The following is a 72089-nucleotide window of genomic DNA, read 5'->3' as shown; positions in this document are numbered from 1 at the left end:
GGGTAGGGATGTGCAGGCTCGGATAGGTTCGAGTTTGCACATTGAGTTCGGATTTTTCCCTCAAAAAAAATGGAACTCAGAAAGAGGCAAAACGTCATCTTGCATGGACGAACATCATCATTCCTGGACTTTTGAACAGCAGCAACTAGATTATTGACAGGAACACAATAAACTGGCATTGGTGGAATTAAAGTGGCCTAGCTGATATGGAATCTCAGAGAGAGGAGTTAGCTGTTCAAAAGCTACAGATTTGTCCACATACATTTATCCTCAGTGTGTGAGCGCCATGTGACACTAGAGTGACTAGCGTCTATTCATACGACTTTTGATTTTTCATGTGACAATTGATTTTTACAAACTTTAAGCATAGATTTGTTTTAGTTAAATAAAAAGTAAAAATCCATTGACGTATGAATCTGTCATTTTCTATAGCTGTCATGAAAAGGCTCAGTATATTGTGCAGTGGTCACTCTGATTTACTGTTTAGCTATATATGGATATTTTGGGTTGATGCTAAAGTTTTGCACTATAAAATATACAAACAGCTTGTGAGCATGCATAAAAACAGGCTGCATTCTGAAATCTGACACTTGCACACTCTTTAAACTGAAGAAGTGGGAATGTGGTGGGCAAGTGCTTTCAGCTGGAGATAGGATGGAGCAGGAAAGGGATTGTTTGTATACTTGCAATTATATGCAGAACCATATGGATGCATAATGTGCAATTGTCAAAGCCATATCAAATGCTGGTGCCCGAGGAATGGTACAAATGTACGTTGATGATGGTGGTAACCAACACTAAGTAATTGCTTCTATTCAATTATATAATTTTATGAACCATCTTTAACAAGATTTTTTTCTCTTTTGCATGCAGATGTGTCCTCATACACTTAGCATCAATACGTCATACAGCGTCAGACGCCCATCACGATTAAGCCACTCTAAGATGTGTAGCGTTCCATATTTTTCTTTACATTTTGCATCCTATTCGAATCGCAGATGCATTGAAACACAACTCAAAGTGCACTAGAAACCCTGGGATGTGACTTTAAACAGCAATTCATTTTAAACATGTACAATGTCGTAGGTGAAGCTCAACGGAACTTGCAGTGAGAAAAATGAGAAAAATCAGCTCATTCATACACAGATGTACAAATGTCGTGCATCGAATTGATCATTTTAATATAGCTAAGTCATTTTGTCACTTCCAGTTGTTTTATTTATGCAAATAAGATGCACATTTGGAGCATGAAAGACACTTGGTGCAGCTTAGTAGCCCGGGACCTGGCACACCCTGAGAGGTTTTTTAGTGCAACTGAAGCCACAGTATATGAGGACACATATGTATGGCAGTGAGAGTTATACATGCTATATATGGGTCTTTATATTTTAATTCTGATGAACCATAGCAGTGAATGCATGTTTTCCTGTTAAAACAAATATTTAATACATTAGATGCAATGTTATCTCATGCATGACTGATGTAAACCTGATGCTTATGCTACTGATGCTGTCCAACATGCATCTTACAATTTTTGCAACTTAGCATACAGTATGCACACAAAGGCATTGTCTTAGTGATTGGATTTTGCGTCTGTGAATTTGGATGCAAATGCATTAGCCTCTTTATTTTTAAAACTGACTGCTGTATCAAAGATTGTGGATGTGTGCAACATATGTTGAGCATCTATTGTGTACATTTCTGATTGCATCAAATATTAAATACTACCTATTCTTTGGGACTTGTTAGTGTCTTACTGAGAAGTTGCCTACGGCACTTACAAGATGGATTGTAAAAAGTGCTTTTGATTATCGTTTTGGATTGTCACCTTGACAGTTTGGTAAGGTTTTGCAAGTCAAGGCATAAGAAAACACACATTTTCTTCTCTTTCGGTTAAATCGCTTTCCCAGCAGACATCACTTTAAAAATGCAGCAAAAGTAAAGAGTTCATGAAAAGACTACCAAATAGCATGATTGAAGCAAAGTTTTGATTCATTACAGCTTTACTAAAGTTTCTGCAACCAGTTAGACATAATTTTCTTCTTCTCATTGGCTCTTTAAATATAATGTTTTTACAGTATACTACTGTATTAATAGGAGGGCCACATACTGTGGGTGGTGGAATTCAGACTACCTGGCACATCATTATTTGTATGTTTCTGTTTTCTTTGTTTTACTTTGTACATTAATACTTTGGTACATATTAAATTGATTAAAGCTGAATAGATTCCACAGTAAAGGGTCCTGTAACAATGGATAAGTGCAATGTTTTAAATGCTCTGCAAGCAGCAGCTTAACTATTTATAGAAATGATGGACAGGCAATATTAAATGTGGTCTAAAAATTATGATATTTCAAAATTGTATTAATATTGTAAATTAATGCTTTAATACTGTTAAGGAGAGCACTTTTCAAAGCTCACAAAGTGAATTAAATATGTTTACACTGTACAATTACAACTCTGTTTAAGAAAAGCAGAAACATAATATAATATACCATGAATGGGAAAAAGAAACAAGCAAATGCTATGTAAGATGTCCAGTGGCTCCAAACAATAGATCAGCAATAGTATCTGCCATTTCTAACTATAGAATTGTTACTTGCTATATTAACCTTTAAAATAATATATATATATATATATATATATATATATATATAACTAAAAGAGGAAAGATCAGCACACCATATAAATGCAAAATACTTAGTTTATGTAAAGTGCATGTAGGCAAAAAAACGGCATCCACCCCGTGATAATGGTGCTTTTGAGCACCGAAACAGCTGTCAGGTTGTCCATGCACTAAGGTGGTTTGCTGTTATAACTGGAGCCAGTTATAACAGCAAATATATAACATGCCCATATATACCATCAGATATCCTCCATACAGTATGCCATCAGGCTCTCTCCACATGTCATATTATTGCCCATAACCCTTTATATGCCATCAGATGCCCCCTATCTTCCCTCTGAATTTGTATATGAAGTGTTATGATGCAGCAACTGCAGCTTTATTATGCCAAGTTCCATTGTGCTTCATATACAGACTCAGTCACACACAGATACAATATACAAGTTTCACATATCAAATTAATCAGTACAGTCTCCTGGTGTGTCCTAGTCATATCACATTGCGACTAAGATGCATTTAAAAAAAAAAAAAGACAGTTAATGCAAGCAGAGTTGCATAGGGCCAGATATTTTGCATGTTCAGGTTACATGTGTGAGGATTCATCTGTATACGACCATCAGAAGCCCATACATGACACACATGCCCTTATACACTATGCCATCAGACCTCCCCAAAAGATCACCTCTCCTCCACTTATCTTGTTCCTGTAACCCATGAGCTTGCAAAGAGAACAGAAACAAAAAGGAGGGAGAACACCATGACCACTTTCCTCGATATTCTGCCCCAAATGGATGAGCTCTTTGTGACAACTCTGCCTTGACTTCCTCTGCTCTTCCCCACATGTGAAGTATGGTGCCTGGAATGCATTTGTGTCTTCTCAATGCTGCCAAAAAGGCAAAAAGGATATGCTGGGACTTGTAATTTTATGTGATGCGTAAGTTGACTACAGTAAGGGTGTGTCACAATTCTCGGATGGATTGTGGATGCAACCCGTATGCAGGGAATTGGCTGCACCTATTCCTAGACGAGACGCTACCAGGGAGCAGGCATAAGCAGATCACAGGGAATAGCTGAGGTCAGAACCAGATTTCAATGCAGAACCAGGGATCAGACAGAATCAGGGTCACAAATGAAGCCAAGGTCAAATCGGTATTCAGGATATGCACAGAACACTGGAGTATGGTAATGAAACTATACTCTGGCACTGGAGTGTTCATAGAGTCCCCCTTATATAGGCAGCTATCCTAGTCACTTCCTGTGACATCACTAAAAGGGGAGTGTATGGCCCTTTAAATCCTTAGCAGGACAGTGCGCGCGCCCATAGGGAGCCACGTCCACCTGCAACGGTGAGAGGAACGAGCGACGGGGACCGGCGGCAGATGCCAGAAACCGCCCACACGCTGTCACCTCGCAGACCTATGCCGCCAGACCCGGTAAGTGTGTGCCGCTATCCAGCGCACTGTGACAGTGTATTCACACAATGGAGAACTATTAAACATGGATGCAGCTACAGATGTAGCTTCTACATGTATCTGAATGCAAATAAATAAAACAGCTGTATATTCAATTTTAAGTGAAGTCCTGGATTGCTGGAGCTTTGCAAATCAATTTCACAAAATGTCCAAAGGCAACACGCCTCTCATCCCTTCCCCATAAAAAGTTTTCCCATTTTTCTGAGTGTTCGGTGTTATAGTATTTTTGACACATACTTTTGCCAACAGTGAAACTTTTCCTAGGTCATTCATTTATTATATTATCTTACAACTTTCATTATACAATTTTCACAAATGGCGACTACTAACTTTTTTTATAACTTCTTTATAACACAAAATACTTACAGTTTGCTATGATAAAGTCCTAATTCTGACAACAATTTGGTCAACAACCTACTGCATGTGTATATTTTACTGTTGAAGCATACTTGCCGACATTCAGCTCCCTCCTTCCGGGAGGGAGCTGAATGTCTGCGTGCAGCAGGGGGCGTGGCTGGGTATTTACAAGGCATTGGGGGTGGAGCCGGGGGTAGGGATGCACAATCGCGTAATTGTCTCTCCGCCCTCTATTCACAATGCCAAAAATATTAGCATTGTGAAGCAGGTGGCAGGGCCACGATGACGCGATTCAGTGCGAATCACATCACTGTGGGTGTTTCTATGAGGTATAGGGGGGCAGGTGGCAGCCGGGAGGCTTGCCTGCCTTTCCGGGGGTCGGGAGCGGCATCCAATATTCAGGAGGCTCCCGATCAATTCGGTAGGGTACGCAAGCCTGTGTTGAAGCCAACCGACACTAGTCAGTGTCTCAAGTACACACAACACACAACACAACAGTCTCATGTGCTCACTGAACATTACAGATAATGCACCACAATCACACAAAGAAGTAATTTACAGGTCACCAAATAGACAAATATAATTTAAATTAATTTACCACTCTTTTCTATATGTTGCAAAGAGCAATTGTTTTTACATAATGAATTAATTAAACATGTTAAAACATGAAGGTGCTCCCTCTGAGCACCTACAAGCTCACCAGAAATCACAATGTATTATTTATTGCAATTGTGCAATACTGTGCCGAATAGTGGCAATACTGTGCCGAACAGTGAAGTCCATCTATTTGTTTGAGAGAACACGTGCCCCTGTAGTCTCTGCACCCCATGTTATCCAACCTTAATAATGCATAGAACACATACAAGTTAAATATGCCAAGTGAAATATACTAATAAACTGTGTTTGGAATATAATGATGGATGATGTTCCTTGGAGCTTTATTTCTAGAGCAGAATACACTTTTGCTTTTTGCTTTTCTTGGAAAAAGTTAACTCCCTCGCTACTACAGGCTTTTGAAGACTACATAGTAAAGAGCTGCACATTTGTTTTGATCATGATAAAAAAAAGTAGATCTCTGGAGAAAAATGCCATTCCTGGCTTTGATTGTCTCCCCCTCTCAGTACAGGAGGGGCTGTAAGTATTGGTGAGGGTCAGCAGCAAGGGCTTGAGAGAGAAAACTGGAAGATTGATAAAAGTTTTGAACAATGCATGCCACTGGATGAAGGTTCTACACTAAAAGAAATTAGCTGAAATGAAGTCACTGGAGCATTCAGACTAAGAGGTCACTGTAGGCTGTATGTATTCAAGTGCTTGGTGTGTGTGTTTAAATAGAGAGGGAAGATGTGAAAAACTATTGGGTAAGAAGGCCTGCTTTTTAAAAATAAGTGTCATCACTAAACCATTTTACATTCATAGAGAAGAATCATTTATGTAAAAATAAATTTATATGCCTGTGGTATTTGATACATTATGTTATAATAAATGTGTAGGCTTTTTTTATGTTAGCTTCAAATACTGCATCCCCTTTTAAAAAGAGTATGCAATGTTGAAAGGTAGCCTAAAAAGAGGATTGTTGTAAAAATTGTCATATACTAAACTGAACAGAACAAGGGGTCATAATAGACATAACAACACATGTGGCTGCAGAGGAACTTAATAGTAAAGGGGATCCTGAACTCAAGAAATTCTGAACTCTGGCATCCTGACAGATGGCATTTCAACTACATTCCATCTAAAAAGCATGGTCAGTAAAGTGGTTGGTACAATTTGGACCCTGGTGTGGTGATTAAACCCTAGTGAAGGGATAGAGCAGATCTTGCGCAACTTCGTGAGGAGAGACAGTGTTGGACAGCATTACATAAATATATTTATACCCTGTTAAGGTTCTGTCCCTATCACTTGCACTAAATACACACTAGTCTGCACAATGTCACCCCTGCTGTAAGTTTCCAGACCCACAGTTTCCAGTTAGGTCTCCCTGCTCTTGTTTTCAATGCACATCCATGCACCCCTGCCCCACTCTGCACCCACATAGGTACCCCTGCACCCACATAAGTACATCTGACTCTGCAGCAACATAGGCATCCCTGTTCCAACTCTGCAACCACCCTTACACCCACCCTGTACTCACTACACAACCACCCAAGATTTCAAAGAATTACAGATCTTGCCAAAGAAATGGACCAAAGATAGGAATGTTTCTGGGAAAGTCTTAACCAAAGAATGGACCAGGTGAACAGTACACAGATACTGTAAAAGAAGAACAGAGGCAACAACAAGAAGACAATGCAACATTTTGCATCATTTTGAAAAGTGTGGATTCCAACTTGGCTTCATGATCGAATGTCTGGACAAGCTCATTACTAACAGCTCCTGTCAAGCAAGCAGCCTGTCACACAAGATGGCCAATAGCTACAAGCAAACATTTGCGACATCCATCTAAATTGCTAATTCACTTCAAAAACTGATGGACACAATGAACCGCTTACTTGGTAGTATGCCACCAACGTACACCCCATCCTACACTCATGTACCACGGGACCTATAGTATGGATGGGAGGCCCACCGCTATCCGACATACCCAGCATATACTTACCAGTCCAAGTAGTCAAGGAATCTACATTAGATCCAGGACAACCACAGTGAATGTTTTATTATATATTTTTTTTTACAGTTATTTATGTTAACATGTTCTTTTGTTCCAGTTCAGCTCTATGGGGACATTTGTATTTTAAGGAAGTTGGGCATTAGGAAGGAATATATAACCTTGTATATATTTAAGGGGGAAATGATGATGCTCTCTTAAGGCTACAGAATTATCTGGACCATAAATTAGTGTCTAATCCTACTTTGTTTCCACAAAGGTAATTTAATTTCTTTTATTTAATACATAAAATAGTATTTACATACTGTTATTTTCTTCCAAAAGGCATGCATTGTGCATAAAAACAAGTTCAAGCACAAGGGAGATTCAAGAAACACAAGAGACCAAAGCCCAAAGAAGATTGTTTTCCTTTTAGGTAAACTGTACAAAATTCCAAATATACTGCCATTTTTTATTTACCTCTTTCCACAAAGTAGATAGGTAAAAAATATTTTTAGGAGATCATATTTATTTTAGTTTTGGCTCATAGTTCAAATATTTGAAGCGTGATGAATGTTTACCTTATTTTATATTTTATTATCTAAACATTTTTTTTAAATGCAATTTTCCTTTATACTAATTTGGTTTTCTATATTACAGGTGGTGCAAAGAGACTTAATGAATAACATTTAGAGAATTAACTCTCCTTTTTATTTTGGGAAAGCCAAACACCTATTATTCATGGAAGGTATTTTTTGCATTTTTTTTAAAACTCACCTCAATAAAAATGTTAACTTTTTAAGCTCTATTTACTAAATTAAAAAGACGTTTTTGTTCCCCAAAAATGTCTTTATTGATTAAAATTGTACATTTCAATTGTACATTTCAAATTTGAAACATGTGAAAGGAAGAATGAAGAATGGAGGGGGGACACAACCCCACTTTGTATTGTCTGCCTGGTAGAGTGAGCATCCTTGGGTCATACTTTGCTTTTTCTTCATCCTGGGGTGTTTTTTCTGTGTGGTACACTTCTGTGTGGTGTGGGAGAAAATAAGGTTTTGGCATTGGACACTGGAAGAAGCAAGGCTGGATGGCAACAGGAATGGTTAAACAAAGGGTATGAGGTAATGTCCTTTAAAAAATGAAAAAAAAGTTAAAATTTTGCCCTTGAAAAATGATCTCCATGGTTGTTTTTTTTATAAAAAGAATCAATGAAAAGTCACGAACAAGAAAAGTGGAGGAAACAAGGTACTTACCAAATACTTGAACTTAATGTTAGTATGCAGTCCAGCACCATATTATCATGCCAGGTAAGAAGAGTCTGCATCTTCAGGTTACACGTTGGTAGTAGTTCAACCAGGCTGGGATTCTTCTATGTGGTACACTGTATGGGAGATAAGAAAAGGAAAAATAATAGTTTTTGTCATTAGACAAGGAAGAAGCAGGGGTGGTGGATAAAGGGGTACTTACCAAGTACTCAAGTGCTTCAACTGTAAGGGAGTATACAATCCAACACTGTATTGTCATGCAATCCGGTTAGCACAGTCCATATCCTCAGGTCAAACTTTGGTAGTAGTTCAACCAGGGTGGGAATCTTCTGTGTGGTACACTGTATGGGAGATAAGAAAAGGAAAAAAATAGGTTTTGGCATTAGACAAGGAAAAAGCAGGGGTGGTGGATAAAAGGGTACTTACCAAGAACTTTAGGGGAGTATAAAGTCCAACGCTGTAATGTCATGCTGGCCTAGCAGAGTCTGCATCCTCAGGTCACACCAATTGTAAGGCAGCAGGTCATCCTGGGTAGGATTCCAGATTCTGGCAAATATCTGTGTGCATCCTGGACCAATTGGATACAAAAATACACAACTGTATAACTGTAATAAAATAGAATGTAATATAAAATAAGTTAGACAGGGCAATAATGTAATGAACATTTGTGATTGTTCAGCAAATTTTTCAAAAAGTTTATACATTTTGAAAAGAAAAATATTACCTTATCAAAATTTGTGTTGAAAAACTGGATGCAGCCACATCGAAAGGACAATAGAGAATATCAACATGTCGTCAACAGGTCAAAAACAACTCTGAAAAAGAATATGTTACAATTTTTAAACAAAAATTTCATAATTAATAAAATAAATTACTTAGAAACCAAAAAAGCAACTCAGGAATAAAAATTGGTGATGAGTGCTAACGTTCCTCCTTCATACGAACCCTCATGTGATGCTAGAGAAAGGTCCTGATCCCGGAAAACCTCAGGATCTACAGTTCTGTGCAAAAGATTTAGGCAGGTGTGGAAAAAATGCTGCAAAGTAAGAATGCTTTAAAAAATAGTGTTAATAGATTATTTTTGTCAATTAACAAAATGCAATGTGAATGGACAGAATACAATACAATGCACAGTGTTGTATTGTATATCCATTGGCAAACAGTTTGTGATGCAGCTATTATTTAGACTGCAATAAGCATTAATTATATTATAAATCTTTGCCGGGGAATATAAGAGCATACCACTAAACAGTGAACCCTGCTTTTAAAGACACAAAAGGCTCTTTCATTTATACCCCTCGATCCTTTGTGTGCTGCTTGGTACCTTATCATCATCACTTTTTGGATTGGGTATAAAATTAAACCCACTCAAAAGCCAGCCAGAGGAGATTTAGCCTGTCTAAAATTCACGAGTCAAAGACAACTGGCTTAAGATGAAGGAGCCGTGGGTTGAACCAGGAAAACACATATGGAAATGTTTTCATTTTTGTGTGGCATCACAAACCACCTGTACATTCAATGGATTAAAGTGTTCTCGTATTCAAAAACATTCTTCCATTTATCTTGGTGGATTGAGTGCCGAGAACATTGGGGAGCCGAGAATTTTGAGAAAAGCCAAATTTGGTCTCCCTCCATTCACTTTGTGAAAAAAAGAAGTTAATTCCGCCATTCAACCAATGGGTGCTGCTCAGAACCACAGAGGCATTTTTTTGGGACTGGCACAACTTTCTAAGATGTACTGTAATTCAAATAAATAGTATAAACAATATATATCCTTAGTCACTGAATTAGTCACTTAATATAGTTCCAGATATAATACTGAAGGGAATGTTTCTTATTCACCCACTTTCCATGCTACATATCTTTTCCACTTTAATACAGTATTAACCTGGTTTTCTTATATCTCCCAATGGATTTTCTCCACAGTAAGTGCATAAAGGGGAGAGCAAGTATTCCGAAATAGTGCAATACCGCTTTTATTAAAACAGTTGAAAGATATACAACAATTTTCCTGCTAAATCCACCTCCAATAAAATAGACCAGCATATCAGATTGGGCGGTGTATAATGCACACTTGGATGCATCAGAACAAAAATCCTCCAAGTGCCTCCCGGGAATAGGGACCTGGAAAACTGTGCTCTAAATGCGCTCCACTCAGATGAACCAATATTCAGTAACCTGCTCTCCTGCTCTGCTGCATTTCAACTCCTACAGAATCTTTATCAAGGTGTATGATACATAGGCATTGTAGGATTTTTGTTCTGATGTGATTGACTGACTGTTCTGACTCTGTGATTCGTAGGCACCCAAGTTTGAATGTCAAGTTCAAACAAATTATATAGTGAATAGATTGCGCCAGTGGATAAGCAATACATTTTTATCACCTCCACCTCGGGAATACCATCCAGTACATGCCTTGTACAATAATAATATGGACATGGAATGCTAACACACACTGACTCACCACAAGGAGCAATTGACTAAGGGCCTGATTCAGTGGTGGATGCTAATGCGTACACAGCTGCGCATTCCCACGCTCATCGCTGTGAATATATGCTAATGTTAGCAAAGATCACCCGAGCATAAAGACGCCTACTGCTGCCTTCATACTTGCATGTGCAATCGCATGCATGCATAAATATCGGTAACATCAAAGGACATTGGCAGCCATTTTACCCTTGCAGAAGGTCTGACCTGCCGCAGCCTAGGGAGCTCTTCTGCCATGCAGGGCTGCATATGCACTTGCAGTGCCTAATTTATGCATGCCCATACAACGGCATTCAAACGCCCAGGCACCCCTTCATTTCCTTAACCACTCCCCGTCAATACCCCAAGATGGTAACTACCTGTCAATCAATCTGCAATGGGCCTCCGTGGCCTGTGGCCTCGCATGGCGAATGCTGCGGGATAACACAGCTGTCTTCGCTCATGTGTGCTGTGATGCATATACATGCACAATGGCAAACAATTACTCAGTCTGCGTGTGAATTGCAATAATGTCCACCTCTTAACCAGGCCCTGAGCATCATTATCCTGTCCTGCTCCTCCACACATGCCCGGACCATGAACATCCAAATATTGTCAGAAAAAGGCTCCTCAATGTAGACATTGATATTAAAACTATTTAGAATTTAATAAAAGAACGTATAAAGTGATGAAAAAGAACAGCATATATTAGTTATTAAACCGTTTTATAAATTTTTGGGTGCCTTCTCCTTTAGATTGGTCTATGCTGATGACCACTTGGTGACTACACCCTACCGGGTGGATCCAGAATATGTTTCTCTAAATAAGGGTTGTATACCAGTGAATGTGTGCAAATGAGTTAATTGGAAGCTTAGGCAATTTGCCGTACCTTTTTCCTCCCTTTATGTCAAATAAAATTTCAATACCTGTGTTTTTTTTCAGAAGTTATAGTTATGAATATTTATGCTGTATACATTGTGGTAAAGTTTAAAGGCTTATGTGAAAAAGGAACATGATGCTCATGGTGAGATATTTGCCATAATGGCATTTAGTCCCATTATATTATACAAGATTTTCCTGAACATATCTCACAGAATAAATGGGAAGCAGTAATATTTAACATTCAGAGTGTAATATTTCAGAAAGACTGATGCTGAATGGAAAGATATATAAAATAAATAAAATATTGTATAATTTTTTTTCTGTATTTCATAATATTGTTCATGGCGGTTCCTGTTTAAAATGCCATTTATCATAGGTATATTTGTATATAGTAATTTACTATAATCTGTACACATTTTGTATAGCAAATTTGTATGATATCAACAATAATATATTAATTAACCAATAAATACTGACAACAAAACAAATACTTGTTTGTTATCTGACATCTATGCATGGACAAAATGAAATCAATATATTCTGAAATTATAATTTATAATTATTAAATACAAAAAAGTGTTACAGTTAATTAAATCTTTAATATTGACATGTACAGTAATATGCACTATAGGGAATTACTTAGCAGGTGACTTATAGCACTTGCTCTACTTAATTAAACTTTAATTTGGAAAAATGTTGATGAAATCTATTGATGAGCTTAAAAAAACATATATTGCTGTAGAATGTTGCTCATATAATTGTACAATAATCAAATCTCAATTCTCAATTAACCAATATAATTTTCATACACAAATATAGTTGACTGTATTATTATTGATAATATTAGTATCCAACACAGATACTTCTGTAAAGAAATAGACCAGTGATTAAGAGCTCTTGTTATAAAACACTAATGCTGGTCACACACATAGCGATATTTTACCCAATCTGTCCGATTCTAACACATTGGAATGACAGATCGTGTCAAATATGGCCAAATCCTCAGTAAATCGCGAGTCCCCACTCACAATCACGATGTGATGCACATCCCCACTGGTTGCACATCGCATTTTCAGATCTGCCGTGCAGTAGGGCATATCTGACAATCTAGGAGGCGATGCACTATGATAGTCTGACTGCAGGAGAGATCGTTTGAAGATTGGACACCAAATCATGTGCAGATTATGTGGAGACCGTGTGCAGAGCAGCCGGGGAGAGTTTCAAGAGAAATCATACACAAATCGTACACATTGGCTGATAATGTGCAGATCACCATGTGTGTGGCCAGCTTTACAGTGAGAGACTGTGCCTAAAAAGGGAATACACAGTGATGATAGCTTATTATTATAAATATTGAAACTAAGGGCCTGATTCAGACCCACTCGCGAGCGGCTGTCCGCTCACAAGTGGGTCGATGTTCTGGACTGAGCATGCGCACGACGGAGGGAGCTCCGTCGTGCGCATGCATCAGACGCGACGAGCGAAGGAAAGTCCTTTGCTCGTTGTGTCTGATCAAAGGGGGCGTGCTGTTGATGTTGATTGACAGCACGCCCCCTTTGGTGGGCGTGCCGGGGGCATGCCTCCCTGACAGGGGCATTCCCACGGGAACGCCTCCCATCAGAAGCCGGCCCACTGACATCACTAGTGATGTCAGTGGGAGTGATTTTGGCTCTGATAGAGCCAAAATCACTCCGGAGCTTACGGTTGAAAACCTCAACCGCAGGCTCCGGCTCGCAGTTTCGATGGTCGCGATGGTCACGACCATCGCGGCCATCAAAATTCACGCTCGTATAGCCTGTGGGTGGTGACCCACAGCTATACAAGCGTCCAGGAGGACGATCCATTTTCATGGAGGCCGGCCTTCATTCAGAGCGTGCGCTCTGCTCAGAGCGTACGGCTCTGAATGAGGGCCTAAATCCGTAACTATGTGCATAGCAGAACAAGGCTAAATGCTATAATTTGCACACACTTATTAAAAACATTGGAGAAGAGCTGGTAGTAATGTACACAACGACACTAAACAGAGCCCTAGATCCTGAAACATGTGCACAGACTGAGGGACTATAGCTAATTGGACAGTGGTGGAACACCTAGAGGCAATGGAAGCATTTGCCTCCAGGCGCCAGCTGTCAGGGGGACACAGATAAATCTGCAGTGGCACATTCAGCGCCTATAGCTGGATCTATCTGTGGGGTCGGGACAGCCACTGTTGCTTGACAGCAGCTTTCCCTGAAATGGTCGCATCTGATGTGACCAGGCAGAAATGCCCAGTGGGAAGCTGCTGGAATATAATTTTCCAGAACCCGCCCATCTTACAGGGACCACCCATTGTGCCGATCGCTGATCGGCAGCCCGGTGGCACCCCTCACTTGGCTCATCGCAAACATATGGTTGAATCAGAATCCGGAGTTTGCCCTAAATGTCAAATGACAGATGCTATCATTATCCATTGTATGTGGGAATGTGGCGTCATTAGGAAATTTTGGAACAAAGTAGTTCAAATGATTAATGATATGTTTACACTTATTTTATCCCCTGATTCTTTAGCTTGTTTATGTGCTAACTTTAAACATTGGGATATAGGGCGACATAAAAAATGTAAACTCCCATTGATGGTTTGCATGGTCACGATAGCAAAGAAAGTGATCTTGATACATTAGACTAGTAGGTCATCTCCTTCACTTACAGAAGTCAAAAAGAAAATGTAGCAACTGTTATATTATGACAGACGTTCAACTGTGCCTGATATAAATTAAGGGGTGGAAAGATTTTACAATAAATGGGAGCCCTATATCAATACACTTGATAGTCCAATTCAAGATCAAATTATTAAATTATTTGAGAATGCGTACTGGTTTCTACTCAGGTGCATTTCCTCCTCTTAATAGAGTCATCAGGTATACCACCAAGACTTTCCCTCTTACTCATTCCATTGTTCTCTGTTTTATTAGAACTACTGTGTATTAAACTCAAGTTGAAGAACTCTTATCCTGATTTGATTGTGCTATGATGTTGTATTTCCCCTTCCTTCCCTTCTTTCCCTTATGTGTCATTTGTTATTTAGATATTTGTGATGCTATCTGTGGCTATTTAGTGATAACCTGTTCCAGATAATATTGTTATTTCATTGACCTCCGATTTAAGTCAAATTGTACTTATGAATAGGATAAAGGTCAAAATGTTCTATATATCTTTATCATGTATATTCCAAATACTTGAATCACTTATTTGCTTGTATATTTACAGTATCTGTGGTCATTATGACTGTATTTGTTTATTTCTTGTATATTTCTTGGATAATAATTTTGGAAAGATCAATAAAAAAGTATTTAAATTAAAAAAAAGTAGCCACCGAGGAATTGCACCCAGCCCTTGAGTGTGTATAACCGGCGGCTACAATGGAGAAGCCGCTGGGGAAATCAAGAGTCCCCTAGTGTGTATACCTGGCAGCTACAATGGAATAGCTGCTAGGAAAATGTAGCCAGCCCCCTACAGTGTATACCCAGTGGCTTCAATGGAGAAACCGCGGGGAAAAATCAGCCACCTCCTAGAGTAAATAACCAGTGGCTACACTAGAGCAGCCACTGGGGAAATATGCTGAAGGAGCAGTTCTGCTCCAGTGAATGCCTGGCGGTTGCTATTCTCTGCAGCCACTGGGATAATGTGCTGAAGGAGCAGTTCTGCTCCTTTGTATGCCCAGCAGGTGGCCTGGGTAATGTACTGTGAGAGGGGATTGGGTGTAGCAGTGGGGGGAGTCGCTGGGTTAGGTGATCACTGCAGCAGTGATTGGCACACACTGCTATGGGTTTCACAGGGGCAGGCCCAGGTCAAATTTAAATGCAGGCTGCCTCCCAGTCACTGTAGGGATAGCCAGTCAGTGAGTTCACCATCGATGGTGTGTTTCCATCAGCCTGAAACCATTGATGGTTTCGCCCATTGAAGGTCAGCCCCAGGGTTATGGTCTGATGGGCCATTCTGGATTGAAACCCGGGCCAAGCAGCTCCACCTCTCTGCACACTGTTCATCTGAGACACTTAGAGATGGGGCCACTTCCCTGTGTGGTCAAACCACACCCCTGTTCACCAAAGCCACACCCCATTTTTGTGAACGCATCAGGGACTTATGCCAGGGACATTTTGCAGCCCCAATCCATCCCTGGTCAGCCCTACTGTATTAATCATTAGGTAGTGCCTGGTGGTGGAGCTATGCTCTGTGTCCTGACAAAAGGTGAGGGAGAGAAAAACAATCAGGGACCTCTGTGTCATCGATGGCAGAGAACCATTGGTTCTCCATCGATGGCAAAATTATCGACCATTGGTTGTTAACCATCAATGGTTTGTAATCATCAATGCTTGATGCCCATCCCTAAGTCACAGTGCATACCCAATGGCTGCAGAGAGGAGCAGCCACCAGGGTAATGTAAAGTAATCAGACTTCCCTCCTCAAAGATTATAAACACAGCAGTGCATCAGCTTCCCCCCCTCATGTGCCGCGATTTCCAGATATATACATTTTCTGATATATATCGGTGAAATAGTTTTTTTGGGGGGGGATCAATATTAGTATCGATGGTACCATTAATCCATTGATTATGGTGAACTCGTATCCTTCAAGAATATTGATACAGGACTGCTGATTCAGAATGGTTAAATAGTTGAAAGTTCAAGTTCATGCACTGTATACCATAAAAATGCCTGTTTTTATAGTACAGGTTGAGTCTCCCATATCCAAAATGCTTAGGACCAGGGGTATTTTGGATATCAGAATATTCTGTATTTTTGAATATTTGCATACCATAATTAAATATCTTAGGAATGGGACCCAAATCTAAACTCAGATAGCATTTATGTTTTATATACTGTAAATCTTATACACACAGCCTGCATGTAATTTTATACAATATTTTCAATAATTTTGTGACTCAAACAAAGCTTGTGTACATACATGAAATTTATTTATGTTTCATATACACCTTATGCAGACAGCCTGAAGTTGATTTTATACAATATATTTAGCAATTTTGTGCTTTACACAAAGTTTGTGTACAGTGAACCATCAAAAAAATGTACTATCTCAGTCATGCTAAAAAAATTCCGTATTTCGGAATATTCACTATATCGGAAAATTTGAATATGGGAGACTCAACCTGTATAATGTGTTTAAAAAAAAGTTGTTGTTTTTTTTTTTTTAATAATATTGTGTTGGATAAGTGTTTCAATAGATGTTCTTGACCTAATTCAATCATAAAAAAACCCGACAATTTCTGAGAGGTTTTTGGAAAAAATATTAGGCAGTTAAGTGGTTAACTCCTTTATTTCTCATTGAGTTAGAGGAATTACATACAATGCATTGTTTATGTATCTTTTCTCCAGATGTACCTGTATACAGTGCTTCATAGGTAATCATCTCTTGGGGACTGTGGGCCTGATTATGACCTGCTCGCGAGCACTGAGCACTCGCAAGCGGGTCGATGTTGGCCCAGTGTGCATGCGCACGATGGAGGCGGCTCCGTCATGTGCATGCGTGAGACCCGGATAGCGACAGGCAAGCCGTCGCTCTGGGTCTCGCTACAAAGGGGGCGTGCTGTCGATGTTGAGTGACAGCACGCCCCCTTTGGTGGGTGGGCTGGGGGCGTGGCTGCCCAGAAGGAGGCATTTCCATGGGAACGCCTACCGTCTGGGGCCAGCCCCACTGACATCACAAGTGATGTCAGTGGGTGGACTTCTTGCTCTGTAAAAGCAAGAAGTCCACTGGGACTTGCAGCAACAAGATCCTACCACAAGGGTCTCGTCGCAAGTTCGATGGTTGCGATGGTCTTGACCATCACGACCATCATCCTGGCCGCTCGCACTAGCTGTGGGTGGTCACCCACAGCTATGCGAGTGGCCAGGAGGCCGCTCTAAAAATACAATAGGCGGGCACTGATTCAGAGCAAACGCTCTGAAAGAGCGTCCGGCTCTGAATCTGGCCCACTATCTTTATACTTTTACATTTCTTATTTTATTAACTTGTGGTTAATCCCCAACCATAAAATAATACATGACAATACACATAATGCCCTCTTCCGCTATTGGATTTTCAGAGTTAGATACTCAGCATACGCTGGAATAGTATGTAGTCATTGTCTGAATGATGATATATTAAGAATGTCGACATGGACAGAATGTTGACATTCACAAAGTTGACACTAACATAATGTCAACATTGTCAGAATGTTGATAATGTAATTGTCAACACCCAGAATGTCGACAGCCGATTTTAGTTTTAGGGTTAGACTGCAAAAGGTTAGGATTTTGGATAGGCAAGTCAATGTAAGAGCACATTGTTGACATGCCAACTGTCGATATTCACACTATCGACATTATGGCCATGTTGACATTATGTCAGTGTAGACATTATGAATGTCGATATTATGTCAATGTCGACATGCTGAATAATAACATGCAGAACATGTGTATAGTCTGGTGTCGGCAGTCTGAATGCTGACATTTTAAACCTGCTGCAATAAATATTTTCTAAATTTTTTAAATTGTGAATGTAATAATAAAAGGCATAACCAGAGTGTTTTGCTTTTAATACCATTGACATTTTAAAAAACGGGCAGTAAAATTGCAGAACAGCTGCATATTTTGAGAGCCTGCAGCTTAGTACAGCTGCCCTCTGGCAAATAGTGTGAGTAATTTACAAACTAAAAATATGGAACAACAATCTTTTTTACAGACTAACGTTAAACAATAGTAAATTTATGTTGCTGCTCAGATACATTACACGATCTTTACATTCTATTGGGTATATTTACTAAAGTGAGAGTTTTTAGAAGTGGAGATGTTCCCCATAGCAATCAATCGGATTCTAGCTATTATCTTCTAGTAGGTGCTAGTTAATTGCTAAGTAGAATCTGATTGGCTGCTATGGGCAACATCTCCATTTCTAGAAACTCTCACTTTATTAAATATAGTAAATATACCCCTATATGTTTAAATTAAATGTGAATTGACTACAGAGGTTAAAAGTTAGGCCAAGCTACTTCCTAGTTTCATATTGGACCTTTCTATTCTTTGCATATAATATTTATCTTATCTCTTCATTCATGCACTGCTTGTTTCATCCCCACTTAACTATTAAATAAGATATAAAGGAGCATCATACTGTATTTCAGATATTATGTATATCTGCCTGGCTAAGTATACACTTGTTTTATATTTTATCCTAAGCAGAACATCTGAATTTGTTCCAATTCACAGAGGGTGGTTAATAATAAATTGATTTTGCATTCTATATATGCCTATATCTGCTTGGTATATGACAAGCTATTGTCATCAGTGCATACTTACTGACTTTCAGTGTAGTAGGGGGCGTGGTGGCGGTGTAAGTGGGTGGTGCAAGGGCATGGCGGCTCGATCACGTCATCACGACCCCATCCCCGCTTTACAATGCCAATATTACCGGTGTTGTAAAGCAGTGGCGGGGCTACGATGGTGCGATTCAGCTTGATAAATGAGTTTGACCGGGAGAAGGGGGGTGCGGAGGACAGCGGCCAATCCAGGAGAGTTGCCTTCTCTTGTTGGGGGACGGGAGTGGCACCCCATTTTTGGGAGACTCCCGGCAGAACCGGGAGAGTAGGCAAACATGCATCAGTGTACAGTTTCACCTGCTATTTAGCAGCTGCCTCCTAACAGGAGTATAATGTATGCATGTTTCTAAAGGTCTGTATGAGCTTGCAGTAGCGTGCTTTACTTGTTCCATATTGGAACTGTCATTCTCTCCCTCTTCTCACCTCACCGGATGCAGGCTGATATACTGTAAGTGGCAAAATCCCATATATATATATATATATATATCTATATATATATATATATATATATATATATATATATAGTGTCAGGTGCATAAATATTGGACATTGCCAGAATTTTCATATTTTGGCCTCTATTCACCACAATGGCTTTGAAATTAAACAAAACAAGATGTGCTTTAACTGCAGACTTTCAGATTTCATTTGAGGGTAATTACATCCAAATCAGGTGAACGATGTAGGAATTACAACGGTTTCTATATGTGCCTCCCACTTTTTAAGGGGCCAAAAGTAATGGGACTATCAACTCAAAAGCTATTTCATGGACAGGTGTGGGCTATTCCCTCATTATTTCATTATCAATTAAGCAAGTAAAAGGTATGGAGTTGATTCTTGTTGTGACATTTGCATTTAGAATCAGTTGCTGTTGACTCTCAATATGAGATACAAAGAGCAGTCACTATCAGTGAAGCAAGCCATCATTAGGCTGAAAAATCAAAACAAACTCATCAGAGAGATAGCAAAAACATTAGGTGTGGCCAAATCAACTATTTGGAACATTCTTAAGAAGAATGAATGCATCAGAGAGCTCAGCAACACCAAAAGACCCATAAGACTATGGAAAACAACTGTGGTGGATGACAGAAGAATTATTTCCCTGGTGAAAAAAAACCTCTTCACAACAGTTGGCCAAATCAAGTACACTCTCCAGGAGGTAGGTGTATATGTGTCAAAGTCAACAATGAAGAGAAGACTTCAAAAGAGTGAATATAGAGGGTTCACCACAAGATGTAAACCATTGGTGAGCCTCAAAAACAGGAAGACCAGATTAGAGTTTGCCAAACAACATCTAAAAAAGTCATTACAGTTCTGGAACAACATCCTATGGACAGATGAGACAAAGATCAACTTGTACAAGAGTGATGGGAAGAGAAGAGTATGGAGAAGGAAAGGAACTGCTCATTATCCAAAACATACTACCTCATCAGTGAAGCATGGCGGTGGTAGTGTCATGGCGTGGGCATGTATGGCTGCCAATGGAACTGGTTCCCTTGTTTTTATTGATGATGTGACTGCTGACAAAAGTAGCAGAATGAATTCTGAAGTGTTTCGGGCAATATTATATGCTCATATTCAGTCAAATGCTACAGAACTCATTGGACGGTGCTTCACAGTGCAGATGGACAATGACCCGAAGCATACTGCAAAAAGCAAACAAAGAGTTTTTTAAGGCTAAAAAGTGGAATGTTATGCAATGGCCAAGTCAATCCCCTGACCTGAATCTGATTGAGCATGCATTTCACTTGATGAAGACAAAACTGAAGGGAAAATGCCCCAAGAACAAGCAGGAACTGAAGACATTTGCAGTAGAGTACTGGCAGAGCATCACCAGGGATGAAACCCAGCGTCTGGTGATGTCTATGCATTCCAGACTTCAGGATGTAATTGCCTTCAAAGGATTTGCAGCAAAGTATTAAAAAGTGAAAGCTAGATTTAGGATTGTTTAGTTTGTCCCATTACTTTTGGCCCCTTAAAAAGTGTGATGCACATATAGAAACCGTTGTAATTCCTACACTGTTCACCTGATTTGGATGTAATTACCCTCAAATTAAATCTGAAAGTCTGCAGTTAAAGCACATCTTGTTTGTTTCATTTCAAAGCCATTGTGGTGGTGAATATAGGCCAAAATATGAAAATTCTGTCAATGTCCCAATATTTATGCACCTGAGTGCATTTAGTAGCACATATGCATGCACCCATGCAGAGAGCACACTAAACGAGTCATGTATTTTGGATTGCTAGAAATGACTGTATGTTTAGCTTTTATAATTAGGCTAGTGATTCTGTAAAGTGCATCAGATTTAAAAAATATTTAATTATTTAATTTTGAATACATTTTATTGTCAATGTTTAGTTCAGTTGTACAGTGAATTGTACACAGATTAATGAATGACTATGGAAAAATAGATTCTTTAGGGGTATAGTTACTAAAGTGTGGGTTTTTAGAAGTGGAGATGTTGCCCATAGCAACCTATCAGATTCTACTTAACATTTATCAGGCACCTTCTAGAAGATAATCGCTAGAATCTGATTGGTTGCTATGGGAAACATCTCCACTTCTAAATACCTCCTTTTTAGTAAATAAACTCCTTAATACTGAATATGCATGTAAGAATTATATTGGTCTGTTTAAAATTGTAATATCATAAAATGCAGAATGGATTTTTAAAACAGCAGTATTTACATAGCAAAAAGCTGGTTCTAGACATTTTTCTCAGATCGCAATTCTAAAGTTGACCCATGGAGGGAACTGTTTCTCCAGCTTGTTTATGGGACATTGTATGCTTGTTACTGTTTAATTAATCAATTAGATAGTACGAGTAAACACGTGGTTCAGAGTTAACTACAAAGTTAAAGGAAATCATGAAATGATAAGTTAAACATTAAAGGTAAAAGCCTATTTTATTCAATGAAACACTACCAGTCATTATATTAAAAGCTGATCTATATCTACAGTATTTAGGGATTTGTTAGTGCAGAGCAATTAGTACCCATGATATATTGTAACAGTGTTTGTCTATGGACTACAGGTAACTTTTGCTCTAGTGCTTGTGCAAGCAAGAGCAAAGTCATTGTACTGTATGCCAAGTACATATTTCATACTTATTAATTTCTTATTCTATCAGTTACTGCAAATAAATACAGTATTTGAGGAATGCTGTGCTGATAGAAAATGACATACTAATGTTGATTTGGTAAGTTGAGGGAGATGCACTAAACCTTGGAGAGAGATAAAGTGTATGGAGATAAAGTGCCAACACTCAGCTCCTAACTGTCATTTTTCAAACACTGTCTGTAACATGACAGTTAGGAGCTGAGTGGCTGGTACTTTATCTCTCTCCACTTTTTCACTCTCCAAGGCTTAGTGCATCTCCCCCAAACTATGAAGTTTAGCACAACTTTTTCACATTGCATTTATATTATCCTGTGCTTCTATACAAACTAATCTGAGATATTAGTGACAGATGTTGCTATGTCCTTAACAGATGCTTAGATTTGAGTGTCCCCTGTAACACTTCAGTTGTACATATGTATCAATGAAATACCCACCTCCAATTCCTTATATCAATGAAACAGCCACATCCAAAAGAAAATATATACATGGTGTGGTGGGCCCCCTTGGGCACATCCGGAATCAGTTTGAATGACCACCGACCCTATGGGGGCCCTAACCCTACTCCCCCCTAACCCTAACTCTCCCTTAGGGGTGCCTAACCCTAACCTCCCCCCTAGTAGCTAACCCAAACCCCCCCTAAATGCCTAAACCTAACCTCCCAGCCCCGCAGCCTAAACCTAAGTCTTCCAGGGGGTGCCTAACTCTAACCATCTCCCCGGGGTGCCCTTTGCCTAGTCTAACCCTAACCCTCCCAGGGGGGTGCATAACCCTGAGTCCCCCCCTTGAGCCCATAACCTGACCCTCCTCCCCCATGGCTGTACCTTCATTCGGTATGCCGGGCGTCGGGCTCCCGACATAGAGATAATGATAGGTGTCACGATTTCAACGTCTATCATTAGACTCCTGTTGGGATTTGACAGTCAGGAAGCAGGCAGTCGGCATTTCGACTGTTGGCTTCCTGACTGCATCCTGCATAGCCACAGTGGTGATTTGGGTAGCTGTGTATGAAGGGTGTGTGGCATAGGATCCCCTGGACCCATGGGTCTGGCTGCTCTGCATACCTTGCACACATTACAGGTAACTATTACCCTTTTATATCAGTGTATGATATTTTTATTTTAAATAAATGATTACTGTGTTTATTGGAAATAATCCAAATGTATCCCCTCTTTCTAGGCTAAATGAGATCTAGGGATAAATTTAGTAAGATTCGAGTTAAGTCGTGATGACAATCTCGGGGCAGTTTTTCATCTCGCAAATTTACTAAAGGCAAACTCTGGTGAGTTTGGGAGAGAGTTCTTTAATCTCACTCGTAAAACTCGGGTGAGATCGCAAACTCGAATCTTCTCACCATCTGGCAAACTCAGGAGTACTTTTCATAAAAAAGATGCAGTTTGCAAATTTACTAAGATTCAAGATTTCAATCTTGGGTGAGATTAGAGCAAACTCGCAGAGAATTTGATGTTTCAAAAACCCTACTGAGCTGCGAGTTTGCCAGAAACATACACAGATCATTGTGATTTGTGTATGTTTCTGTATGTGTAGTTATGGTGTTTTTAGTGTTCCTTCTTGTGGGGTCCCCACCTTACCTGAGATCCCCAACTTGGCCTGACCAGCTTGGGGTGAGAATGCTTTGGCCATGGAGACCCAATAATAGGGTCTCCTGGCTGTGGAATTACACCCCGATCAGTTTGAGTCCGGTGCTGGTTTTAAATATAGGGGGACCCCTACTTATTTTTTTCCCCTATATTTAAAAGCAGCACTGGCCCTGCAGCCAGGTGCTGGTTCCTAAATTATGGGGGAACCCTACTCGTTTTGTTCCCCATAATTATTGGAACCAGGATTGGCTGACCAGTTTTGGGCTTGTTATGCTTTTGGGGGGGGCCCTACATAATTTTTTTCAAAATGTAACCCTTCTTTATCAGGTATAACACACAAGCAGCCTTTACACATCTCACTGATATGGGTTGGCTGCTAGCTCGGGAGAGTTTTTCAGAGAGAAAACACTGCAATCTTGGGTGAGTAATCTCATCTAAACTTGCAACTCGGGGGAGATATCTCGATCTGCTTCACCATTGGAAATCTCACTTTCAGTTAAACTCACTTCTTAGTAAATTTGCAAGTTCAAAAATGGGAAAATCACCTGAGATTCGGCTATGCAGATCGAGATTAAAATAAAAAAACTCGACCAAACTCGATTCTTAGTAAATTTCCCCCCTAGACCAATGTCTCATCTGGAGGAGCTTCTTCTCTGAATGACTGGCTGAGAAGGAAGGAGGGGAGAGGGAAGGAGATGAGCAGTTGTGTCTGCACCATATATTTTAGTAAAAGAAGAACAGAATGCTGCTAAGTTAAACAGCAGCTTGTATTATTTATTTCTGCGGCTTGCTATTAGAGGTCTGATTCTGCCACTCAAACAATACCATTCATATTTACTTGGATTTTTAAATCAAGAAATGATTTGCTTTGTTTTTTTTTGTTTTTTTTGAAGGGTTGTTGTGCAGAGTCAACAACAGCACCCTGTATTTTTGACAATTTCGGCCAAATGTAATAGGGTGAGAGTTAAGAAATGTGAGAGTAAACTCTGACACTTTTCAAACTCTGACAATGTAATAGAGTCCGAGAACATGCAAACGCTCATGTTTTTCAGACTCAAAAACTCTCACTTTTTAAACTCTCATCCAGGTGTTTTCCCAATTTGAAAATAAAACTCGACCAATGTAATAGTGTGAGAGTTTACTGCTAACCTCTGACATTTTCTAAACTCTCACCCTATTACATTTGGCCCATGGAATCAGAGATCTCATACTGCTCCTCCAGTGGATTTTTAAATCAAGAAATGTTTTATTAAAGGACTGTAGTGCAGAGTCAAACAACAATAGCACCCTATATTTTTGCTACTTGCAAACAGAGATCTGATATTTTACCTCACACAGTACCTTTCACATTTAAGAAATGCTGTGTTTTTTTGGGTGGTTGCTACTATAGTGAAATCAATACACTTGTTTGATGTAATAAAATATTGGGCCTGATTCAAAGTTGTATGGTATTGCCAAGCTGCAGGGAAGCAGGTTGTTATACAGTACAACTAATATGCTAATGCAGCAAGAGGCATCTAATGTCAATATACTCCTCCTGACTGCATCACAAATCTCAGTGCTGCATCCCAAGACCATAGGTGGTCTCAGCCATTGGCCACTGGAGTAAGCTTAAGCTTGCTCAGAATGACCAGTGTAACTGCTCAGCCGTGGCCAAGAAGTCTGCTTTGGAAGACACTAAAGCTTGCCAGGCCCTGCCTACAAAATGGGGCATCATGACTCCGTTTTGTAGTATGGTCCGAGACACCACCCCTGCTCTTCTCCCAAACGCTGCAGCATAATTAACATGCCATGGGCAGGGCAAGGGTGGCAACTTGGACCATCGGGGGAACTGTGAGCAATATCACAGTGGAAGAAATGCACAGGTCAGTCAGAGAAGTACACAAACGATCGGGCAAAATGGTTTTTACCACCCAAATAAGTTACAATTCACAAATTAATATAGGTTTTTTTTCCATTTTACCCAGACCCAATCACTTCCCAACACACAATATTTTTTATATTATTTATATTAAATGATTACTGTCAACTCCTAAGTAATATAGTAATATACTAGCATTATTAGTAGTCACTGATTGTCTTCTCCCTCCCATACCCACCTTAACATACAATTCCAGCAGACTGTGATATGTAAGTAAATTGTAAAGATTTGTACAGTAAAATGACACCAAGTCCAGTGCTCATGGATTTCCTTTTTCACCCCTTCACCCCTCTTTAACCCACTTTAGCAGTGCAGAATTCCAGCAATCATCTTCCCACATACTTTGTATTCTAAAATGGCAGCTGAGAGCAGATGATAGGGCATTTTCTGAAAACAAGCAAAAGCTGACATATCTGTGAACATATCATTTGGGGCCAAATATAATAGGGTGAGAGTTTATAAAATATAAGAGTTTAGCAGTAAAACTCTCACACTAATACATTGATCGAGTTGTATTATCAATACAGGAAACACCTGGATGAGAGTTTAAATCTTAAGAGTTTTTTGAGTCTGAAAAACATGCAAGTTTGCATGTTCTGTGACTTTATTACATTGGCTGAGTTTAAAAATGTGACCGTTTTCTCTCATATTCTTCAAACTCTCACCCTTTAACATTTGGCCCCAGGTCTCATTTTCTGATACCATTTTGGTGGAAGGAAACAAACCATGATTTGGATCTTTCTGGTTCACTATACTTTTGTTCTGTCTAGAGATGTGTGCTGGACCATTTTTCTGGTTTTGGTTCTAATTAGTCAGCCGGTTTTGGTTTTGCAAAACCACCATGACTGTTTTTTTGCATTTTTTTCCAAAAATTGGCAAATATGACAGGGAAGAGGTTCCTAAAAGGTTAACATCCCTACCTCTGCTTACCATGGTTTAACAAATGCTACAGATGGCTAGACAATTGTTGTCAGGATTTGGGTAAAAATAATTCTACACATAAGAGGTGCATTTTTTAAACCTATGCCCAGGCATAACAGTGACCTTCTTCTTATCATGGCCAACAGCTGCTACCACTTGTGCCTGACTTACAAAAGCAACAACATCCTCATCCTCAACATCCTCGTTAGTGCCGGCATCAGCTCCACAAATATCCCCCTTATCCTCTTGCACTTCCTCAGTGGTATCCTCAATTTCTATGTCATTAGCTAAATTTGTGCTGCTCATCCCCACATTAGCAGAGGGAGCAGAAAAGGTGTAAGGTTTCTTCTCTGCAAGTACAACAGTACCAGAAAGGTCAGGCTCACACATTGCACTTGTGGACGCGCTTAAACTCTCCTCTGGGATTTCTAACATTTCTGTTTCTGAACGCACACTTTGTTCTACTGCCTTAGGGGGTTTTAATTTTTTTTACACCTCTTCTACACTGTGATTGATAAGGTCTTTAATTGTCATGAGAGGCAGAGGGAGATGCCTCATTGACACTTGCAGAGCCACCACCAGTCATAAATAAAGACCAAGGCCTAAGTCTTTCCTTGTCACTGTGTGTTGTAAATGGAATGTTGGCAGTTTTATATTTTTATGCACCCTTTATTAGATGTGTTTGTTTCTTTAGCACTGTATATATTTTTTTTATTTTAGATGCCCTGACTTAGACCCTCTGTGCCCTAGAGCATTGGTTATAGTAGATGATGTTGAAGGACTAGTGTAGTCATCATTACTTGTGGTAGGAGCTGCAGTGAAAGTATTTGGTTGCTTGTCTTCTCTAAACAGAACATTATTAATTTTTCAATGCGCAGATCACTGCATGGCTTATATATGCATGTGAACAAAAAAGCGCACCAAACAGTACAAACAAGACAATTTTTTTTTCTATGATGCAGCTGTATTCCTGCATGGACTGGAGCTGCTGGGCTTATATATGCATGCGAGCAAAACAAAGCATATGAAATAGTACAAACAGAACAATTATTTTTTTTTCTTGATGGCACAGCTGTATTCCTGCAAGGACTGGAGCCATAAGGCTTATATATGCACATTAGTAAAATAAAGCACACAAAACAGTACAATATAATTATTTAATTGTATTTAATTTAATTTTTGAGGTGCAGTTCTGTCAAGCGTGGAGCAGAGTCACAGGGTTTATATATGCATGCAAATGTCTTACTGATGGAGTCTGGACACAGCACAGCCTATACAGCAGAGTACAGCACAGCATACAGCAGCGTGCACCCGCTATACATATTGACTAAGCAGCACAGCCACTTGTGAGTGTGGACACAGCTTACATAGCAGAGAACAGCACAGCATACAGTTGTGTGCATCCCCTATACATATTGACTAAGCAGCACAGCCAGATGTCATGTTAGTAAGAGGAAGTGGGCGTTCTTATGTTAGACTGTGATCACAGTGTGAATGCAAACATTTAAATATCACAGCGGATATTAGCAACTGCGTTGTGTGCATTTAAGCAGAATAGCAATTGGTAGTGAATCAGGTACAGTGTCCAGTATACAGTCTGTGCACTGAGGTGTTCAGTAGCTGTATTACCTATCCTGACTCTTATTTCTGAGTTCCTCACTAGTTCCAGTTCAAGGTCTTGCATCAGAGCTGTACCAGAGTTGCAGCTTTCACAGGTTGTACTCTGACTGCATAATACTCTGTTTCCTGGATTGATTCTGAGTTCCTATCTGCCAATACTATAGTATTCTAAGTTCCGGAGGTCACCCTTGTTGCTGTCGTATATTCCTGGTCTTTCTGGTCTTCACTAGATGAGGGGTTTCCTAGTGGACCTGGTCTATTGTTCCTGGTTCCAGTTCAGTATCCTTGTATATCACAAGTCTGTGGTTCCTACACTGTCACTACTATACCTAGTTCCTTATCACACCTATGAGACAGAGGGCCTGATTCAGACACGCACGTGAGCACTGATCGCTCACAAGCTGGTCGATGTTGGCCCAGTGTACATGCACACGATGGAGGCGGCTCCATCATGCACATGCACAAGACGTGGATAGCGATGGGCAAGCCGTCGCTCTGGGTCTCGCTACAAAGGGGGCGTGCTGTCGATGGTGAGGGACAGTACGCCCCCTTTGGTGGGCATGCCGGTGGCATGGCTGCCCAGATGGAGGCATTTCCATGTCAGTGGGAGTGCTCTCAGCTCTGATAGAGCCGAAAGCACTCCAGGGTTTGCGGCAACAATACCCTACCACAAGGGTCTTGACCATCGCACCCATCTTCCTGTCCACTCACTATAGCTGTGGGTGGTCACCCACAGCTATACAAGTGGCCAGGAGACCGCTCTAAAAATTAAGAAGGATGGCACTGATTCAGAGCGAGCGCTCTGTCAGAGCATCCGGCTCTGAATCAGGGCCAGAGTTTCATCAAGCCACCTCGTTACCTATGCACATCAGTCAGACCTAAGGGGCCCAAGACGGATCTACAAAATACCCAGACCATGTCATAAACCATCCCTGGGTCCATCTAGTGCAGACGCATTCTGATCTTCTCACCCCCCCTCACACACACACTTTCCTTCTCTCTCTAACTGACTGCCTGAAAGAGAAGCAGACAATGTAGAGGACAAAGATCAAAAAGAGAAACAGATGGGGGTGGGAAACAGAGATGAGGCAGGCAGTGGGAGTAGAGAGACAGAGAAAGATGAATGAGGGCTGTAAGGAAGGAAATGAGAAAAAAAGACAGACAGTGAAGGGGGACAAGAGGGACAGACATGAGAGAGACAGTGAGAGGGTAAGCAATGAGAGAAAGAGAGAGAGAGAGAGAGAGAGACATGTTGTAATAATAATAATAATAATAATAATCATCATCATAATACTATTTATATAGCACATTTCTCCCAATAGGACTCAAATTGCTTTAAATTTTCATTTAAAAAAAACTCAAACACAAAATAGAACTAAGCAATTGGGTTGTATTTGTTTTTTAGGAACTAAAGGGACATTAGCAAAATGCCTGAGTGAACAGATAACTGTGAGCCTGTTTTTGAAGGACTCAAGAGTGGAGGTCTCTTGAACTGTGCGAGTAAGTGAGTTCCACAGAGTCGGAGTGCAGAGCTAAAAGCTCAACCCCCGAATGAATTCAGGGAGATTCTAGGTACTACTAATAGTCCTCCATCTACAGATTGCAGAAATTGAGTGGGATAGTAAGGAATCAGAAGCTGCTTTAGGTACTTTGGACCGTGGTTATGTAGGGATTTGCAAGTCAGGAAGCCAATCTTGAAATAGATCCACCATATTATAGGCAGGCAGTTAAGGTAATAGATAATGGGTGTTATATTGCTAGAACAGGGCTGGTTACTCACTAATTTGGCAGTTGCATTTTGTACCAACTGCAAGTGCTACAATTCTATTGCTGGGAGACCTAGCTAGAAGGCATGGCAGTAGTCTAAGAGTGATGATACAAATGCATGTATGGCTTTAGACAGGTCTTCTAAAGGAATTAAGTGCATGATTTTGGCTATATTCCTCAGACACAGAAAGATAATTTGATTGTGGCTGATACCTGATGTTTAAGTGTTAAGCAACCATATATGACAACAGCATGTTCAATGTTTTGTAATTCTTAACCCCCAAGAATCAGTCCAGTTGGTTGGCTATGCTGTAGTCTTGTCATTTGATGGTGAGCTCCTAACATGACCTCTGTTTTATCAGGATTTGGTTGCAGCCAATGGGCACTCATCTACTACCAGAGCTCAGTGTGACAGCTGTTTAGTGTTGGTATTTGGTTCTCAGTACCTGTAGGAAACGACAGGTACAGTTGTTTATTATATGCATAGAAGTTGCAGATCAGGCCATGACATGACATCTAATTATTTCACCCAGTGGTAGCATGTATTCTGCAAAAAGCATTGGTGATAGTATAGAACCTTGTGGAACAGAGCATGGCAGTGCCAAAGGTGAGAAAGACATGGGGAGAAGGACAGAGGTGAAAGAGAGATATGGAGGGAGGGAGCAGATGAGAAAGAAAGAAAAGGGAGGGGGGACAAGAATGAGAGGGAGAGAAATGGTCGCAGAGATGAAGAAATCTGGAGAGGGGACATAGATGAAAGAGAGACAGATGGGGAGAGGGGGAAAAGAGATCAATGAGAGACACAGACAAGTGAGGGAGGACAGATATGAGAGAAAGAGAGACAGAGAGACAGAGACAAAGTGGACAAAAGGAACAGAGATAAAAGAAAGACAGACAGACTGAAGGGAGGAGACTACATACAGGAAGGATAAAGGGATAAAAAACATCTGCAACAAAGGACCTGATAACAAAGCCACAGGGCGATTGACATGTGCAAAATGCTAATACAATATAATATAATAGAAAACAGTAATTTTTATACATAACAGTACATATGTTAAATTTAATAATCATTTAATATTTTTTTAAATTACACCAGTTTTTCAGAGTAGCACCATAGTACCATGCAGTATCCTCTAGGGCTCAAATTTTCTGTATACACATGGCACTGAACTTGTTTTTGCTGTACATACCATTACTTATCATGCACATGCATGTGAGTGTGTGTGTGTACTACACACATACACAGACACACACAAACACACACATATTTATTACATAATAAAGTGAGACTACATGATTTATTTATTATTGTACTCATCCATAACATGTACAGAAGCAGAATGTCCCTTGAGCAGCACACTATAAAAGATCCTTGGATTGATATTTTCACATGGTATGAGGCACAGTTTTAAAGCAATAGGTTGATATAAATATACTGTAAAAGCTTCATTTTAAAGGATAAATAAGGAGTGCTATTATTGGAACTGGGTGCAATTTAACATCCTTGAGGTTTGTGGAAATTTTTTATGTGCCTGCTGGCTTTTCAATAAAAATCAATTATGCCTTAAATGTGAGCGGTAGTCAACATACTACAGACTATAAATTCAATTTTATACTCAGAAATATAGATTAGCTGAACTTGATGCCCTTCCATTGATTTGAGAAAGCAAAACCTGATAAAGTAAATAGGTAAGGCGCTCTCTGACACTCTACATCAAGTTACAGATTTCCATATTATTTTTGCAAGAACTATACCTTTAGTATAATAATCTTCTTTTGAAATATTTATGATGGATTGATACTATAGATTGCTGAATCATCATGTGCCGTGTGTATATATAAATAAAAAATGTGAGTGTATATATAACTAACAAAGCAAAATTACTAAGATAATGTATTTATTTTCCTGCTATTACTATAGTATAAACATTTATTAGTTTCTTTATTTTCTGTGGAGTTGATCCAGAGTTGGGAGCAAAGCAAAAAAAAGCAAAAAAAGGAGTAACTATACCTTGGAAAAACCATGATGTAGCACTAACAAAATTATTATTATTATTATTATTATTATTATTATTATTATTATTATTAATAATAAAATATTTATTCACTTTTGTACATCTCTCACATCGCTGTGGGGTTTTGCTTATGCAGCATACAAATGTATAAGTATATAAGTATCCGTATACGGAGTTTGAGGATAGATAAGCATCCATTTTTTTAATGGGAATTTTGTGTAGTTTAGACGGGGTTAATGTTTGGGCCGGGGTTAGCTGGCAATCATTCAGGCTTACCTATAAAGTTAGTTTAGAGAGGGGTTAAAGGGTCCACATAAATACCTTCTGTTGGCAGCCATTTCCCTCTTTCCAGTTTTGATAAATTAGTTATGGTTTGTATGTTTTTTATTTTCATTGCAATGTATTTATTTCTGTGTGCTCTTCCAATAAAGGGGGGTGCAACTATGTGGAAAGCGGTGCGCCTCAGCGGCCTGTTAGAGTGCAACAGTGATTGATTGGCATCTTCCCGCTGAGAGTAGTGACCTGGTCTCTGCCTTAGAGAGGGACCAACGCTAGGCCAGTTGGGGGAGGTGGTTTTACTGAGACAGGGAACTACCCTTATTATTTCAAATATTTTGTATTGGGCTGTGGCCAAGGTAGCACTGCTTCTCTCTGCTTCCCTAACAATTTCTGATTCATTTAATAAATTTGGCAGCGACCCTTTAATCCAAGTTACTCTGTGCAGGCCCGGCGCTACCATTAGGCAGCTGCCTAGAGCGCCGGCCACAGGAGGGCACCGCTGGTTCCAGAAAAAAAAACATGTCCGTGGTTTCAGTAAGTGTAGTGCCGTCTGCACTACACAGTAACAAACACACCACTGCCGGTGTCGGGTAGTACACTCGTACGACCCGGCGGCGGTGTGTTTGTTTTAGCAGCCAGTGAGAGCCAGACAGACTCTCATTGGCTGCTGCAAGGCTGGAGCTCACTCCGGCTCCCGCAGTGGGTGATGGGAGAGATGTCATGATGTCTCTCCCATAGTGCTGAGTGGGAGTAAGGAGGAGCAGACAGTGGCAGACATAGGAGCGAGAATTCAGGTAAGTATAATGTTTAGTGTATGACCGTGTTTCTGTTTTATGTGTGCTGAGCACTGCATAGGAGGGACCACTGTTGGGGGCGCTGTATAAGGGGGACCACTAAGGGACCCCTGGTCCCAAGCAATTTGGATATGGGAGACTCAACCTGTATAACAATTCTTTACATATAACACCTATTTTAGTGCAACTTAGTGGTACTGTAGTACGCAAATGTGTTACCTACTGTAAATGAGCTGTCAGGTGTATGAAATTGTATACGTACCTTGGCAAAAAGCTCTATGTTAGCTTGGAAAATAGCTGTCAGAAAAGTATTCTGTGTCACGTGCGTCCTGTTACGATGTGAAGCCTGGACTGAGGTCCTGATTCAGAGCTGGACGCTCTGACAGAGTGCTCGCTCTGAATCAGGGCCGTCCTTCTGAATTCTTAGAGCGGCCTCCTGGCCGCTCGTATAGCTGTGGGTGACCACCCACAGCTATAGCGAGCGTCCAGGAAGATGGTCACAATGGTCAAGACCACCGCCACCATCAGGCTTGTGGTGAGACCCTTGTGGTAGGGTCTCGTTACCGCAAGCCCTGGAGTGCTTTTGGCTCTATCAGAGCTGAAAGCACTCCCACTGACATCACTTGTGATGTCAGTGGGGCCGGCCCCAAACGGTAGGCGTTCCCATGGGTATGCCTCCATCTGGGCAGCCACACCCCCAGCATGTCCACCAAAGGAGGCGTGCTGTCACTCACCATCAACAGCACGCCCCCTTTGTAGCGAGACCCATAGCGACTGCTTGCCCATCGCTATCCTGGTCTTGCGCATGCGCATGACGGAGCCGCCTCAGTCATGCGCATGCGCACTGGGCCAACATCAAGCCGCTTGCGAGCACTTAGCGCTCACGAGCGGGTCTGACTTAGGCCCTGAATACATTAAATGACTTTATTAGGTGATGGTGGTGGGTCCCAATTTAAACTCCTTCTTTGTGGCTGGTGTAATCGCAAAGCCAAGAAAATGCCTACAAATACACAGTTTGGTGGCAGATCCTTCAATTATCAGACTTTTCAGTAACCCTATGGTCAAGCAGAATGGCAGTAAAAATTGAGAAGCAAGATGGAACATGCCCCTGAACAGTTGAGACACCTTCTTTTTTAGCCAACACTCCCCGTTGCCTCCCGTAAATGTTGGCACAGAAACAGACAGATCTCAGGTGCACAACTCCAAATTACTGATAATATATACTGTAAATGCAATAAAATTTTGCAATCAATAGAGGTATTTAGCATAATCATGGCCAAGGTTATGGGCCTACCCACCATATCCAAGTAACCTCTTTAGGATAGGTCCCTAACATACTAGGGTTCAAATCCAGAGTGCAGGAAACCCCTAAATCAGTGCAGCCTAGCCACCCCAGGGCATTGCCATAGTGAGAAAAGTGAAGTAAAAAAAAGTAAGAGCAGCTATGGCTGCATACAAAGGTGAAAATACAAATATAATGAAACAAAGTATTAAAATCATGCAGAAAAGTAAGAATGTGTTATAATGCAATGCCCTGGAGCAGACCAACCAAAGCAATCCAGGGGACCTATGCCCCAAAAATCAACCCAAAATTGCACTACAGTATATAAACTTGTAGGACTTACCTAAAATTGTGCCTATTAATAGTGTGCATATACTATACCAGGCTCCATGCTTTAAACCAATAAGAGAGGGGTGCTAGTCCAGACTGAAGGCATCTCATTTCCTTCAGATGTGCAATAAAGCACATTATAATGGAATGTATAGGATAGATTTCTGGACTGCACACCCTGAATGTATATAATGGGAGGTGCTACCTGATAAGACTAATTGCAGGCACAGAAACAGACAGATCTCAGGTGCACAACTCCAAACTACTGATAATATATAAATGCAATACAATTTTGCAATCAATAGAGGTTTTTAGCATAATCATGGCCAAGATTATGGGCCTACCGACCATATCCAGGTAACCTCTTTAGGGTAGGTTCCTAATATACTAGGGTTCAATCCAGAGCACAGGACACCCCTAAATCAGCACAGCCTAGCCACCAGGGGGCATTGCCATAGTGAGAAAAGGGAAGTAAAAAAGTAAGAGCAGCTATGGATGCATAGAAAGGTGAGAATACAAATATAATGACACAAACAAAGTATTAAAATCATGCAGAAAAGAAAGAATGTGTTATAAAGCAATCCCCTCTAGCAGACCAACCAAAGCAATCCAGGGGACCCACGCCCCAAAAATCAACCCAAAATTGCACTACAGCATATAAACTTGTAGGACTTACCTAAAATTGTGCCTATTAATAGTGTGCATATACTATACCAGACTCCATGCTTTTAAACCAATAAGAGAGGGGTGCAAGTCCAGACTGAAGGCATCTGGACTAGCACCCCTCTCTTATTGGTTTATTATAACACATCCTTTCTTTTCTGCATGATTTTACTACTTTGTTTGTTTCATTATATTTGTATTTTCACCTTTCTATGCAGCCACAGCTGCTCTTATGTTTTTTACTTCACTTTTCTCGGGTGGCTAGGCTGCGCTTATTTAGGGGTGTCCTGAGCTCTGGATTTAAACCCTAGCATGTTATGGACCTACCTAAAGAGATTACCTGGATTATGCTAAAAAACTCTATTGATTGCAAAATGTTATTGCATTTATATATTATCAGAAATTTGGAGTTGTGCACCTGAGATTTGTCTGATTCTGTGCCTGCAATTAGTCTCATCAGGTAGCACCTCCCATTATACAGTATATATTCAGGGTGTGCAGTCCAGGAATCTTTCCTATATACTCCCCTTAATGCTCCCTGACTGTCAGTCACACTGCAAATAAAGACTTGCAGGGTACAACTACGGTAAGGTACCTTGCAAGATGCACAGTGTGACTCAGATGCATGCGCAGTGACAAAAAAATGCTCCATTTGTGTAAACATTTGCATAGCGTACAACTCTGAATCAGGCCATTAGTAACACATATATGTGTGATACTTATTTATGGCAGGTGCTTTTGTTAATGCATATGTAGTCATTTCTGAAAACTGGCACATGTGTAAATGAGATGTAGTCAATATACCGACAGCCCGGGAAGCCATCTGACTAAATCCCAGTGTCAAAATCCTGACTTGGGACTTAAGAAAAGCGTCAAAATCCTGAAACCTATCTTTAGCCTGATGATGACGGAATCCCAACAGATGGCTTCCAGAATGAAGGCAAGCCAGCTTCTATTAGCTTTTAGCTGCAGGGGGGAGGGTTAGGCACCCCAGGGGAAGGTTAGGGTTAGGCTGTGGAGAGGGGGGTTAGGGTTCGGCACCAATGGGAGGGAGGTTAGGGTTAAGCACCAACCCGGGAGGGTTAGGTTTAGGGTGCAGGGAGGGGGGTTAGGTTTAGGCACCCGCTGGGGGGGGTCTTAGGGTTAGGCACCACCAAGGGAGGGTTAGGGGGGTTAGGGTAGGTTAGCTTACTTACCTTAGCCATTGGGATTCTTCATGTTTGGGCTTCTGGCTTCGGTAGTTCAGCCACCAGGATTTCATACCCAACCCATGTAAATACTGTATATCTGTAAAGAACTAAATAATGACACCATCAATAGACCTTTACAATATGAATACATACTGTATGCAAAAATATAACGTAAAACAAGTATTTTTTTGTATTAATGTACCTATCAATATGCTGTAAATATTGTTAAAAACTTGTAAATGAATCTAGGCTTTCATGTATTTATTAATACTTTGTTCTGTGATAATGTTTAATTTATACTATCTACCCTCACAGTTTCAATACATGTAGGGAGTCACTCCCTACCTGAGTAAAGGTGCCACTTTTATTACTATGCATAGAAATATTGGAGCATACCCTGATTCCATGTTTATTTACACAAAATAATGTATGTGTTCATGTTTGGATTAAGACTAAATTACACATTTTTTTCTTCAAAATACCCACTGAAATAACATTTACAATCTTGTTAATTTGTACTTTTCCATTTTTTCCTAAAATATTGGTAATCTGACTTTTATTAATGTAATAAATAACTAAATAAGGTGATAATGGGGCTGCCTTTACTTCCAGTATTAAAGTTTTAAGTGAAAATTTGCAAATTCTAAGATGATGTTAAACTAGATGTATATACTGTAAATTAATACAACTTTGAAATGGAAAACATATATAATGTGTATAATGTAAGCCCTACAGTACATTTAGTGTTAATGGAAAATTTTATTCATAGATAGTGGAGATGTGCGCCGACCGCCCGTGTTTTGGTTTTGGATCTGGATCTCCCCTGGTTTTGGATCTGGATTGGTTTTGCCAAAATCTTCTATAAACTGGCATTTCCCAACCTGTAGAGGGACATAAAAAAAGCATAGTTAGTTCAAATTGCTGTTGTTCCCACTGTCCACTTAACCATATGAGATATATTGTGAACAAGCGGAACTGAGCAGCAAATGTAACATCTCAGACCTAAGGTTTAAGTATTACGTTGTGTGGCTGCGCCATGCCTGCTTGCTGGCATTTTTTTTTCATCCCAGAAGGGGACCAGGAAGCATGCTTTCCAAAAATAAATCTTCTGTTATTCTGGGTTTCCATCTCCTGAAGGGTGTTTACCAACAGACAGCGACTACCTACCTATCAGCTCAGGCATAGACAGTTCCTGAGGAACAGAGCTCTGTTCTCTGGATGGAAGCCAAATAGGTGGGAGCCCCTGTTCCAAGTCCAACATTTAAAGCTCTTATTCTCTCCACATCATCTATGATAGAAGAAAAAATATGTCATTGGGGACATCTAGCTCCTCTTTATGTACCCTGCTTACCCTTTTTGGACAGTAAGTCCAGCATAGATGGCTTGGAAGAAGAAGGCCTAGCAACAGATGGGGATGGTCATTATCAAGACCTGGTCCCCCCAGTGGGTGTAGTCTGGGAGGTATTGATTGGCATGCAGGCAGCAGAATAACAAAGGCCTCCATGTTGTCTGTGCTTACTATTCTGTATTTCAGTTTGCCATTCAGGTAGGAATAAACTAGTGGGCTACAGAACACAGTGAAAGAATTACTGGATGTCTTACTGCATTCAGGCCAAATACGATCCATGAATTCCCAGACAGATTCCGGACAGATGAATCTTTTGCATGTAATAATCTTTTGCTATAACACCCACCTTTGCCAGGAATTACCAGACACTTTGAAGGCTGTAACTTTGAACTGCTTTATAGAAAACATATGAATGAAACCTTTCCACACTGCAGAACATGATAGAGAAATCCCTTGAAGTTCAGCACCTAGAGCATCTTTTTTTTCATGTTCTCTGAAGCCTCTCCTGACTGTGAAGAAATATTCTCCACACTGTAGTCTTCCATTTTGACTTTTTAATGGTGATTTCAATGTTGTCCACTGGCTGAGATACATCTCATCTGCGGGTTGTGTTTTCCCCATGCAAATGAGACAATTCACAACTAGAAGGTGACTCTTATGTTTAGCTATGGTGTCAGTCTCTCTTTTGGCTGAAAGGCTTTAGTTTTTTTTTTTACAAATATAGGCTTTATTTTTTTAGAGCATATAACTTTATAAGCTGTTAGGATAACATTTCTGCTATGTTTAAGATTAAAAAAAAACTTTTTGTAACCCAATAACTTAACAAAAAAATTTTCTTTGCAATATTAATGCAGTGACAGTCAGGTGTAAAATTGATCATAAATTAATTTAAAAACAATTAATTGGGTGCAGCCCTTGGCTGTTAAATTGATCATAAATTAATTTAAAAATAAATCATTGGTTCCTAAACCAATCATAGTGTTAATTTAAAATGTCAGGCAGCAATGCCCCAACCAGCACAAAATGGAAAGGAAAAAGGTTCAAGATGGAATAGTCCTTGGACCCTCCCACCCACTCTTATGTTGTATACGAAACAGGACAGTTTAACAAACCAATCATTTCAGTGACAAGGACTGCCAATTGTGGCTGAAATGATTGGTTTGTTTGGACCCCCATAAAACAAGCTGCCAATTGCTTTGGACATGGAAAAGAAAATAATCCCATACACAAACTGGCTTTACATTACAAATCATCCTCATCCTCGTCATCCCCATCAGTGTGTACATCCTCTTCTTCACACAATATTAATTCATTCCTGCTGGATTCCACCATAGGCACCTCTGTCATTTTTTTATGTAATTGTTGGTCGAGGTCTTCCTCGTGGAATTTGTAATTCATTTTAATGAACATCATCTTTTCCACATTTTGAGAAAGTAACCTCCTATGCAGATCACTGACAAGGTTGCCAGCTGCACTGAAAACTAGAGGGTGGGCAACTTAAGTAATGCAAAGCCAGTTTGTGTATGGGACTCCAAATTGCTTATTTTTCGTGCCAGTACTGAAAGGGACTGTATGACATGTCTATTAGGATGTTATAACTGAAATAGTCCTCCACCATTCTGTGAATGGAGACCGTATCACACATAGTCACTGTAGAAGACATGTCACTAGTAGGCAGCTCTCAGGCCCGACCAGATGTAATTTTTTGGTGACTGATTTGCATGACTAGCAGGCATTCTGTAAGGAAAATTGATTTTTTTTCCTGGCAGCTGTTGAAACTGAAGGAGGAGATGAAGGCGTTTCACATGCGGCTGCAGATGACAATTTTTTGACCAACAGTTCTTTGCATAGTTTTAGATTTTGGTATTTTGGAAAAAAACTCAAAAGGTAAGACTTAAACCTAGGATCCAGAGTTGTGGCCAAAATATATTTTTCAGATTTCAATAGAATGATGACTCTTGGATCCTGATGAAGTGAAGCAAGGCCTTGATCCACCATTCCGACATACTTTGCGCAAATGCTTCGTTTCAGCTCCTTCTTCAGTTTCTCCAGCTATTTTTGCAAAAGTCTGATGAGGGGAATGACCTGACTCAAGCTGGCAGTGTCTGAACTAACTTCACGTGTGGCAAGTTCAAAGGGTTTGAGTACCTTGTTCAACATGGAAATTATTCTCCACTGCACTTGAGTAAGTTGCATTCCCCCTCCACGGCCTATGTCAGAGTCCGCTTTATAGGCCTGGATGGCCTTTTGCTGTTCCTCCATCCACTGAAGCATATAGAGATCTATTGCCCTTCCATCATGCTTCAGCTGATGGAAGGGCAAATTTAACTGTACCTGCTGGTCATGCAATCTTCGACAAGCAGTCGCCGAATGTCTGAAATGTCTGGATATTTTGCATGCCACTGAGAGCATCTCCTGCACGCCCCTGTCACTTTTTAAAAAATGTTGCACCACCAAATTAATTGTGTGAGCAAAACATGGGATGTATTGGAATTCGCCAACATGTAATGCTCTCACAATATTGGGTGGCATTGTCCGAAATCACAAATCCAGAGGAGAGTCCAAGTGGGGTAATCCATTTACCAATGATTTCCCTGAGTTTTTCTAAGAGGTTCTCAGTGGTATGCCTCTTAGTGAAACCAGTTATGCAAAGAGTAGCCTGCCTCTGTATTAGCTGTCTTTTGGGAGATGTTGCTGCTGCTGTTGCTGTTGTAGGCAATACACCTACCCAGTGGGCTGTCACAGTCATGTAATCAATAGTTTGCCCTGTCCCACTTGTCCACATATCAGTGGTCAAGTGGACAGTGGGTACAACGGCATTTCTGAGGACATTAATAAGGTTTGTTTTAATGTCCTTGTACAGATTTGGAAATGCTCTTCTAGCAAAGTGGAATCTAGAAGGGATCTGGTAGCGAGGATACAGGACCTGAATTAACTGTTGAAAACCCACTGCAGTAATGGCGGATATTGGATGCACATCTAATTCCACCATAGCTGTTATGGCGTCAGTAATCCGCTGTGCAACTGTGTGATTGCTGTCATACTTGTTTGTCCTTGCAAACAATTGTTTAACAGTTAATTGCTTTTTGGCAGATATGCTACAAGTAGTCTTCCTCCTGGTTCCCATCTGGGATGAAGATCCACTGACAGCAACAGCAGCAGCAACAACAGGCATAGCCATCAAGGATCCTTCTGAGGAATCACGGATAGGAGAGGAGTCAATCATGCTTGGAATACCAACATTTGAGCAGGACTACTCCCGATGATGAATGAGGATGTCGATGATGTTGGTGTTGGAGATCGAAGGTGCTTGGATCTCACAGAGAGGGAGCAGGTAGGTGACACTGGACTTGTTATGTTTTGAGTTTTGGAACTTGGTAACGTACACTTTGATATTTGATGAATGTGCTCCAAGTAACGTAACAAGGAGTAGGTTCCTAGGTGGTTTAGGTCCCTACCTCTACTCACTCTTGCATGGCAATGGGCACATATGGCTTGACAACTGTTGTCCGGATCGGGATGGATATAATTCCACATGAGAGAAGTAGATTTTTTTGTCTTTTGTCCTGGCATGACAACAATGGGCTTTGGCTTTTTCAAACCATGGGCAACAGCTGTTGCCTTACTTACACAAAGGACATCCTTGGCATCAACATCCTCATCACCAATACCAACATAATCAACATCCTCATCATCCTTAGCGCCTTCATCCACCAAAATATCCTCCTCCATGTGCAATTCCACAGAAGCATCCTCAATGACTACGTGTGCAAGATGTTGACTGCCCTTCCCCACATTTGCAGAGGGCACACAAATTTTGGAACTTGGAGGATCCTCCAGTACACTAGTATTTAGGTCAGGCTCACACATGGCAACCGCGGACACACTTGCACTCTTCTTGGGGATTTGTGATTTCTATGGTTTTTCCAGAGCAGTCTTAACAACTTTCACAATATCCTTTCAATTTTTTTTTCTTAATTTCAGGAAAACCTGCTTTACTATTAGTACCATATTGATGGTGTGACTTAAGCCCTGGGGCATGGGCCTTCCTAGAGGTCAAGGAAGTTGATGGCCTTGCACTGCTGGTGGCATCTACAACATGTGGTTCTTGGCCTTGCTCTCCTGTCATGAGACAGCCCTCCATATTTTTTCTGCAGTCTAGAAGCAGTGTCACAATCACCAATAGTGTAGCCAAGGTGCAGTTACAAAATTAACACACGTGCAGTCATGTGCACACACAAAAATATTAGAAAAAATGTCAAATGATGATTTATATTTTTTGTCAGCTCCAGAAGAACTTGGCCCCAGAGTAACGATTGATCACGACTGGAGTCTGCCAGCACAAGGTTGCAACTTGCATTACTTTCTGGATCTTGTGCACTACTGCTGTTAAGCCGAAAACCCATCCACACATACAAGAACAAAATGACACTTTAATTGTTTTTTTTTTATTGAGCAAGACTGTAGTTGCTGGATCTTGTGCGCTACTGTGGTTCAGCCTAACAGCCACGCGCACACAGAAGAACAAAATATATAAGACAGTGACACTTGTACTATTTTTTTTTTGATTGAACACGACTAGTCGCTTGATCTTGTGCACTACTGTGGTTAAGCCTAACACCCATGCACACACAAAAGAAAAAAATATATAAGACAGTGACACTTGTATTGTTTTTTCTTTTATTGAACATGACTTTAGTCACTTGATCTTGTGTGCTAATGTGGTTAAGCCTAACACCCATGCACACACAGAAGAAAAAAACATATAAGACAGTGACACTTGTATTGTTTTTTCTTTTATTGAACATGACTTTAGTCACTTGATCTTGTGTGCTAATGTGGTTAAGCCTAACACCCATGCACACACAAAAAAAAATAAGACAGTGACACTTGTATTGTTTTATTTTATTGAACATGACTGTAGTCGCTTGATCTTGTTCGCTAATGTGGTTAAGCCTAACACCTCCGCACACACAGAAGAAAAAAATATATAAGACAGTGACACTTGGTTTTTTTTTTATTGAACACGACTGTAGTCACTTGATCTTGTGCACTAATGTGGTTAAGCCTAACACCCACACACACACAGAAGAAAAAAAATATATTAGACAGTGACACTTGTATTGGTTTTTTTTGATTGAACATGACTGTAGTCGCTGGATCTTGTGTGCTGCTGTGGTAACACCCGCGCACACACAGAAAAAAAATATATAAGACAGTGACTTTTTTTTTTTAAGAACGACTGGAGTCAGGCAGCACAAGGTTGCAAGTGCAACGTTCGTTGCTGGCTGGCTCTTGTGCGCTACTGTGGTTAAGCCTATCATGCATGCACACACAGAAAAATATAAAAAGATACTTTTTTTTTTGGAGTCCAGAACTTGGGCCCACAGATGGACACAACACAAGCACAGGACACAGCAGACAGCCCAGATGGATCACCAGACAGCACAGTGACAGTGACAGCACCATGACCAGAGACCAGAATGGATCAGCACAGACAGCACAGTGATCATGACATCACCGTGACCAGAGACCAGAATGGATCAGGAGACAGCACAGTGACAACACCATGACCAGAGAGACCAGAATGGATCAGCAGTCACCAGCCCAGGACACAGCAGATAGCACCAGTATCTCTCCCAGCCCTACACTACCCACCCTCCCTGTTCACTTTACACAGCCAGAGTGGAAATGGCATCTGTTGCATGGTCCCTTATATACTACATTGATCATAGGAACAAAAGCTCTCGAACCGCAAGATTTCCGTCTCTATGGTTTTGCCTCGGTTTTGACAACCGAGTAAGGCGGGAATCTCCGAGCCTGCTTGGATTCGACTCGGTTATGCTATATTCGGGTGGCCTCAGTTCTCTGAGAACCGAACCTGCTCATCTCTAATAGATAGTTTAGTGTTCTACTCTGTCTACTGTTGCATCTGAATTATACCTACTATATAAAAAACGATGAAAATAGTGCAGGGTTGTGGAGTTCCTTGCAATATCTACGGTGTACAAAGAGCCTGATTCAGCAAGGAACACAGTTGCTAATGCGCACGTAATCAACTGATTGTTGCATTCTGCACATGTGTGCAAACTAGCTTTTGCGATCAGGACTGCGATCACAGTGACTACACAGACCCATCGCAGAGTGATTAATAGGAAGTGCCTTTTGTGGGTGGTGACAGGAGGGGTGGTTGGGCAAACATAGGCGTGCCAGTGCGTTTCAACGCCATTACAGGGGCGTGCATAAATGATGCAGTGCAATGGCCAACCAGCCTGAGGCCTCATAGTGTGTGTTGTTTTTAGCAATTTCTGAGTAAGGTCAGGGCTTGTGCAAGAGTGCGTGAGGCTGCGATGGTACTCGATTGTACCGATGGTTTTTCAGTCTTGCTAAACATTACAGATGTGTGGTAAGTAAAATGGGCGCCCTTGTGTAGTGCTGTGAGGGAATAGTGATTGCAATGAATTAGCATACTATCGCAGTTGAACTGCGTGCGTAATCGCTATTGCATACGCAGTGAATCAGGCCCAATGACCTCGCAACTTCACAAAATCTGCCTTGACCTGCAAAATCAAATTAACCAAAATAAATCACTCCCACCCCTGTGCATGACCAGTCAGTCTGGACAATCCCTCTTATTAGCAGCAGCATATAAACATAGAAGTAAGGCATCCAAACACAAAACACATCCCATGCTTCACCAACCACTTTACATAATTCAAGCACAAGAAAGTAGCCACCCCAGCAGCCCAATCATGCAAAGCAGCCCAATGGACAAAGTAATGCCCAGCAAACCACAATATGTGATTCCTCTGAGACCCACCTGTTTTAAGGAGCACAGAAAAAAATAATCCAACGCAAACAGGAAAAAACAGCAAACCTTCATGACAAAACAAAATAAAGCACCACATATAACAACAATCAAACTACAAAAGAGAGCCAGCCACACTTTAGCAAAGGGACAGGAGATGGTGGGGAGGGTTCACAAGCTACCCATCTGAAGGTGAAAAACAGCACATTAAAAACCCTCCAGGAACCCTAATGTGGATAAATTGGTAGGAACTATGGAGGAAAATAAATATGCATGTCAAAATGTCCTTCAAAATACCACCGTAGTGTTGAGAGGCATTGCCATAGATTTCTTGCAAACAAACAAAAACAAGACTTCTGCCCTTACTAGCGCAAGATATGGACATAGGGCCTGATTCAGAGCCGGACGCTCTGACCAGAGCACTCACTCTGAATCAGGGCCCTCCTCCATGAAAATGGAGCGGCCTCCTGGCCGCTCGCATAGCTGTGGGTGACCACCCACAGCATATGCGAGCGGCCAAAAAGATGGTCGCGATGGTCTTGACCATCGCGACCATCGGACTTGCGACAGAGACCCTGCAGTAGGGTTTCCCAGCCACTAGCCCTAGAGTGATTTTGGCTCTATCAGAGCCAAAATCACTCCCACTGACATCACTAGTGATGTCAGTGGGGCCAGCTTCAGATGGTAGGCGTTCCCATGGGAACGCCTCCGTCTGGCCGCCATGCCCCTGGCACGCCCACCAAAGGGGGCGTGCTGTCAATCAACATCGACAGAGTGCCCCCTTTGGTGCAAGACCCAGAGCGATGGAAAGCCCGTCGCTCCCCGGGTCTCACGCATGCGCACGACGGAGCTCCCTCCGTCGTGCGCATGCGCAGTGGGGAACATCAACCCACTTGCGAGTGTACTGCCGCTCACGAGTGGGTCTGAATGACCCCCATAGCTTTTAAAAGTGGAAGACTTCCAACTACCCAGTTCTTTAAGCATCTCATCAGGTGACCCAGCAGCCATCATTCAACAAGCCTTTGCAATGCTGAGGATGTGTGTCCCATACTCCACATTGCGCAAGCTTAACACAGCAAGGCAATGCTCAAACACAGCTGCAATTGAAATTTGAAAAAAGATGACTTTTCAGCATGTGTCAAACAAACTAAACCCTATGAAGAGTGCAGCTCTAAAAATTGCATCGCCAAAGACTCCAGGCAAACAAGCAGATTGATATGAGCCCAATGCCCCATACCCATCTCATCCATCTTAGAACCTACAGAGCACTGACCCCTCATGGGCTAAATCATTACAGAAAGCAAACTAGAAGACAACGAGGTCCAAGCATTCGCAACCAACTCTCCTATGTGAAAAACACCAAAGAAAGGCCAGAAAAAGCAATCTTAATAATCAGAAGAAGTGACAGAACCACAGTTGACAATAAGGGACTCCAAAATTTCAAGTCTGTAGTCTTACACAAGTCCACAGTAGCAGAATGGTCCCAGAGCCACTCTTTAAGCATCTTGGACAGCAGAAATTCCGACAATTGATACAGAATAACACCCTAGATGATCTGAACCAAACCCGACAATACTCTCCGACTGGTCACTTACCTCTGAGGAACTGACATTCTAAGAGACTCATTCAGTCATGCCAAGTCACTTCATATGAGCTCAGAGTCCCAGGAGCTATGGCCTTCCAAGCTAATCTGTCCAGTCCAGCCTGATGACCTGCTAGGCATGAGAAGGGCAGACATCACCAACAAGACAAGCACTAGGCACCAGTACACAAAAATGCCCATGTCACCATGTGACAAGGAATCCTTCAGCTGGTTATCAATGCTCACCATGTGATGTGCACATAAGAATATGTTTGCCCTGAGACAATGAAGAACAAATTGACTAAGCAAGTCCAGCACCTCAGGGGACATAGCCCCCTGGTTCTTGATGTCATGGACAATGCCCAACTTGTTTCACCAAAAATCTTGTCCCACAACTGACTAGACCATAACTCCATAGCCATCATGACTGACGGGAAATAGCAGCAAGAGATTAGAAGTGATACCATGAGAGTTTAAGCACTCCGGCCACGACCACACCACCCAAAACCCACTGGCTTAGCCATGTCTGTATGCAACTGGAGGGTAAGGCTGGTGACTGTAAGTGTCAACCAGAACTGCTCACCATTGAAATCCCACAAAATTTTTTACCAAACCAGGATATCACCCTAGATCTCCTGAGACAGATGGAGAAAGTGAAATGGTAATTTCACTCCAGCAGAAGCATATTCAAGCTTCCTGCAAAAAAACGCACACAATTGGTATAACGTGACATGTGAAATTCAGAAGAGAAATACTTTTGCTATCGGTGCTAACAATAATATACTGCACATCTGTGTGAATCTATCCAAAAATCCTGGGGATTTTGTTCATATTTTGATCAAAACATTTAAGCTTGCAGCCGTCAAGTGACCCCAGTTCTCTGTAAGTTCCTACACATCATTAAATTGCAGTTAAATGCAGTCACCTCTCAGGTACAGAGGGTAACATGTGGACCACACCCAACTGCTGTAGGCCTTTTACGGCTATCATTGAAAGCCATAATATCATTAAGCAAAATTTTGAAACAAATCAGAAAACAAATGTGCCCATGCTTGGGTTTACCAATGTTGTACATGGTCCTAGCTGCATGGCAGTATCAATTCCATAGATGTATACAAAACAAAGACTTTGCTCTCAGTGCTAAAAAATAATATACTGTACTTCAAATCTGTATCCAGCAAATAAAAGTATAGGGATTTTGTTTATATTTGCGACTTGTATGCATGTGCAGATTACCAATAACTGCATAAACATCTGCATTGCGTTCATATCTGAATTAGGTCCTTTATACATTATAACATCTGAATAAATGTATTTAAAATGTATTGAATATTGGCCATACAGGTACCGGAAATCATATAACAAAAAAGTCAGTCTTTCTCCCAATCTCTCCAGTTTCGGTCCATCACCTCTCAAATCCCTCCTTTTCATCATACCCTCCCATCCCTCCTCCTAAATCTTGACTCTGTCTCCTCTAATGTCCTACGCTTCTCCCAGTTCACCTTCCAAGTGTTTACTCCTTTGTTTAGCATGGAAGCACTCTTTCCTCATTTTCACCTCTAGCACTGTCCTTGCTTCCTAGTGCTCCATGCCTCCTGTTTTCTAGTCCCTTTTAGTGATTGACTCTGTGTTCTTGCCCTTCACTGGGTTCAGTGTCATTGAGTGCTAAACTGCCTCCCCCACCCCCTGACTCACCTACACCTGTTGTGAAGATGCAAGGAGTTAACCAACCCTCTACTTAATCCATGACATAACTAGTTTGTCAGTTTTTACACTATGCTGTTACAATGATATGTCAACTTAAAGTTACTGTACTATTGATGTCACTTTCTATGTTACGTATATTTTCCCAGCAGAAACTACTGTATGTGTTCCCTTAAAAATAAAAAATAGTAATAAAGTGAAAATATTTTAGAAATTATCTAGAAACTAATGAAAATACTATTTTAAAATATTTATGAATCTGGTCATGACTGCACCTAAGCACATTATATGTGAACTGTAAAGATTTAATGAGCTCATATTTTAAATAATAAAACTGAATAACATACTAGATAGTAATGGTAACAAAAATCTAATAAATTTGAATCTGTTTTTACTACTAAACTTATCATTGTTTCTCTACAGAAATTCTTGTTCAAACATCAAATTCTGAATTGTAAAACTAAAGTCCACATATGTTTTCTCAAAATTCAATTAAACAAATAAGTGAATTATTTAACTTCTCTAATTATTAACTAACTTACAATATTGTACAAATCTGTTTCACAATCAATTTAGAAACCAACATAGAGGTTCCATTTGTTTATAGACCTTTGACCTAATCTACCTAGTGTAATGAATGTATTCAACCTATCTTTTAATAAAAACAGTCTCTGTCATAGTTAATATGTAAAATGTCAGGGTGCAATCCTGTGACCAGGAGATATCACATACTGTACCACAGTGCCAGGTCAGAGTAAGTAAAAGGGAAAAGATGGTTGCTTCAGTGCAGTTGTAAGACACAGTTGATAATTTGTCTTAAAAGTTTAGAAGGTTGTTGCTGTCCCTGTCTATCATTGTAACAACATGGCTCATAAAATGGAAACAGGGAGCAGTAGTCGAAGTGGACATTTTGAAGTGGGGGTATGGAAATATGAGGGGGGCTTTACTTAGGCAAGCCCAATCCTGAGGCCCTTATATTCCCATACCCCCACTTCCTCCTATCACAGCTCATCTGAACTCACGTCTCACAGCACAGCTCCCAGCCCTCACACCTCCCAGCTCACCTGACCTCATGCCTCCCAGCACACCTCCCAGCTCACATTACAGCTCCCAGCTCACCTGCCCTCACATTTCCCAGCAGAGCTCCTAGCTCACCTGCCCTCTGACCTCATAGCACAGCTCACCTTCCCTCCCACCTCACAGCACAGCTCCCAGCCCTCACATCTCACCTACCAGCTCACCTGCCCTCATACCTCCCAGCACAGCTCCCAGCTCACCTGCCCTCACACCTCCCAGCTCACCTCCCCTCATACCTCCCAGCACAGCTCCCAGCTCACCTGCCCTCACACCTCCCAGCACAGCTCCCAGCTCACCTGCCCTCACACTTCCCAGCACAGCTCCCATGCTCACCTGCCCTCACACCTCCCAGATCACCTGCCATCACACCTCCCAGCTCACCAGCCCTCACACCTCCCAGCACAGCTCCCAGCTCACCTGCCCTCCTAGCTCCCAGCATAGCTCCCAGCTCACCTGCCCTCACAGCACACCTCCCAGCTCACAGCACACCTCCCATCTCCCAGTACAGCTCACCTGCCCTCCCAGTACAGCTCCCAGCTCACCTGCCATCACACCTCACAGCTCACCTGCCCACACAGCTCCCAGCTCACCTGCCCTCACACCTCCCAGCACAGCCCCAAGCTCACCTGCCCTGCTCACTCCCAGCATAGCTCCCAGCTCACCTGCCCTCGCAGCACACCTCCCATCTCCCAGTACAGCTCACCTGCCCTCACACCTCAGATACCAGCTCACCTGTCCTCCCAGTACAGCTCCCAGCTCACCTGCCCTCACACCTCCCAGCACAGCAACCAGCTCACCTGCCCTCCGAGCTCCCAGCATAGCTCCCAGCTCACCTGCCCTCACAGCACACCTCCCAGCTCACAGCACACCTCCCATCTCCCAGTACAGCTCACCTGCCCTCACACCTTAGATACCAGCTCACCTGCCCTCCCAGTACAGCTCCCAGCTCACCTGCCCACACAGCTCCCAGCTCACCTGTCCTCTCAGCTCCTAGCTCACCTGCCCTCTCAGCTAACAGCACAGCTCCCAGCTCACCTACCCTCACAGCACACCTCCCACCTCCTAGTACAGCTCACCTGCCCTCACACCACAGCTCCCAGCTCACCTGCCCTCCCAGTAGAGCTCCCAGCTCACCTGCCCTCCCACTTCCCAGCACAGCTCCCAGCTCAACTGCCCTCCCACCTCACAGCACAGCTCCCAGCTCACCAGCCCTCACATCTCACCTGCCATCATACCTCCAACTACAGCTCCCCTGCCCTCCCATTACAGCTACCTGCTCACCTGCCCTCACACCACAACTAACAGCTCACCTACAAGTCCCTCGCTGGTCATCTTCCAGCACACACCACTCCGCTGATCAGTGCCATGCTGCACTCGGCTGATCAGTGCCACGCTGCACTTGGCTGACCAGAGCTGCACCCTGCTAACAAGTGCCGCTCTGCACTCTTCAAGTTCACCGGTGCTGCTCCCGCCTCTTCTCCTCACTCCTCGTCGGTGCGACATATTGAATTTAGCTCCAGCCACGGACCGGCAGCCAATTAGGGGCGGCTATGTGGCCATCCCTGATTGGCTTGCGGCCGGCGCCAAATTCAATATGCCGCAGGTCGCTGCTGAATGGCCACCGGTCCATGAGCCACGATTGGCTCGTGGCCAGAGCCAAGTGTAAACAGTCAGTGCAGCCGCCCATTTGTTAACTAGCTCTGGGTCCGGGACAGTGACAGTCTCAGGTAAGTGCCGAAGTGATGTGCCGGTATGACATACCGTTTCATACCGGCACACTTCGAGCACTGACAGGGAGTATAAAACACAGAATCATAGGTAACTCAAAAATAATCGATGCTTATAGAGTCATTATACAAATCATATGGATGAGAATTAACATATTAATAAAAAACAATAGCAGAACATAAAAGTGCAAATACGGTAAACATTTTAGAAGCACATGCTAAAAAAGTGTTAAATGGAAATTCATAACAAACACACAATCATACAATAAACAGATTATTTGAGGTAGACAAGGTGGGATGGGAAACAGTCGGGAAGCCGATGGACGGAATCCCGACTGACGGCTTTCTGACTGTATAATCCCAGCAAAGGTTAAATGACAGGCATCGACGCCTGTCATTTTCTCTATGCTGGGAACCCGACACCAGGCTTACTGATCGAAGATAAGCCAGGCGATGGGCGCGGACAGCCATGGGAGGGAGGGTTCAGTTTAGGGTTCCCAGGGGGGACTTAGGGTTAGGCACCTCCCCGGGAGGTTAGGTTTAGGCTAGGAGAAGGGGGGGTTAGGGTTAGGCACCCCCCCAGGGGACTTAGGATAAGGTGGTGGGGAAGGGGGAGTTAGGTTTAGGCACTTAGAGGGTTAGGAATATAGGGGGGGTTAGGGTTAGGCATCCCTAAGGGAGGGCTAAGGGGGAATTAGGTTAGTTTATACATACCTGAGGATGATCGGGATTTCATCCTCTGCCGGGATGCTTCTGTCGGGATTAGAACCGCCGTCCATGCAGCCGGCGGTAAATCATACTGATCCCGGTGGGACAAGATAATTGATAGACAGGATACTATTCGTAATGGATATCAGAGAAAGTAAGATCAAATTGGCTACAAGTGGGGATGGGAGCAGAAGCAAATAGAATGAGTGTTTAAGGAGAGGTCGTGAAGGTGAGGTGCGGTAAGCAATAGTGGATAGGTGGGTTTACAAAGAGGGCTTGAACAATTGGAGGTTGTGGGAGAGTTTTAGCGGTGGGGAGCAGCACAAGAGAAGTCTTACAGGTTGGAGTGAGAGGTGGTGATTACGGGGGAGGGGAGGTGCAGGTCACAGTCACAGCAGAGTAGAGGGGAAGCTTTAGTGAGAGATTTTTTGGGGGAGGATGAGCAGCTTGAATTGAATTCTGGACTGTTACAGGTAATGTTTAACACTTTAGGTGCTTTGAACTAATCTTTGACAATCAGTTAAAAGATTCCTCATTATGCTTTGTAATAGTGACTTGGTCAATAAATTAAAATAATACGAATAATGCTTTTGTTGTACTGTATAAATCACTTAAGACGTCATTTAGTATATATTTAGTATATGGGTTAATTTTGTTTATGATCTCTTTATACATCATTGCTTTCCAGAATAGTAATTGGTTTATGCATGTCCAATCCAAACAGTTGATACAAGCAGATATCATCTAGAAAAAATGAGTGCTGCAGTGATATATTTAGCTGCATTTAATGAGTTCTACTTTTCTACTGGTCCAACTCCCAATTAATTATTTTTTTGTGTGACCAGCCCTGCCTACATCATCAGAACCTAAGTTTGTCATAAGCATTTCTGATTCTTTTGTTAGAGATCTTACAATATGCTTTGCATTGACAGGTGGCAAGAAGCAGCAAATATCTGCACACTATTTCTACTGGGAAAGCAATGTCTAGCCTAGTTGCTAAAGCTATGAACACTAATTGCAAATTACTTTTTGGGATAGATGGTTATTTGGCAAAAATGTCTCCTCTTTTTCACTTTTTAGTTACTTAAGTAAAAAAGTAGCCATACTGGAGATGTCCAAATTGTAATTGACAGAATGCCATAAACCTGTTAATAATGTTATATCCTGCAATGGAATGGTTGTAAGAAGTATAGTTTTAAAAGGTGTTTTAAAGGATGGTAGGGAACAACCATATAGAAGTTTTAAATGTAATCCTTTGGATAGCCTAAAAAGTTGTTATTTTCTCTTGGCTTAGTGAATCAAGCTGACAGTCCTATTAGTTAAAGTATCAATGTGGATAGCATGATTTCGTACCTAGATCCAATGGTGATTTAAAACATCTTCCTTTAGGCTATAGAATATTCATATAAGCTGTACAGTCACACTTTCATGTACACATTTTTTATCTATTTTAGATTTGTCAAATAAAAGAATTCCTACACATTAGGGTCCATGGTGGCCTTTCTCATGTGTGCTTGTACTGTATGTGTGTTGTATTCTAGCTCAGGTTCCACATTCTCTGACAATGTTAAATGAATGAAGGCAGTCCCATGGTCCAGAGAGCAAAGCACAATTGAAAGCTATCAAAGATTTTTCAGATAAGACCGGCTAATGTTTCCTAAGCAACAAATATCATTAACCTATAACAATATATTGCATTTTGTGTATATGAGTATGTTTATAAATGGCTAAAGCTGTAGCATAGGGGATTCTCTGATCTAATATTATTCTGTGCTCTGGTTAGTTTTTCACAACAGATACATTCTTAAAGTGTGTTAATAGTAAACACTTTGTAGCATATTAAAGATTAATGCATAATTATGGATTTTCAGTTGGGTACATTCACATTGTATGTCAATTTTTATTCATTGAGATTGAAGTACATCTATTAAAAACAGATTTAAAGTGTGTCCAATGATAAAACAATTTTGTATAATAAAGATTATGGAGGTACCAGAGAAAGAGAGGGCCTCATATAAAAGTACAATTATTCAATTATCCTAGACAAACTATATGATTGTAAAACTGCACTAATTACTGTAGTTTCAGTAAAAAAAATCTTGTCTAGTTAAATTTATTTTTTTTATCAACAATGTAAGTTTATTGAGATATTAAAAAAACATAATACTGTACATCAAAACATATATTCAAATACAGCCAAGAATGAATGAATGTATCTACAAAAGGAAAACTATGTCAATAGATAGCATCAAATATAGCCATACCCAAAGTCTCAGTGCGATTCTACAAACATTAAGTTAATGTTCGATACAAGTACCATGTAGTGGTTTCAAATAGCTGAAAAATATGTTTCTGTGTAGGTGGATTCAAGAAATCAATGAATACTCCCCATTTTTTATGAAATCTCACTACCCCTGTTTCAATCTAAGGCAGGCAGATTTGTCTACCCAAATGTAAAAGTTGGAGGAGCATATATTTAACTGCAGCTAAGAACAGAGGCGTGGAAACCGTCCAGTTACATAAGATTATTTTCTTAGCTACTGTGACAATAAGATTAAGAAACTGGATAAATTTGATTTGGTGCATCTGCAGGTCCCAATTAGTGAAATTGGCACATAGCATAGCCCGGGTGTCCTTAGTCAGGTGCAAACCACATATTCCATTAATAAATAGCAATATTTCGTCCCAAAATGTTTTGATCTTCCAACAATCCCACATCCCATGATAAAAAGTAGCATTGGAGCTTTTACATTTTAGGCAATATCCGGACTCACCCGAATCTATATGATGTTATTGTCTTTAAGATATATAGGCTTTATGTGAAGTTTTGATGTGAACCTCTTGGCATGTAGCTGAATATATAGTTTTCATTGTGAGTTCTATACCTTGCAAAAGAACTTCAGTCTTATCTATCTGAGGGATATCAGATGTCCACCTAGCCACACCTGAGGCCCAGGAAGAATCTCTAGTGGTAAAAGATCTGGATAAAAATACCTGGTTTTATAAGACAAATTAGAACAAAAAGTAAAAGTATCATTATCTGATATGAGAAGCATAGGAGCAGGTAGAGATTGGGCAAAGTGTCTAACCTGAAGATACATGCAGAAATCTTGGTTCGTAATACAAAACTTATCTTTAAGTTCTGAGAATGAAGGAGAGCCGCTGGGGAAAATGGAAATAATAGTGTCTCCTCTAAACATCTATGTGTGTAAATTTCCTTGCCTGTACACCAATCTAAAATGTATCTAAAGAAAAAAGCAGTAGAAAATGCAGAAATATTTGGTACCCCATCCCTCCATCTAGCTTACATGAATATAACTTATTTCTAACAATTCAAAGTTTTTCATATTCCATATAAATTTAAAGAAAATATCTGTCAATTTACACATATCAGACTTAGAAATCCAAATGGAAAATCAGTGTTTAATAATGATATTTGGCGGTAAGACCTAGGGTCTTCCGACTCACATCCTGGCTTAGGAAGTACCCTCACAATTGCTAAATTGAAATATAGGGGTATATTATGTTTTGTAAGAATGGTGTTAAATACATCCTTTAGTGTATCTGCTATTCTCTCAGATAGAGTTTTAAAGAACTTTCCTGAAATCCCATCAGGGCCAGCTGATTTGAGAGGTATCAGCAATGTGATGGCCCTTAAGTTCTCCTTTTTAGAAATCGGAGATAAGAGCAACTCTGATTGAGATTCTGAAATTTTAGGGGTGGAGAGTCTTGTCTAGAATGCCTCTTTACAAGTCTAATCTAATGCATCCTGAGAATATAATTTAGCTTAAAAACCTCAGAAAACTTCCATCACTTATTTTCCTTTGTGCAACTGAACACCTCTGCCATTTCTAATAAAAATAATATAAATCTTTCAAAAAACGAAGATATTTCTTAGTGAATTTAAAACATTTGCATGCTAGTGTATTTATGCTGATGTTAAAAATACTTGAATCTACCTTCTTAAAATGTGGTATGGTCTTGATACTGGGCATTTTTGCAATGAAAATTAAATACAGTTATTGTAAAACATATTGGGTGGTGTAGTTCAACACCTTAATGATCAGTAAGATTGTTGCTGCTTTATTTATATGAAAATAAATTTGCTGCAGGTGCCGAATCTAATTCAGAGAAGGACGCTAAGGCGATCACAGCTATGGTTTTGAAGGGGTGCCCACCACTGCCTTCTTACTTGCGTTCGTTGTTGCTTACCTGAGTAAATATCTAACATCGACGCACATCAATCGCCCATTTTGCCCTTGTAGCAGGTCTGACCAGCTGCAAACTCGGCAGCTCTCCTGACATGCAGAGGGCTCTTATGCTGCATAGGAGATTGCAATGATTACTGTCTGCATGCCCATGTAACAGCATTTAAACAGTCAGACACACCTGTGTCTTTTCTGAACACCCCCCATTACCACCCCCAAACTTTGACATCCTGTCAATCACTTTGCGATGGGATCCTATGTGCATCGGTAATCGCACTGCGATCACGGCACACTCGCAGTGAGGCTTATATGCATGCGCAATGGCAAACAATCACTTGATCTGCGTGAAAATCGCATTAGCATCCATCTTTAAATCAGGTCAATCTCACCCAATAGCCACAGAGGGTGATTTAAAATCCAGGTAGGCTAACCTGAACATGTGCCACACATAAAATATATTGTTTTTTAAATAAAATCCATTACTGCTTTATCTGCAAATGGTGTTTTTATATACTGATAACCATTTATAGAATCATTTCCAAGACCTCCTCTCTATGTTTCCCTGGTTATGTTTGCGCTGAGAATCTTGCTTAATTGTATTGTTATTTTTAGCTGCAACATACTATATCTATACCCATCCCCATCTCTTTTCTTCACTTCTCCCCCTTACTCGCCTCATGTGAAATTGTGCAGATAGCCTATCTTATTCAGTAACTATGGAAGAGTTTGATCATATGAGCCATGTTATGCATGTAAGAATTTTCAGATATTTGCAGTAAAATCAAATGCTTGAAAAAGGAGTGTTTGGTTTAAAGTAGGGGTGTGCACCGGCCACTTTTCGTGTTTTGTGTTTTGGTTTTGGATCTGGATCTTTCTTCGTGTTTTGGATCTGGATTGGTTTTGCCAAAACCACCCTTCCGTGTTTTGGGTTCTGGGTTTTGTGTTTTGGATCTGTATTTTTTTTTAAAAAAGCATAAAAACAGCTAAAATCACAGAATTTGTTGGTTTCTCTGCTCCTATGCTATTATTAACCTCAATAACCTTAATTTCCACTCATTTCCAGTCTATTCTGAACACCTCACACCTCACAATAGTGTTTTCATGTCCAAAAGGTTGCACCGAGGTAGCTGGATGACTATGCTAAGCGACACGAGTGGGCGGCACAAACACGTGACCCATCTAGGAGTGACACTGCAGTGGCAGACAGGATGGCAGTTAGAAAAACTAGGCCCCAAACTGTACATAATGCAAAGAAAAAAAAGAAGTGCAAGATGGAATTGTCCTTGGGCCCTCCCACCCACCCTTATGTTGTATAAACAGGACATGCACACTTTAACAAATCAATCATTTCAGCGCCAGGGTCTGCCACACAACTGTGGCTGAAATGATTGGTTCGTTTGGGCCCCCACAAAACAAGCTGGCAATTAATGTGTCCCTGCACAAACTGGCTCTACGGAGGCAAGATGTCATCCTCATCCTCCTCATCCACCGATTCCTCACCCTCTTCAGTGTGTACATCCTCATCCTCACAGAGTATTAATTCGTCCCTGCTGGAACCACAGGTCCCTCTGTACGTTCTGGAGGCTGGTCTCCCTGGAAGAGTTGATAATTCATTTTATGAACATCATCTTCTCCACATTTTGTGGAAGCAACCTCCTACGCCTTTCGCTGACAAGGTTCCCGGCTGCACTAAACACTCTTTCGGAGTACACACTGGAGGGGGGGCAACTCAGGTAAAATAGAGCCAGTTTGTACAGGGACCTCCAAATTGCTTCTTTTTCCTGCCAGTACAGGTACGGACTGTCTGACATGCCTACTTGGATGCTGTCACCGATGTAATCCTTTAACAGACAGACGCACGCTTGTCGCTGCTGCTTTGAGGATTCAAGTGCGGCTACAGCCCACACAATTCACAAAGACAGAAAAAAAAAAAGAATATTTTTATTGTTTGTGGAGCACACTTTGAGGGTTACACCACCCTTTAACAGACAGACGCACGCTTGTCGCTGCTGCTTTGAGGATGCAAGTGCGGCTACAGCCCACACAATTCACAAAGACAGAAAAAAGAAGAAGAATATTTTAATTGTTTGTGTAGAACACTTTGAGGTGTCACCACCCTTTAACAGACAGACGCACGCTTGTCGCTGCTGCTTTAAGGATGCAGGTGCGGCTACAGCCCACACATTTCACAAAGACCGAAAAAAAAAGAACAATATTTTAATTGTTTGTGTAGAACACTTTGAGGTGTCACCACCCTTTAACAGACAGACGCACGCTTGTCGCTGCTGCTTTAAGGATGCAGGTGCGGCTACAGCCCACACAATTCACATAGACAGAAAAAAAAAGAACAATATTTTAATTGTTTCTGAAGCACACTTTGAGGGTGTCACCACCCTTTAACAGACAGACGCACGCTTGTCGCTGCTGCTTTGAGGATGCAAGTGTGGCTACATCGCACACAAGTCACAAACACATTAAAAAAATAGTTTTTTATTTTTTGGAACACTTTGAGAGTTACACCACCCTTTAACAGACAGACGCACGCTTGTCGCTGCTGCTTTAAGGATGCAGGTGCGGCTACAGCCCACACATTTCACAAAGACCGAAAAAAAAGAACAATATTTTAATTGTTTGTGTAGAACACTTTGAGGGTGTCACCACCCTTTAACAGACAGACGCACGCTTGTCGCTGCTGCTTTAAGGATGCAGGTGCGGCTACAGCCCACACAATTCACATAGACAGAAAAAAGAAGAAGAATATTTTTATTGTTTGTGTAGCACACTTTGAGGGTGTCACCACCCTTTAACAGACAGACGCACGCTTGTCGCTGCTGCTTTAAGGATGCAGGTGCGGCTACATCGCACACAAGTCACAAACACATTAAAAAAATAGTTTTTTATTTTTTGGAGCAATTTGAGAGTTACACCACCCTTTAACAGACAGACGCACGCTTGTCGCTGCTGCTTTAAGGATGCAGGTGCGGCTACAGCCCACACATTTCACAAAGACCAAAAAAAAAAGAACAATATTTTAATTGTTTGTGTAGCACACTTTGAGGGTGTCACCACCCTTTAACAGACAGACGCACGCTTGTCGCTGCTGCTTTGAGGATGCAAGTGTGGCTACATCGCACACAAGTCACAAACACATTAAAAAAATAGTTTTTTATTTTTTGGAACACTTTGAGAGTTACACCACCCTTTAACAGACAGACGCACGCTTGTCGCTGCTGCTTTAAGGATGCAGGTGCGGCTACAGCCCACACATTTCACAAAGACCGGAAAAAAAAGAACAATATTTTAATTGTTTGTGTAGCACACTTTGAGGGTGTCACCACCCTTTAACAGACAGACGCACGCTTGTCGCTGCTGCTTTAAGGATGCAGGTGCGGCTACAGCCCACACAATTCACAAAGACAGAAAAAAGAACAATATTTTAATTGTTTGTGTAGCACACTTTGAGGGTGTCACCACCCTTTAACAGACAGACGCACGCTTGTCGCTGCTGCTTTGAGGATGCAGGTGGAATCTAGATGGGATTTGGAACCGAGGACACACTACCTCCATCAATTGTCTAAATCCCACTGCACTAATGTCGGATACCGGACGCACGTCTAACACCAACATAGCAGTCAAGGCCTCAGTTATACGTTTTGCTTCAGGATGACTGCTGTCGTACTTCATCCTCATCGCTAGGGACTGTTGGAGGGTCAATTGTTTAGTAAAAGTAGTGATGTTCCTACTTCCTCTCTGGGATGATGAACAACTCCCAGCAGCAGCAACAGCACTAGGAGGAAGAGGTTCTTGATCTTTCCCTATTTTATTTTTATCGGAGAAAGTTTGGTCCTCCATTTATGTTATATTGATATATATACGTGCGGCTAAAGCGCACACAAACACAGAAAATATTATTTTATTTTTGCTGGAGAGTAGTGCACTTTGTGGGTTACACCACCCTTTAAGAAATGAGCCAGCCGGCTCTTTACTTATGGGACACAGACGCACGCTTGGCGCTGCTCCTTTGTTGATGCACGTGCAGCCACAGTGCACACAATTCACAAACACAGAAAATAATTTTTTTTTAGGTTTGGACTGGAGTGTACTTTCGGGGGTTACAGCACCCTTAACGGTCAAGCCAGCCGGCCCTTTACTTATGACACAGGCGCACGCTTGGCACTACTTTGTTGATGCACGTGCGGCTACTGCGCACACAATTCACAAACACAGAAAATAATATTTTTTTTGGTTTGGACTGGAGTGTACTTTCGGGGGTTACAGCACCCTTAACGGTCAAGCCAGCCGGCCCTTTACTTATGACACAGGCGCACGCTTGGCACTACTTTGTTGATGCACGTGCGGCTACTGCGCACACAATTCACAAACACAGAAAATAATTGTTTTTTGGTTTGGACTGGAGTGTACTTTCGGGGGTTACAGCACCCTTTAACGGTCAAGCCAGCCGGCCCTTTACTTATGACACAGGCGCACGCTTGGCACTACTTTGTTGATGCACGTGCGGCTAATGCGCACACAATTCACAAACACAGAAAATATATTATTTTTTTAGCACTTGGGGGGAGCACCCCTGATGGACAGAGCACCCCCTGGACAACACTACAGCACCTCTTTAGGACTGGGACACTGCACAGGACTTTGGAGTGGACACAGCCCCTATGGAGAACTGACTGCACAACACAGTCCAGCCAGCCCCTATGGACTTTGAAGTAGTGGACACAGCCCCTATTAACAACAGCAGCACAGCACAACACAGCCAGCCCCTATGGACTTTGAAGTAGTGGACAACAGCAGCACTACACTACACTACACTACACAGCCCTAACTCCCACCCTCCCTCTTCACTGTCCACAGCCGAGTGAGAAAATGGCGCCGACGTGGGTACCTTATATAGGATCCAAAACCTGCGAGACTCGGAAGGCGGGATGATGACGTTTTGCCTCGATTTCAGATCCGAGTCAGGCGGGAAAAGTCGAGCCTGATTTGGATCGGACTCGGATCGGGGGGGCTCGGGGGGGTTCGGATTTCAGAAATCCGAACCCGCTCACCCCTAGTTTAAAGTTAAAGTTTGTTGAAAGTAAATAGCATAACAACAAACTATTTTAACATTACAGTGACCTGTCTTTTTTAAACAAAGAAACAAAAAGGTAATTGAAAAAACTAATTTGAAATGCTCTCTGGATGGAAGAGTGTAAGATAATGCTGACATTATGACCATGTCAACATTGTTGACATCCTCTTGACGACATTATGAGTGTTGACATATCATATCTAACTGGTACAAAAATATCAATTACTATAATGATGAATAGACATTAAGGGCCTTATTTATTAAAGAGTTTTATCATAGGCAACAAGTTTTAAAACTTGTATATGATAATGGTGCTCCAGCCAATCAGCTCCTAACTGTCATCTCTTTGAAAAATGATAGTTTTGATCTGATTGGCTAGAGCTCAATATATCATATGCACCAAATGTTAAAATTCGTTCATAAATTACCCTAATTATCTGGCCTGAGAAGAGGTTCGGTAAGATCTGAAGTGATGGCTGAGCAGGAGTCTATTTCCACAATGAAAGAGAGTGGAGGAGCAGCTTGAAGATGCTCATGTTGGGTGTTCAACAGATTACAAATGAAAAACTGCTTGCAGTGAATGAATAAAGAAGGGTTCTCAGAAATATGTGTTATTGTTGTATTTGAACACTAGAGAGAGAAAGTGTAAGTGGCTTAGCTACCCACTTAACCCTGCTGTTCTGTTCAGGTCTATCTGACCCGAAACGAAATTTGTTTTGGTGTCAGTTTGTTATTTATGTAATTATGATTTCCATATTTTATGACATTAATTAAGTTACGAGTAGTTAGTACTAATGTACTGTTCATTTCAATATGACCCGTTTGGAATATTATACTAGTGAGTGACCGTAAATGTTTCGAAAAATACATTACTTCAACTATCAAAATTCTGAAAATTATGAATACAGTGTCAGTTCATTGGTTTACATTTGGATTATGTCATCTTTTCACCTTTTTGTATCAAGTGCAATAACCCTGCTGAACTGTTCGGGTCTATTTGACCCAAAACAAAATCTGTTTTGGTGTCAGTTCGCTCTAAATTTTTGTTTGTTTTTGTTTGTTCATCTGAATGTTTATTTACTCTAATAAAAGTTTGGAGAATATCCATTGTTTCAATGTTAGTGAAAAGCGTAATTTTATGATATGGGTCATATTGACCTGAACAGTACATGAATATAGTAGACCCAAGCAGAACAGCAGGGTTAAGAAAAGCCCTGAATGAGAGGCACGTTGATATGAAATATTTACTGTTACCAGAGCTAAATTCCACAGGCTCATATCAGAATACTAAAAAGAGCCAAAGAAGAGCTGTTTGTCAAAAAATAAAACACACATTTATTTACATACATAGATCTTGTCATTTAAAACACACGGTCGGTGTATATGATATTAAAATAATTATTAACACTCCATGGGGCATATTCAATTGGGTGCAAGACTATAAAAAATACTGCACCTGCGAGGTTTTTCTTGCAGGTGCAGGATTTTTGATATTCAATATTTTTTATATTGATATTCAATTAGGTGCAGGGTTTTTTTTTTCCCCTGTCGGGAGGTTTTTTTTCCACTCACCTCCAGAGCAAATGTGATTTTTCCTAAAATCGATAATTTTAGGAAAAATCAGTGGGACTTGCTCTGGGGCCCTGGTGCCACCCCACCTTAGGACTAATTAAGCAATTGAAAGTTTCCAATTAGCTTAATTAGTCCTTAATTACTTACCTTCTTCAGCGCTATCTTCTGCATCCAGCAACGGGAACGGCATCTTCTGCAGCAGCGGTGAGTATGTCAGTGTGTGTGTGCTTTTGTAAGTGTGTATGAGTGAGTGTGTGTGTGCATGACTGTGTGTGTGTGACCCCCACTGTATGTGAATCCCCCCAATGTATGTGTTGCCCCCTGGAATGGACGCTGGGAGAACTTCATTTCTCAGCAGCCGTTGCCCCTGGAGCCTCCCAGGAGCCCTCGGGACTCCCAGCAGCCCCCTCTCCAGTAAGAAGGTAGAGGGGAGGCTACCGGGAGCCTCAGAGACCACAGGGCAGGTAACTCCTTTTTATTTTTTACGCGGCACAGGGTTTTCAGAGCTGAAAACCTTTGACCACTATTTTTTTAATTGGATACAGCAGGTATCGGGAGCATGCATACTTGCAGTATTCCAAAATTGGGTGTGAGGGGCGCAAGGTTATTTCCTCGCTAAACCTCGCGCCCAATTGAATCTGCCACATATGTCATATATAATATTAGAATTAAAAGAAAACAATTTCCTTCACTTTATTTAAGTATAGCTGCCAACAGATGTCAATTTAGTAACAGTTCATAAAATATAACAATCATATAATCCATTTTGCTTGGTTAATATAGTACCATGCAGCAAATGATAAGTCAATTGTTTGTTGTACTATCCCAATGAGTAACAATCTCCTTCTAACAATTAAATATAGTTCATAATATGTAGCAAAAACAAAGAGTGTGCCTCTTTTTGGCTTGGGAGGTATTATCCTCTATTAATTGTGTAAGCTGCATAAATAGGGCTGGTTGGGTACAGGATCACGGCTGCCAGGATGCCAGTGGTCAGAATACTAACAGTGGCATCCCGACAGTCAGAATTCCAATGCCTGAATGTAAGTAACCTAACCCTAACCCCCTACGCTCTCACTAACCCACATTTCTCGCAGATTAACCCTAACCCCCCCCAGCCAACCCCACAGCCTAACCTTAACCCCCCAAAGTGCCTAACCATAATACTTACCATCGGGATGACGGTGATCATGATTCTGGAGCAGGGATTTCAGCACTGGTATTCTGAGCTCCAGCATTCTGACTGCCAGGATAGTAACTACATCCCTATAGGACTTTACCAGAAGCTTAGTAAAGTTGTGTGGCAGATGCCATGTTTTTCTGCCTAAACTGAATCCCTTTATGGAGATTGCTCCAGCACATTAGGAGCTGATTGGGCAGTGTGAGAAGCAGGTGCAGCCACTGTTGATATATTGCATGAAACATTGTGTCTCATTCATCAAGGAGTTTTATCACTCAAAATGAGTGATTAACCTCGCTGTGTATGATAATGGTGCTCCAGCCAATTAACTCCCAACTGTTACCTGTTTGAAAAATTACAGTTGGGAGCTGATTGGCTGGGACACCATTTATCATACACAGCGAGTTTTATCACTGGTTTTGAGTGATAAAAAACTTGTTGATGAATGAGGCCTATTGTATCAGTTATTTGTAACAAACTTACTTGCTGCAAAACATCAGTGGAAAACCTTGTTTGACTATTTGGATGTGAACATCTTTTTTAGAGATGGTATAAAGGAGTACTGTAGGGGAAACAACTTGAGCTCTGTACAAGGAGCAGTGGCCCTGATTCAGAGCCGGACGATCTGAAAGAGCAGCCTCCTGGCCACTCGCATAGCTGTGGGTGACCGCCCACAGCTATTGCGAGTGGCCAGGATGATGGTCGCAATGGTCAAGCCCATCGCGACCATCGGGCTTGCGACAAGACCCTTGTGGAAGGGTTTGCGACAGGCTTGCAATGAGACTCTTGTGGTAGGGTCTCGTGGCCCGCAAGCCCCAGAGAGCTTCTGGCTCTAATAGAGCCTGAAGCTCTCCCACTGACATCACTGGTGATGTCAGTGGTGCCGCCTACAAACGGCAGGCATTCGCATGGGAACACCTCTGTTTGTGGAGCCCCCCCTACGCCATGCCGGTGCGAGCTGTTGATCAAAATCGATAGCCTCCCCCTTTTTGTGCGAGACCCGGAGCGACGGACTGCCCGTCGCTAGCCAGGTCTCGCACATGCGCACTTCGGAGCCGGCTCCGGCGTGCGCATGCGCAGTGGCCTAACTTTGACCCGCTCGCGAGCGCGTCTGAATCAGACCCAGTATCCCTTGACTTCTATATATTGAAACCTCTGTAGTCTTGCAGGGCCTGATGCTCTAGTGCTGATCTGCCTGTCCCTTCTTTCCTTCCACCATTTATTTTTCTATACTATAAGTATAATTTGTCCATAAATTAGGACCAGTGTTAAAATCCCAATAATTGTGTTGTTTTTACGTTGTTACATTGTTAAATGATTTCTAGAGGGTTAACAGAGGCCCCATTTGCTGTTAAGGAGTTTAGAGATTGCAATCTGCACAAATGTTAGTACATTCCTATGCAAAAAATATCAACAATATTTTACCATGATCTATAACAAGTTAACAATATTTTTCAATTTTTTTGTATTATTTATGATGTGAAAGTATTATCTCAAGGAAGTGTCATATTGAAGACACTTTCATGACCTCCCAGCACTTCCCTAAACCCCCACAGAGTCTTTAACATCTGTTACATCTGCTGCTGTCTTACTCATTAGAAAAATACTTCTGCCTCAGAAGTGAGGCCCTGTTCAGTTATAGGATGCAATAAACTTTCCTATGGCCATTTAATGTATGTTACCTGTTTGCATTTTACAAAATCTAAAATGTATTACTACAAACAGTGTTTGTTTCTTACAACTGTTATGTGTGATAACAGGCAGACCATCGCCCTGATTCAGACCCACTCGCGAGCGGCTGTCCGCTCGCAAGTGGGTCGATGTTCTGCACTGAGCATGCGCACGACGGAGGGAGCTCCGTCGTGCGCATGCGCCAGACGCGATGAGCGAAGGACTTTCCTTCGCTCTTTGTGTCTGATCAAAGGGGGCGTGCTGTCGATGTTGATTGACAGCACGCCCCCGTTGGTGGGCGTGCCGGGGGTGTGCCTCCCTGACGGGGGCGTTCCCACGGGAACGCCTGCCGTCAGAAGCCGGCCCACTGACATCACTAGTGATGTCAGTGGGAGTGATTTTGGCTCTGATAGAGCCAAAATCACTCCGGAGCTTGCGGTTGAAAACCTCAACCGCAGGCTTCGGCTCGCAGTTTCGATGGTCGCGATGGTCACGACCATCGCGGCCTTCAAAATGCACGCTCGTATAGGCTGTGGGTGGTGACCCACAGCTATACGAGCGTCCAGGAGGACGCTCCATTTTTATGGAGGGCGGCCCTCATTCAGAGCGTGGGCTCTGCTCAAAGCGTACGGCTCTGAATGAGGGCCCATGATCACTATTCTGTTTGCCTAACTACTTGAGAACCTACATTCTCTGTTCTCTGCATTGTACAACAAGTCGCAGCATGGTAGCACCTCTTATTATGTTTAAAATTAAGGGTGTGCATTCCAAGCCCCCTCCCCCTTTCCATCATATTTCTGTATATATTGTACTTTTGAAGATGGAGACTCCTTCTGCTTGGTATTTGCACCCCACTCATCTGTCCTTAGGTGCTTTTAATCAGCACATATTCCTAATTGCTGTCTACATATTAGAATGGGCACTATTATAGGTAAGTCCTAGATAAATTGACATAATGTGCTAGTATTAGGGATGTTAGTAATATCTTTTTAATAATAAAAGCTTTTATTTGCAACTATCTGGATTTTGAAAGGGATTTATACACCATCCTCCATATACTGTTCGGACATGTGTGGGGTGTTTTTTCTCCCAACACTAGTGCAGAGGTTCCCAAACTTTCCTGAATCACGGCGCCCTAGAATATCAGCATATTTTTCATGGCACTCTAAGCCAAAAGTTTGTTAAAGAAAAATTCTGAAAAAAAATGATTAAGTAAATTGTGCTTATCTGTCATCCTTAGCTTCAGTTGTGTGATGGTGGACAGGATTGCACTTTTATTTTGACCACATATTTTATGCTTTTGCCTCTTACATTGATCATACCCTAAATAATGTAATTTGGTGCTGGATCATCAACCTGCGGCACCCTGGCAAGTGTCCTGAGACACCCCAGGGTGCCACGTCACGCAGTTTGGGAACCACTGCACTATTGTGTCTTTTATTTCTATTTGTATGAAATGAACTACATTACTTGAACCATTTGAAAAATTGGAATATCATCCAGAAGAACATTGCCAGCAGGAATAATTGGTAGCGCAAGTGAGGTCATTCTTTTTAAGAGTGGCAGGAACTGTGGGCCTAATTCAGACCCACTCGCGAGCGCTGAGCGCTCACAAGAGGGTCGATGTTGGCCAAGTGCGCATGCGCATGAGGGAGCCGGCTCTGTCGTGCACATGTGCGAGACCCTGAAAGCGACGACCAAGCCGTCGCTATGGGTCTCGCTACAAAGGGGGCATGCTGTCGATGGTGAGTGAAAGCCTACCGTCTGGGGCCAGCCCCACTGACATCACAAGTGATAGAGCCGAAAGCACTCCAGGGCTTGCGGCAGACGAGACCCTACCACAAGGGTCTTGTTGCAAGCCCGATGGTTGCGATGGTCTTGACCATCATGACCAGCTTTTTGGCCACTCACTATAGCTGTGGGTGGACACCCACAGCTATGCAAGCGGCCAGGAGGCCGCTCTAAAATTCAGAGGGACGGCCTTGATTCAGAGCGAGTGCTCTGAAAGAGTGTCCTGCTCTGAATCAGGGCCTGTGGGTCTCATTCAGACCCGCTCGCGAGTGCAGGATGCTCGCAAGCGGGTCAATGTTACCCAAATGCGCATGCGCACGATGGAGGCTGCTCCGTCCTGCGCATGCACGAGACCTGGTGAGTGACGAGGAAGCCGTCTCTATGGGTCTCACTACAAAGGGGGCGTGCTGTCGATGGTGAGTGACAGCACGCCCCCTTTGGTGGGTGTGCCAGGGCGTGGCTGCCCAGACTGAGGCGTTCCCATGGGAACACCTACCATCTGGGGCCGGCCCCACTGACATCACTAGTGATGTCAGTGTGAGTGATTTTGGCTCTGATAGAGCCAAAATCACTCCAGGGCTTGCGGCAGCGAGACCCTACCGCAGGGTCTCGTCGCAAGCCCGATGGTCACGATGGTCTTGACCATCGCGACCATCATCATGGATGCTTGCATAAGCTGTGGGTGGTAACTCACAGCTATGTGAGCGTCCAAAAGGCCGCTCCAAATTTAACTAGGATGGCCCTGATTCAGAGCGAGCGCTCTGGTCAGAGCGTCCGGCTCTGAATCAGGCCCTGTGTTCATTATTTTAACCCACAGCCAAAAAAAAGGCCAGGGGTGAACTATGCTTGGAAGGTAGGAAAATCTTGGTGTAGTTTCTATAGAAATGAACCAAGCACTCATGCTCATCAGTGGTCCTGCTTCTCCAGGTAACTGAGCCTCCAAAAGTAAATTCAATTATAAAGCAAACTAAAGTATGCTGGCTCTAAGTATCTGTTAATATAAAATAACAATGGATAATTTAGGTGCAAATTTGCAACCTGACCCCTAGAGTAGAGGATGAGCCCCGATGCAGTGGGGCCCACCAGGGATTTCCCCTGTATCCCTGAGGGCCAGTCTAACTCTGCACATACAGTTATTGTTATTTTAGGTCCTTCAAGAAAAGTGCATTGCTATTAGACAAATGAATTATGTTGTTAAACCACATAACATTGCTCCATAGTTCCTCTACTTTTTCCCTATCATGCATGATCATATCTCTGGCTTTGGCACCATTTTTCCAGTGATTTATTAAGCTGGGCCACAATGTAAATATATTCAATGGATGTAAGTGTGTGGTGTGGGAATGGCTTAACTCAGGAGTCTATGTGCATCACATGCCATGCACCCATGATGTGCCAGTACTCTGTTTATATAACTGACAAAGTCCATTTCACTGTCAGCATCTCTTTTTTTTCTTCCTTTCCCTTTTTATATGAAGAAAAGAATCAACAAATTTAACCATCCCTTCAATAGGTTGGGTATGAGTTCCCGGGTGTCAGGATGTCGCTGGTCAGAATACCAACAGTAGCATCCCGACAGTGAAAATCCCGACAGCGGTAGGTAAGTGTACTACCACAAACCCTAACCCCTACCTTAACGCTAACCCTCCCTCCCTGGTGCCTAACCTTAACCTTCCCCTAGTGCCTAAACCTAACCTCCCTCTCCCCGCACCCTAAACCTAACCCTCCCCCTTAGTGCCTAACCCTAACCCTCCCTCTAGTGCCTTACCTTAACCCCTAAACCTAACCCTCCCCTAACCCCCAATACTTACCTTCGGGAAGCCAGCGATCGGGACAATGGAGCCAGGATCCCGATGCTGTCGGGATTCTAGAGCTGGTATTTAGACCATCAGCATCCCGCACATCAGGGTGCTGACAACATGCCCTCTGGAATATGCCTGATGTTTATAGCCAATGTTGGCAAGGGTTACAAATCCGATGAGCCACATAAATTCTTTATATAAATGCAGGGGCATAAGTACAGGAGGCAATGGAAGGCAGTTGCCTCTGAGCGCCAGCCCTGAAGGGGGCACACTGACCTCCTCCCCTGTTCCACATTCTGCTTTATGCACCTCGGAGCAGGAATAAGCAGGTAGTTCAGGGGCATGTACCATGGCTCTCCCTCTCCCAGGGACCCCATCCTGGAGTCGGGTCTCTAGTGACGAATCTCCCACAGAAGTACCATGTATTTAATTATTGCATTTAAAACATTTTCGCTCTTGTAATGATAAATATGTCAGCATTTACTCAACAGATTATATTCCATATACTGTAAGTGACAATTCAATTAGTGGATGTAATGTGCAGTGGCACATGTCACCACTTATTGCAGTATGCAAAAAAATGTTTTGTTTGTCTTGCATACTACTATGATGTGCAAATAAAAATCTGTGATGTTGGTGGGTGTGAGGTGATGTAGCCCCTGATAGTAAAAGAATATCAGGGGCAAAATGATCTTAGTTTTAATTGAACTCACAGTGAAGTGGTAAGTTTTTCCTGGCACCTTTCTTGACCTCCAGTCTCTCATCATAAACACCAGTTTACAGAGTATCAGTGGCAATAGCCAGAGGATAAAACAAATATGATTGAAAATGCAAGATACATACAAGTCATTATTTTAATAGAATGTATTACTTTATTTACACCTGCTATTTTTGCAGTACAGTTTTAAATATGTTTTTAAAAAAATATTATTAATATCATTATTATATATTACTACTGCTACATAATGAGTGTTGTAATGACGTACACTGGCTGTGAAAATGTAGGTTTATTAAGAACAACAAATTCTGTAAAGGCCAGAAATAGAATGTAATTGTAAATAAAACTTATCAATGTTTACTGCACACACTATCTTCTGCTTTTCTTTCTTACATTTTCCTTTATTGAAATTAGATACATATGTTTAACACTCTTGACGACCTATCCCTCACTTTCTCTTTTCAAGAATTGAGCATGCCTTTAATTAAACAAAACTGCTTATTATGCAATCTTAAATTCCAGTGTTTACACAAGATTCCTGGGATATTTTTTCCCCTGAAATATCATCTGTTTTAGTAACCAATGACTTCTGTATATATACATCAAATGCACTCCTGGAAAAGGCAAACTGTTTTATATAGACAGCCATCTGTGAGTGTGGGGTTTAGACCATCAAATTCTTCCACCCATTCCGTTGAGCGTCCTCACCTTCGCTGCATGATAGTACGATAAAAATGACATACTAATTCAATGACTTGTAATTCCAGCTAAACAAAGAAAAGATCTGCTGCTTTTTTTGTGTTTTAGTGTTTTAGTTATCATTGAAGCCAGCTATGCAAACATAGCACTAGGAGGATTTTACAACTGCAGATGAATGGAGAATGGAGATTGGTGTTGTTTTTTATGGTTCTTGGCGCCATAATTTTGGCTTTCTGCATCTGGCCGTTGCCTTTGTGTCTAGTTTCTATGTCAGCAGAATCTAATTGTTCCAATAATGTTTATCATTGGCATCCACCAGGGAGCTGTATATGTGAAGATAAGCTACAAAGCTACAAAGCTCATGAACACTATCTCCTTCATCACTACACAATGCTCTTGCTCTTCCTAGTTCCATATGCTAACATTGTTCAAAAACAAAATATTTGTTTAAAAAATGTACAACATAATTAAAATGCAGCAAGTATGTTCAAGGATATCAAACACATATATAAATGTTTTTTTATTTTAATGATCAAACATAATTCCTGAATGTAAAATGTCTCCATAACAATAATTCTTGCTACAGGAAATATTCAAATAAAACTCTCAAGAAAGTGAATGAGCCTAGATCATGCTTTGAACAACCCTGTAGGTGGGGCATTAAGTCACAGGGCTGCCTTGTGTTACAACAGTGTTAGAAGTATGATATCATGGTCCTACAATTAACAGCACAGGTGTGTTCATCAGGATTTGAACCTGAGACCTTGTGTACTATAAACCTATGTTCATGCAGGCTGACCTGTTTTGAACAAATATGCACTTTCTGAGCTGTCTGTGCTCTCTGCCCACTTTGTGAACACAGCCTATCTCTTGCAGGCGGTGGGTATATAGTGTATTGGAGAAAGTCAAGCAATTCAGTGCAGTTTATATTTTCTGCTTCCTGTGTGGAACCCGCTCTGCATTATCTGATCTGCCTGAACCCAGTTCATTTCTCAACTTGCTCTGACTTCTCCCTCCCTAGCTTCATTATTGGACTCCTCTGTGATGTCTGAGCACAGGCAGAGTGGAGCAGTGCTTATCATTAAAAATAATTAAAAAACATCTGTGTAACTTTAAGAAAAGGGGAGAAAGTAAGGATAATATAATCCAAACAATTTATTAAAACAATCAAATTAAGCAATAAAATGGGTTCCAATAGAAACACAGATGTAAAATACTGTTACAAACACAGCAAAATGCAATATTGCAGACCTTGTTAATCAAGTTCTGGTCTTAGAAAAAGTCTATAATAAATAACAGCTAATCTCCAATAGATGTAGAAATATATAGTTACTGGTTAAATTGATGTTCAACTGAGATGCGGATCTTGCAGCTAGTAAATGCAGGTGTTCTAAAAGAATGAGCATGATGGCTGTTATTATAGCAGCTATAATACAGCTACTGTAACCCCCTTTGTGACCTCTTAATGTCATCTGTCTAGATTGCTCTTACTACGTCTGTAATACAGGAGGCTTTACTCCAGCCTCAAAGTCAGTTCTGGTTTTTTATCCCTACCATGACATACTGTATACCTACTGTATATACCAAGTCTTAAGACTATTTCATTCATCTAACCGCTCAAAGCCGGGAACCCGGTGTGTTCTTCTAGCCCAGGCGATCAATTAGGACTAGAGTAAAGCGTCACTTATTCTATTAAATAAAGCCACCGCATTTACTGAGGCTGGAGTAAAGTCTTATACATTACAGCCATAGGAAGTGCAATCCAGATGGATGACATTGAGGTCACAACTGTCACCAGCTCTTTGGCATGCCTGCATCTGTGCATCTGTGAACGCAGCCACTTGCATTGACAAGCTTGCAACACTCCCATAATACACCCACTGACTGGACCATTTTT

This window comes from Taudactylus pleione, unplaced genomic scaffold (assembly GCF_031769625.1).
Source record: "Taudactylus pleione unplaced genomic scaffold, aTauple2 ptg000015l, whole genome shotgun sequence".
NCBI classification, from domain to species: domain Eukaryota; kingdom Metazoa; phylum Chordata; class Amphibia; order Anura; family Myobatrachidae; genus Taudactylus; species Taudactylus pleione.
The sequence above is the reverse complement of the archived record's forward strand: the minus strand, read 5'-3'. Positions refer to the sequence as shown.